Source organism: Salvia splendens, chromosome 4 (genome assembly GCF_004379255.2).
Source record: "Salvia splendens isolate huo1 chromosome 4, SspV2, whole genome shotgun sequence".
NCBI lineage: Eukaryota > Viridiplantae > Streptophyta > Magnoliopsida > Lamiales > Lamiaceae > Salvia > Salvia splendens.
The window spans coordinates 22,239,446-22,296,199 of NC_056035.1; the positions used below are offsets into that span (position 1 = coordinate 22,239,446).

The 56,754-nt window shown below is 39.4% G+C and overlaps 1 protein-coding gene and 2 long non-coding RNA genes across 5 annotated transcripts; all 3 read right to left on the reverse strand.

Moving 5' to 3' along the window:
• Positions 1-22,495: 22,495 nt before the first annotated feature.
• LOC121799247 lies at positions 22,496-24,328 on the reverse strand. Its single transcript, XR_006050222.1, has 3 exons — positions 24,149-24,328; positions 23,819-23,899; positions 22,496-22,942 (listed from the first exon to the last, which is right to left on the reverse strand). It is a non-coding gene; the product is annotated as an uncharacterized LOC121799247 (long non-coding RNA).
• A 5,684-nt stretch (positions 24,329-30,012) lies between these two features.
• Positions 30,013-31,512, reverse strand: LOC121799195. Its single transcript, XR_006050169.1, has 4 exons — positions 31,326-31,512; positions 30,971-31,132; positions 30,746-30,886; positions 30,013-30,644 (listed from the first exon to the last, which is right to left on the reverse strand). It is a non-coding gene; the product is annotated as an uncharacterized LOC121799195 (long non-coding RNA).
• A 6,982-nt stretch (positions 31,513-38,494) lies between these two features.
• LOC121798117 (putative HVA22-like protein g) lies at positions 38,495-40,821 on the reverse strand. 3 transcript variants are annotated; one of them, XM_042196961.1, is made up of 7 exons: positions 40,619-40,821; positions 40,295-40,344; positions 40,110-40,208; positions 39,419-39,475; positions 39,269-39,332; positions 38,993-39,193; positions 38,495-38,899 (listed from the first exon to the last, which is right to left on the reverse strand). In XM_042196961.1, exons 2-7 carry the CDS (start codon positions 40,324-40,326, stop codon positions 38,597-38,599), a joined length of 756 nt encoding a protein of 251 aa, XP_042052895.1. In that variant the 5' UTR covers positions 40,327-40,344; positions 40,619-40,821; the 3' UTR covers positions 38,495-38,596. The 3 variants fall into 3 exon arrangements, with proteins under 3 accessions (XP_042052895.1, XP_042052896.1, XP_042052894.1); XM_042196962.1 differs by having other exon boundaries at positions 40,295-40,386; XM_042196960.1 differs by having other exon boundaries at positions 40,295-40,389; positions 40,619-40,820.
• Between the last annotated feature and the right edge of the window lie 15,933 nt (positions 40,822-56,754).

Below are 56,754 nucleotides of genomic sequence, written 5' to 3' on the forward strand. Positions count from 1 at the left end.
ATTCGAATCCTCCCTCTAATCCCACGACTAAACCCACTCTCTCCCCCCTAAAATCTCTCCCACATCCAAACCACCCATGCCTCTAATTTAATCACCAAATCTATTCATTCTGCCTATTCTACACGTCCTCTGCAGCAAGAACCTCTTCAAATTTCAATTCAAGGTAATCAACTTCATCAATTCGTTTTGTAGACTCCTCAATGTTGTTCGAAATCAACATCTGTAATCTCTGTTGACAGAAACCACATCCGGAGGAACCTCTTTGTTCACCCAACACAATTTTCATTCCAATTCAACTGCAGGAAGAAGGTAAAAAAATTCCTTTTAAATTTGAACTCCATACACATCAAGCACACGCTTACTTTCTGCATTCACCCATGACTGCCATCTTAAACTCTCGCAAATTATACGAACAAACTTCCATCAACAATCAAACACCCTCATTGTGTAATTGAAAATTAAGAACGAAAGAAACGTTTTTTGGAATGAGAACTTATCTTTCGGGGTCTTGCGGGGCTGAACGGGTTGGTTCCGGGATGTTTTGGGGCTGTTCGGAGGGAATCGGGACTGTTTCGGGGTGGTTTCGGGGCTGCACGACCACCGACTGAGCGGCGGCAGCAGCAGCCTGACCCGGCGGCACCTCCCGGCAGCAGCGGCGACACCTCCCGGCAGCAGCGGCGGCATCTCCCGGCAGCGACGGTAGCAGCAGCGACGGCAGACGGATTTGGCGGCGACGGAGCAACGGCTGTCCGACGGATCGACGGCCGGATTTCCCCCGCTCCAACGACACTGTGGCGGCCGCAACTTGTCTTCCCGGTGAGCAGCGGCCGACGGCGTGGAGTGAATCGGAGCAGGCGACGAACGGATTGGGGGGGGGGGGTTCCTTCCGTTTTGGTCGAGAGTGAGAGAAGAAGAGAGATAGGGGGAGAGAAAGAAAGAGGCGTGGAGAAGGAAGGTGAAGTTTTGGGCTTTTGTTTCTTTTAAATGACTTGGGCCTTCATTGAATAAAATTGGGCCTCATTAATTAGAAGTGGGTGGATTAATTAAATTGATGGGCTCCTTTTTAATTGTTGGGTTTATTTTGGTAATTGGAGATACAAGGTGATGAAATAATTAAGTTTTGGGCCGATAATTAATTGGGGCGAACTTTTAAATAAATCCTTGAATTGATAATTAAATTAAATGTGGGGACTTATTTAATTAATTTCGGAATATTTCAACGAGTGAATAATTATATCCTAAGTCCGAAATAAATATAGTTCGAGGGAAAGTTGTTGCGATAATTAATTACACCTTTTATAATTTTGGGGATTTTATTTCGATATCATTAAGAAAATACGAGGAGCCAACGGTGGAAATTGGGAGCGTAAGCGGCCGTCGAACAATCGAAAACCGAGATAAATCGAGATAAAAGACTTGCTTAGGATGCAAGCATTTTTAGTTATTTGTTTAAAACAATGTGTTGATTTATCTATTATATAAATTGTTAAAGGTGAATCGCAAAGGAAAGAACGTAATTTCAAATTAAGCACTCGAGGTGGGCTTTCTTTTACTAAACTCTTTTACGTTTTCAAAAGTATGATTATGGTGGGATAAGGGTGGTTTAAATTGTTATGTCATGCCATGTTTGTTTTGATGATGAGATTGTTGCCTGATGCCTAGTTTGTGAGTTCGCTCCATTAGGCTATAGGGCTATGTTGAGATTGTTGCCTGATGCCTAGTTTGTGAGTTCGCTCCATTAGGCTATAGTGCTATGTTAAACGAATTCGGGTCTGAGTAGGGCCGCAAACCCTATCAGGCTAGTGTACACAGGTGAGATCGTGAGCCGTCCTTGCTAGTCGGCCGGTCTCGTGGGCGAATAGTATGGCCACACTTTCGTCGCACCATGGAAAGAGGATGTGATTAAATGATGGAAAGAAGATGTGATTGAATGATTGATGAGAAAGTGGGGAGATTGTTTTGACTGGCCAGTCTATGAAATTGTTTGTGATACTCGATGATATTTCTTTTCTAAATGTAAAACTCAAGTTCACTATGGTGTGGATGACATAACTTTCATCAAATGTTTTCGGCATAAGCCCACTGAGTATATTAAGTACTCAGCCCTGCATGTGTTTTCCCTATGTGCAGGTTGAGCGGCGACGAGCAGTTGGTGGTGTTGAGCAATTTAAAATTGAAGCATGGTTGGTTAGTTGTGAACTACGAGTGTCGTTGTGTCTCCACACATGACGTCACTCTTTCTCTTGAACGCTTCCGCTGAGACATTGTCTTTACTCACCATTCTTTTAGCGTTGAACCTAATTATTTGGATAATGTCGACCTCTTGGCCCTTTGTTGTTAAATATTAATTATTGGTCAAACTTAAATTCTTTTAATCACGATCGCCCGTATTTATTAACCCTAAAGGGCGGTCGTGACAGTTTGGTATCAGAGCCTCAGTTTCTTTCCGCTCTGGACCCAAGAGTCTTTTGAGTTAAAATCTACCCTTGTATTGATAGACTAAAGTGTTGAACGTCGAAGGCTCAACACCACAACTCGTCACGCCCAACCGCGAAGAAAGAGGTAATATATTTTAGTGAGAAAAACTTTTATGAGAAAGCTTTGGAGGAAGGAAGATGAGAAAAATTTTGAGAAAGAGAGGAGAAAATTTTTATAAGAACGAGAAAGTAGAATCATTCTATGAGGGATCGATTTCAAGTTGAGAAGAGTATTTGCTGATGCTTGAAAAAAAAAGCAAAAAAAAAAAGCAAGTTGTGAAGAGGAACGATGGATTGTTTGTTTTACATGAAAGATGAAAGTGGATGATCAAGTATGAGTCAAAACTTTTACTCTAAGGTTGAAAGTGAGATGTGAAAGTTTGAGAAAAGTGTGAGAGGTTGAAGAAAAATTTATTTCAAAAATTTTGAATATTAATGTAAAGTGTGAAAGTGTTTTGCTTTGAGAGGTGAAAATGTTGTGTGTGATAATACTTGTTTATCTGGAGGATGCGCGACTTTTAATGCGATGATGAAATGAGTTGTGAACTTAGAGTGCCCAAGATGTAGGCCTAGATGACTGTGCGAACTATAGTTCTAAGTTGAAAACTTACCTATTGCTTTTCTGAGCAATGAAAAATGAACGAGAATCTGAAAGTTGGGGCGAACCCCTATTTTGTCAAGATACGAGGAAAGTAGATCAAGAGTGGGGATGGAGGTCGGTGGACCATGGATTTTTTTTTCTATTTCTTGGAATGACGCAAATTGTTGGAGCAAGCTTATTGTGTGAAACATGTATTAATTGATGGTCTATTGACGTTGAAGTATGAAGTATATTATGAAATTGTTGGTGGGAGTGAAATATGACGCTATGAACTTTGTATGCGAACATAGAGTGCCTAAGAAGTATGTTAAATTGAACGACATCAAATTCAGTTGTTGACAACTGCAATATCACTTTTCCGAGTGATAGGACAAATGGGAATATGTGGTGTGAACTCGAACTTTATTGAATGATTACAAATTCAGTATTGTTTTTCCCTGAATGACAAGAACAAGGAGAATGCGAAAATACGTAGTATATGATAAGTAGTTTAAGAAAAGAAGAAGTGCAAATTGAAGAGATGTTCCAAACGAGAAAATGTTCGAGGCAAGAAAAGACGCGAAATGAGGTAACCCTACAACGGAGGTAGAGAGCATACCTGCGATCTAATAAGATAAATCCAATCATATGTCAAAAGTGGCGATGCGACGAAAATGACTGTTAAAGCATGTTGAGAGCGCGTGTATGCCTACAACGTTTCAAGAGAATGAATGTTATCACGTGCAAAGAATATTATGAAGATATGGCTTTCGACTACTGATATTAGTTGTAACGACACGATGAATCTCAACTTGGAGTCCAAGGTTTCTTAGAACGATGTTACCATGTGCAGGCTCGCGAAAATGGACTACGGAGTGCGACCTTCGTAGCTAGAATGAATGATTTTAAATCAACAGTACTTACTTGGATTCTAAACTCTTTTTGATATATATTGAATAACCTGAACCCTTGTCTATTTAAACACCTTGGTTGACTCATGCTTTGCGAGTAATGCCCATTGTTTTTTTTCCTATATCGAGTCATGACTTATTTCTAGTTCTTGAAAATTTGGGCTTGCCTTTGTAACTTTGACATCTTGATTAGTAGTCTTCTTTGATTCATCTTTCGTAAGGACAATATTTTGACCTTATGAGCTTCTGTCATTGAACTTCACTCTTAAAGTTGTTTGCAGTTATGACCTTCAGTATGATTATATCTCCCATATATGTATCTTCAAAGGGTGGAATATTCTTCTTGGAACTTTTGTACACCTTTTTATTTCGTAACTATGCATGCGGCAAATTCTTTCGTGCAGAAGTGAAATCCTTTTTAGCTCAGTTTCACTACACATATTGTTTCATGCGCAATGATTTTTCTTTCTGCAACACCAAGTTAAGGCTATCGTGTTCTATTTTTCCTTAACGTGTTTGATAAAGCTGATTTTCCTAAAATGTTCACTTCACGTTGGTTGCAAACCTGTGAATCCATTGATGTGATATCGTTATTCCATATTTTAATCTTCGTTGAACCATGATTACTGTTGCTTCATGGAAACTGCCTACCTTTCTAAATCCTCATGCAACTGATCATTTCTGGCCATGACATGTTTGGGACATTATCCATTGCCGTATGGACCTTTCAAAATTGATCGGACAACTGAATTATCTTTTTGGTAGCCTACTACGGGAATTGAGATCTATTTCAGTCTCATCCTATTTTCATGACCTATCTTATGTTCTTTCAAACTTTGTTGGGATAATCCAAACCAATTGTTGTGAGTTAGTGTGGAGATTCAAAGGAAAAGAGCTGAAATTGTAATTCTTGTTTCCTTGAGTGATTTTGTAAACTCTTCCAATTTAAAGAAGTTTTAGCAGTGTTGTTATAATTTGAAATCAGTCCATATCCAAGTTAAGACTGTTTGATTAAATTTTGAGTTCTTGATACATATTCGGAGTTCTTGATGCAACATTGTTGGGAAAGGCAAAAGCTCGATTTTTTTTTAGATATGCATGGGAAATAAGTTTTATAGATCGGCACGCACTGAAATGATATACCAACCAGAAGTGTAGACATGACCAATAGAATGGGACGAGGAATATTTCGCATTTACGAACTGCTTGTAACGAGCTAGAAATAGAATGTCGTGTTATGTACATAGATAATGAGAGAAAAAAAAATGTTTAGAAAAAATTTTAGGCACATGGGCCTGATCGTCTTGTACGGTATAGAGATCTAAGGTGATAATAGTTGATCGATCGATACGAGGATGATGAATAAAACTAAGTGAGCAACCAGGAATGGAGTATTTAAAAATACGACAATTGCCGAGAAAATAAGAGTATGTTAACAAGGTGACACCATCAACAAGGAGAGAAACATTCGAGTCAAGATATGTCGAGTAGGAAAGGAATCGAAAGAAAGAACGCGTGGTATCCCCACCACCTCCTCAACCAAAGTAGAGAATTAGGAACATTATTATAAGAATTTTTCGCATAGGAAGAAAATGGAGGGAATGTTGGAAGAAGTTTTCAGTGATATGTTCACATCTTGATGAAGTAGACCGAAAGTGAAAATGGCGAAATAAGTTTGGCTTTATTATACACAGGAGATTAGGACCGTTAAGAAAAGTCATGTTGGATTACCTTTCCTGATAGATAGACAGTCGTATATTACAATTGACTGGAGCCATGATAAACCCTAAATATCTAGGACAACATACAAAATGATGACTAAGGAGTTGGAAGAACTAAAGATGCAACTGCAAGAACTGTAAAACCTGGGTTTCATCAAATTCAGTGTACCACCTCGGGGTGCACCAATGCTATTTTTGAAGAATGGCGGAACGCTGAGTGTGTGCATAAATTTTTGAGGGAAGAACGAGATGACACTTTAGAACATGTTTCCACTAACGGGAATAGATGATGCGTTTGATCAGCTTCAAGGAGTTTGTGTCTTTGTGAAAACGGAATTGACATCTGAATACCATCAAATGGAGTCCGACAAGATGTATCCAAGACGGTTTTCCGAACTAGATATGGTCATTATGAGTTTATAGTGATGCATTTCGGATTAACAAATGTCCCGGCTGTATATATGGACCTTATGAATCGTGTGTTTCATCCATACTTGGACAAGTTCGTCTTACTCTTCATAAACGATGTCCTTATCTACTCAAAGAACAAAGAGGAACATGAAGAACATTTGAGGACTGCCTTAGATACGTTGGAGGCCAAGAAACTCTTCGCCAAGTTCAATACGTATGAGTTTTGGCTCAAAGAAGTGAATTTCCTTGGGCACATAGTGAGCACATATGGAATTCGAGTAGACCCCGTAAAGGTGGAAGTCGTACAGAAATGGAAAACACCAACCACACCTAACGAAATTCGGAGTTTCCTAAGACTGGCGGAATATTATAGGAGATTCATCGAGGGATTTTTTAAGATAGCAAGGCCAATGACTCAACAACTAAAGAACGGGGTAAAAGTCAATTGGACCCCAGACTGTGGGGCAAGTTTTCGACTATTGAAGGAAAAGCTAACTAGTGCACCGATTCTAGCTGTGCCAAAACCTGGAGTGAACTACGTGGTATACACATGCGCTTCGAAGGTGGGACTTGAATGTGTTGATGCAGAACAACAAAGTGATTGCTTATGCATCACGACAATTGAGGCCATACGAGTTGAACTATCCAACCCACGACTTGGAGTTAGCAGCGGTAGTACATGCCTTAAAGATTTGGAGACATAATCTCTACGGAGTTCGAAGTGAGATCTTTACGGATCATAAAAGCCTGAAGTATTTCTTCGAGCAGAAAGATTTGAACATGCGGCAACGAAGGTGGCTCGAAGTGGTGAAGGATAACGATCGTGGCATCAACTACCACCCTGGAAAACAGATGTAGTGGCAGATGCTTTGAGTCGGAAAGATCATTCCCAACTGGCCACTTTTCTCACCAAAGAGGAAAGTCTGATACGCGAATTCAGCAAGATGTGTTTGGAAGTGGTAAGAGCACCTGAAACAGTGGAAGCACGAATCGCCACCTTAGTCGTTGAACCGGATCTGAGGTCGAGAATTATTGAAGCACAACAGATGGATGCAAAGTTGGAAGAGATTCGTGTAGAAGTACGAACTGATGAATCTGGGAATTTTAGTGAAGAAGGCGACAATGCCCTTACTTTTGAAGGAAGATTATGCATGCCGGATAGCGAGGAGCTCAAAAATGAGGTTATGAGTGAAGCGCATGAAACTCCTTACACCGCCCACCCAGGAAGTACGAAAATGTATCAAGATTTGAAGAAATCCTTTTGGTGGAGTGGTATGAAGAGGGACATAGCATCATTTGTCGAAAGATGCCTAGTCTGCCATCAAGTGAAGATTCTACATCAACGACCTTATGGGAAGCTACAACCACTAGAAATTCCTGAGTGGAAATGGGAGCACATCGCAATGGATTTTGTGACGGGATTGCCAAGGACGCTGAGAGGGAACACCGCCATTTGGGTAGTCATAGACCGTCTCACTAAGAGCGCACACTTCATTCCGATTCTTGTAAGCTATGGGTCCAACAAACTGGCTCAAATCTACATAAGGGAGATAGTTCGATTGCATGGAGTCCCAGTGACTATCACGTCCGACCGTGACCCAAAAATCACCTCAAGATTTTGGATGAGTCTACAGAAAGAGCTTGGAACCAAATTGAATTTCAGTACAGCGTTTCACCCGCAAACCGATGGACAATCCGAAAGAACGATCCAAACTCTCGAGGATATGTTGAGAGCCGTGGTACTCAACCGAGGGGGAAGTTGGGAGGCAGCACTACCACTGATCGAGTTTGCCTACAACAACAGTTTTCAGGCAACGATAAACATGGCACCGTATGAGGCATTGTATGGAAGAAAGAGTAGATCACCGCTCTACTGGGATGAAGTTGGCGAGAGAAGAGTACTCGGACCCGATGTAGTTGAAGAGATGGTGGGAATCGTTCGGCAAATTCGTGAGAGGATAAAAGAAGCTCAAGACAGACAGAAATCATACGCGGATGTCCGACGAACCGACTTACGATTTCAAGCTGGCGATAAAGTTTTCTTGAAGGTATCTCCGTCAAAAGGGATAACACGATTTGGTGTCAAGGGCAAATTGAAGCCGCGATTTATTGGGCCTTATAAAATTTTTGAAGGAGTGGGCCCTGTTGCATATCGATTGGCGCTACCACCAAACCTTGGAAATGTGCACAACGTTTTCCATGTGTCGCAGTTACGAAAATACATGTTCGACCCAAAGCACGTGATCCGTTTTGAGGAAGTCGCGTTGAATCCAGACTTGAGCTATGAAGAGAGACCCCAATCCATCTTGGACCGAAAGATCCAAGTTGTGAGAAATAAAAATGTTGTTTGTGTGAAAGTACTATGGGAAAATCATGGGCATGAAGAAGCCACGTGGGAGAATGAGGATAAAATGATGGAATTGTACCCATAACTCTTTTCTTGGGGGTAGCAAATTTCGGGACGAAATTTCTGTTAAGGGTGGTAGGATGTAACGCCCCACTTTTCGAACCCTAAAGTACTGGTTTTAATGCTATTAATTTTGTGAAGTCCGTGAATTAATTGTCGGTAATTTAATTGGTGAATTAATTGTTGTTGGACTAGAAGTTGGGAAATAAAATATATTGCGAATATAAATAATTCCTTTCCGTGAGGAATATTTATAGGACTCAATTCCGTGTTGGATCCGATAAATTAAATAATTAATATAAAAGTCCAGTCCGTGATAAATAAATTGAGGACTGCGCGATTTAAAATAAAATACAATGGGCTGTGAATTAAACTAAACTAATTAAAATAAAATATCCTTGGTTTCAATTATAATTAAAGATTCTGCGCAGATTTTCCTCCTCCGTGAAAAGATATTCCTCTTCCGTAATCTGCAAATAAAATACCAAATAAATTCAATTAAATCAAAAACAAGAAAAAAAAGAGAAATTCGAATCCTCCCTCTAATCCCACGACTAAACCCACTCTCTCCCCCCTAAAATCTCTCCCACATCCAAACCACCCATCCCTCTAATTTAATCACCAAATCTATTCATTCTGCCTATTCTACACGTCCTCTGCAGCAAGAACCTCTTCAAATTTCAATTCAAGGTAATCAACTTCATCAATTCGTTTTGTAGACTCCTCAATGTTGTTCGAAATCAACATCTGTAATCTCTGTTGACAGAAACCACATCCGGAGGAACCTCTTTGTTCACCCAACACAATTTTCATTCCAATTCAACTACAGGAAGAAGGTAAAAAAATTCCTTTTAAATTTGAACTCCATACACATCAAACACACGCTTACTTTCTGCATTCACCCATGACTGCCATCTTAAACTCTCGCAAATTATACGAACAAACTTCCATCAACAATCAAACACCCTCATTGTGTAATTGAAAATTAAGAACGAAAGAAACGTTTTTTGGAATGAGAACTTATCTTTCGGGGTCTTGCGGGGCTAAACGGGTTGGTTCCGGGATGTTTTGGGGCTGTTCGGAGGGAATCGGGACTGTTTCGGGGTGGTTTCGGGGCTGCACGACCACCGACGGAGCGGCGGCAGCAGCAGCCTGACCCGGCGGCACCTCCCGGCAGCAGCGGCGACACCTCCCGGCAGCAGCGGCGGCATCTCCCGGCAGCGACGGTAGCAGCAGCGACGGCAGACGGATTTGGCGGCGACGGAGCAACGGCTGTCCGACGGATCGACGGTCGGATTTCCCCCGCTCCGACGACACTGTGGCGGCCGCAACTTGTCTTCCCGGTGAGCAGCGGCCGACGGCGTGGAGTGAATCGGAGCAGGCGACGAACGGATTGGGGGGGGTTCCTTCCGTTTTGGTCGAGAGTGAGAGAAGAAGAGAGATATGGGGAGAGAAAGAAAGAGGCGTGGAGAAGGAAGGTGAAGTTTTGGGCTTTTGTTTCTTTTAAATGACTTGGGCCTTCATTGAATAAAATTGGGCCTCATTAATTAGAAGTGGGTGGATTAATTAAATTGATGGGCTCCTTTTTAATTGTTGGGTTTATTTTGGTAATTGGAGATACAAGGTGATGAAATAATTAAGTTTTGGGCCGATAATTAATTGGGGCGAACTTTTAAATAAATCCTTGAATTGATAATTAAATTAAATGTGGGGACTTATTTAATTAATTTCGGAATATTTCAACGAGTGAATAATTATATCCTAAGTCCGAAATAAATATAGTTCGAGGGAAAGTTGTTGCGATAATTAATTACACCTTTTATAATTTTGGGGATTTTATTTCGATATCATTAAGAAAATACGAGGAGCCAACGGTGGAAATTGGGAGCGTAAGCGGCCGTCGAACAATCGAAAACCGAGATAAATCGAGATAAAAGACTTGCTTAGGATGCATGCATTTTTAGTTATTTGTTTAAAACAATGTGTTGATTTATCTATTATATAAATTGTTAAAGGTGAATCATCGCAAGGGAATCGTGATCGCAAAGGAAAGAACGTAATTTCAAATTAAGCACTCGAGGTGGGCTTTCTTTTACTAAACTCTTTTACGTTTTCAAAAGTATGATTATGGTGGGATAAGGGTGGTTTAAATTGTTATGTCATGCCATGTTTGTTTTGATGATGAGATTGTTGCCTGATGCCTAGTTTGTGAGTTCGCTCCATTAGGCTATAGGGCTATGTTAAACGAATTCGGGTCTGAGTAGGGCCGCAAACCCTATCAGGCTAGTGTACACAGGTGAGATCGTGAGCCGTCCTTGCTAGTCGGCCGGTCTCGTGGGCGAATAGTGTGGCCACACTTTCATCGCACCATGGAAAGAGGATGTGATTAAATGATGGAAAGAGGATGTGATTGAATGATTGATGAGAAAGTGGGGAGATTGTTATGACTGGCCAGTCTATGAAATTGTTTGTGATACTCGATGATATTTCTTTTCTAAATGTAAAACTCGAGTTCACTATGGTGTGGATGACATAACTTTCATCAAATGTTTTCGGCACAAGCCCACTGAGTATATTAAGTACTCAGCCCTGCATGTGTTTTCCCTATGTGCAGGTTGAGCGGCGACGAGCAGTTGGTGGTGTTGAGCAATTTAAAATTGAAGCATGGTTGGTTAGTTGTGAACTACGAGTGTCGTTGTGTCTCCACACATGACGTCACTCTTTCTCTTGAACGCTTCCGCTGAGACATTGTCTTTACTCACCATTCTTTTAGCGTTGAACCTAATTATTTGGATAACGTCGACCTCTTGGCCCTTTGTTGTTAAATATTAATTATTGGTCAAACTCTTTATTAAAACCCTAGTTCTCTTCGTCTATTTATTAAATTCTTTTAATCACGATCGCCCGTATTTATTAACCCTAAAGGGCGGTCGTGACAATAATACAAAGTGTAAATAATGTGATTCCACCCATATTCGGTTCTGATAAGAATGCACGTTGTTCTGAATGGAATGCGGTCATGGAAAAGCTGATCGGTTAGATGAGGCACGAGATAATTGTGAATGCTATATTGAGCCAAGCTATGATTTTTTTATGAGAAAAGGATTTGCATCTTATCCATGACGTTCCTTAGCAAGTAAAGAGTCTATGTGTATACGGCGACCAAATGAAGCTCCAATTGGCCTTGTCCGATTTCTTGCTATGCGTTGTGGACTACGCGCCTTCTCCAGATGGCTGGGTGGAAATGGATATATCATCTTAATTCAAAGTAATACAAGATGAAAAGGAATTTTTTCATCTGAAAAATTCAGGTAGTATAAACACAATCATGTTGGTTTTCTTAATTTATAGCTCATATATATAGTTTATGATGTGAATATCTCACTATATATAAGAAAAATTGATATACAAGATTTTGTTTACTTGTATATAGAGAATGGTTGATCCTGGCCAAGGCTTGCCTCACTCTCTGATTGGGGATATGTTTGGCGTGGAAAGCAATTGTATGACACAAGAAGGAATGGCGTTGAACATTTCCCAGATGCTTGTCGGCATGATGAAAGGTAATGTTCGTTACATTAGAGAGCGAAAGCAATGTTACTTCCAAACTGACATTGAGCTTCGATCCAAAATTACATAGCTCTAGTAATGTTTTTGGATGAGTTGAGGAAAATATAAAAATAAATAGAAATTTTATAAGATTTGGTTATTTTAAGTAAATTACCTTGCTTGATTTGTGTATTTTAAAAACTGTGTAACACTGTGATTGCTTGCTTGTCTTGGAACCGGAGGTGGTTACAGTTCCAAGACAAGCGATCACAGTGGTTCGGGTTTCGGTTCGAAATAGCCAATATTTGGCCAATTCCAATCCTAGTTTCGGTTATGAGGTTTCTTGGTTTTGAAGTTTTTTCAAATGATTGATGATATGTATTGAGTAGATTACGATGTTTTTGCACAACTAATCTAGTAGTAGTTTGCTACCAACATCAACTTCTCTCGATACTTAAGTCTTAATACAAAGTTTAACTTAAAGTTTGTACTATTATCTCAGCTGTTGAGAAAATTGTGACACAAAGTCCTCCCCGAACAACGCGAGTCACCCGACCGGGTGGCATGGTCTACCACAAGTTACCCGGTCGGGTGAGTCTTCCCGCCTCCTTCACGCCTTCGACGAGGCTCCCGGGCGGGTAGCACTGAGGCTACCCGGCCAGGTGGGACAATGTGGCTGCGGCTCCTCCAGCGAGTAGCACCCGACCGGGTGATTTGGTGCGTCAAATCCCACCCGGCCGGGTGGAAGCTTTCCTCCCTCATTTTTCCACACGATCCTCATCATGGAGTCCTCTTTCTTCATGGACTCCTCTTGCATGGCCTTTTGAATAAAAGTAGAGAGCCCTTCACGTATTCTCCTCGCCATGTACCTCATCGTAGGTCCTCCACGTGGGGTCGTATCAGTTAAGGAAAAGATTTGACTTCACAAGGTAATAGTTTCTTTCCTTCCATGAATTTCCGCCTAAATTCCGCACTTGATAGCATTGTGGGACGTTCATAGAATGGCCATAACTTTCTCTGTATAACTCCGATTGAGATTTTTAACGTACTATCGCGAAGATCTTTCGAAAACAAAGAGAATGTAGAACGCCCTAATCGGACTTCAGAATCGCTGGCAAAATAGGCCCTGATCGACCAGTCCCAGCGGGCCGTTAGGAAAGTTTTCGTGCTCTCTGGACTTGTTTTAGCGACCGCTAGCGTGCGCTTGTCCTCCTGTTTCCAGATTTCGACCTTTTCCTATCCTTTTTGGGCTCTATTTTGCACATTTCTCACAAATTACGTCAAAATACCAAAATAGTTAAAAATATGCAAATTATGGACATGTAATGCAACTTTGATACTCAAAACGGACCATATAATGACCTTAAAACAATGCAAAATCCGAGCGTATCAATCACAAGTTAACACTCTATTCTCATAAGAAATGCATTTATTTGAATACTAGTTTTTCTTGTGGATTAAGGTATATATAGAATGTGCATTGATAAATCTATTAATTTATATTGTGCTTAGCAATTAAATAATGAGATTTTTTTCTTTATGAACAAAAAAATAAAATTCTAAATTTAATGAAGTCATACAAATCAGCCACTAGAACGAATTTGAAAATCCAAGCACTACAAATGCATGAACATTGAGACATTTGACTTGGAGACCTTTATGTTAGTGGGAGTTAATAATGTCTCAAGAATGTCCAAGGTTGAAACCTTATGTCTGCAATAGAGATAAAGGGCTCACACCCTAATAGAAATATGTGAAATAATAACACATCTTTCACTGTCTCTATGACATTAGACTATTAAAAATGAAATACAATGGTACTCCGAGTATGTATTTCAATATAATGATACAACTACAATGAAATTAATATTATGCACTCTTGGAATCTATGAGAATTAAAACAATTGGATGCAAACATCCAAGTTTTGTATCTAGCATGGGGACTGATTATCCACTCAGTCATTGTGATGAGACAAATGTTTTGTTTAACATATCATTCTTGTATCCAGCTAATTGGCTATGAGATCTTATTCATCACAAGTTATATAGCAATAGACATTCAAAAGGACTAAGGTCATTGAACTATTGTGCAGGAATATGTATAAGTGCGCTTGAAGGGGCATATAAAATTATTCCAAATCGTCAGAATCCTAGATATACCTTGAACTGCATAATCTTCCTCTAAATATATTTAAGAATGTTGATCCCAATAAACTTATCGATTTTCCAAGAAACTATATGGTAGATCCAATGGATTATAGTTTGGGTACGAGATGCCCAAATCCTGCTTTGAGTATAAGTGAGAGATTTTAGGGTGTCAGCAAACAATATGTATACTCGAAAGCATACTTTGAAAATAAGTGGGAGATAGTTGGGGTTTGTACACTAAAAGTTGCTTCAAGCGTACATGTCCATGTACAGTTACTCATTCACGTATACGAGAAACTCCACATCCAATTCGAACCTTTATTTTGAGAATAAATATATTAATATACTCCCTCCGTCCCAAGGAAGATGACCCATTCCTTGGGCGGCACGATAATTTATGCAACTTTATTTTGTGTATGAAGTATAGAGAGTAAAGTAAGAGAGCGGGAGTTAATAATGTCTCAAGAATGTCCAAGGTTAAAACCTTAAAAGTAGTATAACTAAAAAAAAGTAAGAGAGAGGTTAATAATGCCCGAGGCCAAAAGGTATCGGGTTCCAGTCCTCCGTGGCGCGGTCTTTAAAATTTATGTTCATTTAACCATTAAAAAAAAGTAAAAGGGAGAGAATAAGGTAGAGAGAAAAATGTATTTTCATTTTAGTAATTGGTCATCTTAATTGAGACAAACCAACAAGGAAAATGAATCGTTTTCAATGGGACAGAGGGAATAATAGTTTATTTTATGACATTGATGCATTAAATAAATGAGTCCACGACAATTTGCATTGTGGGTCAGGTAGTGAATCTAAGGGGTTCATAGTAGGACCTTGAAAAAGAAAAATAATTCAAGACAACTTTGTCTACCTATTGGAAATGTTGCGGTGTTTGTACGATAGCTATCTCCCTAGGAAAGACTAACAATAATGATGTGGTATAGTACTGAACGGATCTGACAAGAGAGAGTATTCTTTATTAACATGAATTTAGAACTGTAGTACATCATTGCAATTAAAACTCCACTGTTTTGAAATTGGACCGGAGAGGCCAATTAGATTGGCCGGCCACAAATCGGTGACTACTCCGGTCCGATTCGCATATGAAAACCGTTAATGAGTCAAGCCATTTTAAACCAGGTAAATTAGGTGATTTTGCCGTGAACGCCGGTCAGTTAAATCAGTTCTTTTAAGTTTTGAGTATGTATGCGGATCAAGAATTGAACCTTTGTCAGTGTATGAAATAGATAGCCTTTAACCGTTGGGATACAAGCAATTTATTTCTTTCATTAGTCGATTATTATGCATACTTCATACACAAATTATTAATTCATGTTTTCTTGTATCAAAATTTGTCATACAACATCTAAACTAGAGCTGAAATCAAACCTCATTTTCTTTAATAATATGCGGCAATCTAATTTCTTTTTAGCTATCTACAATTTTTAATTTATATCTATCATGCATAAAATATTGAAACTAGAGCTGAAATCAAACCTCATTTTCTTTAATAATATGCGGCAATCTAATTTCTTTTTAGCTACCTACAATTTTTAATTTATATCTATCATGCTGACAGGATAAAATATTGAAATAATGATGGAATTTTTTTATTTTACCTATATTTATTAGGTCAAACTCCTATATCAAGTGTGATACCCTTTATAACTCTATAATAGTCCCAGATTGATAATAGATATTATTCAGTCCGTCCCACAATAAAAGTCATATTTTGCTATTTCAATTTCACTTTTACCATAAATGGTAAGTATGTCTCATATTCCACCAACTTATTCCACTCATATTTTGTTATAGAACTAATATATGAGTGAGATTCATATTCTACTAACTTATTTAACTCATTTTTCTTTACTTTTCTTAAAACACGTGACATACTTAAATAAGTCTTCTATTCCGAGACTAAGGGAGTAATTAATTAACTTAAAATGTACTTTTATTAAGTCAATTTACATCATCACCAAATGTTCAATATCGTACCTTACATTTCATTATCTTACATTCATTTTATGGAATCCTCTAATTGCTTCAATTACATATGATCACCTTCACCTTCACCTTTGACGATTGTAAATTATGATATATTCCCATTCCTTTTTTTGTCCCAATTAGAATAATTTATTGCTAAAAATAAAACATTTCTATCTTTATTTTATTCTCTCTCTAACCATACTCTCTCCATTTAACACACAAAATAAAATTTGCATAAAATCTCATACACCTAAGGAAGGGGTCATCTTCCTCGGAACAGAGAGACTGTTACTCATTATATGTCATTATGTGTTTTGTATAATATACTACCTCCGTCCCAGCCTAAGCGAGGCGTTTCATTTTCATAGGAAAATTGATGATAAATAGTTAAAGTGAAGATAAAAATAGAAACTTTGAAAACGACATGTTTTCTAATACAAAATTGATTAAGAAAGAGAGAAAACAATGAATTTGTGTTAATGGATTGTGGGTCATTTCCTAAAATAGAAAGTTTCTGTTTGTACGTAACGGACCAAAAAGGAAAAAAATTCTATTTTTAAGAAGCTGAGGGAGTATTGTATCAACTATTTTTTCTCCTTCCCTCTTATTTTACTAATTATACATTAAAATCAGTGTCATCAATTATTAGCATATTTCTATAAAACGGAAAGAGTATAAATTAATCCAAATAGAGAATCATGTGGCGTAGACTAGTTAAGGGTTCGTTTGATTGGTATGATAGGCATAGATAAGGCCTCTATCTAGGTTCTTCCTAGTCTTTGGTTGGTATGATATACTACCTCAACGACCCGGGATAAAAACCACAACCCGACTGCAATTATGATAGCTACCTGCCAATTGGATATAAGCCTAACCAGGCTTTCGTGTGCGATACCACACTATGTCATCGATCCCGTTTGGACAATTACCACCGCATTGACTATAACACCCCTCCCTCACTCCTTCGATTTTAACCAGAATTTGGTCGATACTTGTGACGACCGTCCTCAATTGCAATTATCCACCGCCGCCAACGATTGTAGGTAATCCACCGTCGCCGACGATCGTAGGTAACCTCACTGTCGTAATTTCCTCTGATGTATTTATGACGGTCCATAAATTGAAATCCTGTAATTTGACGCAACTTGTTTGACAATCTGGGAAACTCGATTAACTACACGGTTCTCCATGGCTAGAGAAGAGGGCGTTCCTAAGGTACACAAATTTCAGCCCATCAAGTCTTTACAATTTCGTCTAATCGTACCTAAATTGGAAAATTGAAATTGGGTACAATTAGACATCAATTGAAATTGGGTACAAATTTTCCAAATTGCGATGGGTGGCTGAATTTGTGAATTGCTGGAGTCACAGCCTGTGTTTAAGTTTGTTATTTTCCAATTTCGTCAAGCGAAGCCCAGTCTGAGTTTAAGTTTGTTATTTTTTACGGAATTTGAATACAGTTTTTTTCAATTATGATGGGTGGATGAATTTGTGAAATGTTGGAGTCAATTGCATTATACGCATTGAGTGAATGAGTTCATTGATGGAATCTGATTTTTGGACCTACTTCCCAATTTGGCTGAATCAGTCAAGGGTTTTAGTTCATTGATTACCTTGTAGTTGATTGGCTGTTGTTTTTGGTTTTGTGCTGAATTTCATTGAGTTTACACTCACTTGGGTATTGATACTTTATTAGCAACTTGTTTCTTTCAAATTCTGTAAAAGTCCATGAGTTTATGAGTTTACTAATATTTATGTTCAAGTGGTTGTTGTGTGTCTGTGTGCTTGAATTACCATCCTGGACTTTGTCGAGCATCTTCGCTTTCAGTGACATGCAAATGTATGTATTGCTTCAACAGGGTGATGGTAGGCATCATGAAATGACAACTTTGTTGATTTTGTATCTTCACTCCTCCGTCTGTTATGTATATATATGAGTGGGGATTAATTTTTATCAATGCAGGGTTGTCTTGGAGTTCGCAGGTGACAACCACACAAAATATAATCCGATCTATAACAACACAACACTCCGAAGTTTGGGCGGCGGTAATGATAATACAAGAGATCTTACCGGTGTAGTTGAACTCGACACGATGATCGGCCTTTGATTTGCGGCGACCAAGCTGCGACCTTGGGTGAGCTGAAAATATGTGAGGGGCGCGAGACTTTTAATTGGGCGCCAGTTTAATTTTTGGTGAGGATGAGATAGGGTTTCCAAGGATGAATTCATCAATAGAAAATGTTAATGAGGGCATATTTGTCCATTACCGCTGCTATCAGTTGTTTCTGTAAGCCAAATCAAAGTCTGTCTGTATAAGTTATCTGAGATGGACTAGCAGGCCAACCAAACATCGAACTGGGATGTGTATGTCATAGCACTATCATGCAAAACTAGTTTGAACAACCCTATCATACTCAGCACTCTCAGGGCAATCAAATGAGGCCTAAAGCTTATAATTTTGCAAATTCATATTCTCTCTGGTCTTCATTAAATGTCATTTTTTTTAAAACGGTACTCAATAAATCTCCTATTTCATTTTTATATTTTCTTATAAATATATAAAAGTAAGACTCATATTCTACTAATATCTTTTACTTATTTTTATTAACAACATCAAATAATTTTTTGGAGTGGCGTAGACGCCTTGATTGACTTGCTCTGCGCCAAGGTTGTTCGGATCCTCGATGGAGCTGTCCGGATCAACAATATGATCGGCGATACTTGAAATTTCTATCGATCTGTGACAGGGAAAATGGTTTTACGATTTTATGTGTATTCAATTATGTAATTCCTTGTCTGAATTGATCGCAAAATTTATACAACTCAATCTCAATTAGAGCCTTTTTACTTGCTTCCAGTTTATTTTCCATTCATTTTGGAATTAACAAAAGTATTGGTACCCCTGCTTAATAAAATTTGATAGCTGTATATTCAAGCCGAATAAAGAGAACTTTACTGAAATAAAAACGACTGTTTAAAAGAATTATACATAAATGATTAACAAAATCTTAAACAGTCAACTTAAGGAATACCTCTTTTCGAAAAATGAGATATGACTTACGTAGTGCTTTCAATTTAGGCAAGTTGTCTCCAAAGATAAAATAGTTCTGTCTTGTTTATACCAATAATACTGATAGATTGAGCTCCGACGAACTAGAAGATGTGAAGACAGAGCATTTGATAATGAACTGATTCATAACTTATACATGCAATGAATTATGCAGTGTGTAGTCCATGAAGAGATTGCTCTACAAATGTTAATTCTCTGCCTCCCCTAATTCATTTTCTCATACTGCGTTGAACAGTTGGAACGGCTTGTAGCAATGTCTGCAACTGGGATCGAGCGACCAAGACGACGCACCTACTTGGGTCCATCAAAGCAGAACTCAAACGTGTACCGGTTAGAGTCATTATAAATTTTTGTATTCACCGCAAAAGTATATATTCTCATATCCCAACTCTTCATTGGCAGTAATTTTTCATGTTTGGAGTTTTTTTTGTGTTTCATGGTTTAATTTGTGAGTGTTTTTACTCGTTATTTGTTCTACACCTGACCTATAATTATGCTAATGTTTGGTTTGTGCCTTATGCATTCTAAACTTGTATTGGATTGTGTTTAGAGGAGATGTAATTGGGTGTTATATGAACCTCTATGTCGTTATGTTTTTTAGATCACAAGCACTAAGCACAATTTTTGAGATTGAATTGTTGTCTGTGTTTACAGTTTCATAGAAACATACTCTTTGTCCCGCTATGGCGAACTACCAGAGACGTGCAACTACTGCTCACTCAAGCCAGGAGACAGATGGTTTTAATGTGAACGATGACTTTAAGATCGACTGTGATGACGACCAATGGTCCTAGATTGTGAAGGCAATTAAACGTTTGTTTGCCTTTCGCATTTTTTGTTTATGTAATTTCGCAGTATTTGTTTCTGTAATTTGCATTTAATTTTGTTCTTGATTTGAGTATTGATACATGTGGATGGCAATGCAAGGTATATGTGCAACAATGCTTCGCCGTATTGGGGGGATTGGAAGGAAGTATTCGGAATGGATCGAGCCTCCGGCAGTTGGAGTGTGCCTACGCGTCAGGCGATCAAAAAAATTTACCCAACCAACCACAATCGTACTGACAATCACAGTGATGTTTATCATGTGAATTGTGATTTTTTAGATGGCGAGGGTCTGCCCGAAGGTTTCCTTCCTGATAACATTGAAGAGACCAAGCCAAACAACGAAACAAGTACTTCAAAGTCTACCAAGAAAAGTGGAAAGAAGCGCAAGATTGATGATCAACTAGATAGGGTGATGGACTTGATGAATCGGATGCATGATGACACAACTCAGCAATGGAAGAACCTGTGATGTATCTATGATCTTCTGGAGTTGGACAACAAGAAGTGACATTGTATGGATGATGAACTGATTTTGGGGTTAAGTGTTGGAGGTGTCCGACTCTTCTATTTATATATATATATATATGGTTGTGTTAATCTAAGGCCACAAACATCTTATATACGCCACTATTTTGTGTATAGCTTATGCGGATATGTTGCATTAGGAACTTTGCATTAGACTATATTCGATGCAAGTTATGGTATGTGTTTATCAAATTTGTATTCGCATTGCATTCACTTATTAGTTCGGCCTGTCGACCAGAACTCTATCAGGGTGGATCCAAATATATCTGCTAAACCTCATAAATTAATCATACTAATATTAGAAGCGGACATACCACTTGGAGTTCAACAGAAACAAAGATTCACTTCGATCTAATGAAGTCCCCCGTTCACCTTACGTGAACATTAACCCAAAAAACAAAAGGGGATTCTCAACCTAACATACTTTAACACGACACACACACACACACACTCAGCTCCTACAACAACGATGTCCCCTCTAACATAACGTACTATTAGATCAACGCTTTAATAAGTTGGTTTCCAATCCTTTTCAAAGGGGCTCCACGAAGCAGATGAGCTCGCGTTAGGAGATGATTTAGGAGCAAGCTTAGCTAGTGGGATCGAGCGACCACGACCAACGTTGGTATCTGATATTACGATCACCTCAGGCTCTTCTTCGACTTTGATCCCGAACATAATGGCAAGTTGGCTGAAAGCGGGTTCATCTTGGTGATAGTATGCTCCAGCAAACGGGTTGAGCTATGAGCACATGATAGATAGAGATGGATTGATTTAGAAAAAAGTGGATTCTCTATCGAGAACTACATATTAATAATTGGACAAGTTTCAAAAACATACCTCAAAGATCTTCTTCCACACTTCATCATCAGCCACTACAACATTACCGGGCATATTCCAGTGCGGTAGCCACCACTTGATGGAAAGTGGTGTGTCGATGACAGTGAGATCACCTGCAACCTCTTCATTTATCGTGGTTGCTGCTTCGACACCCACCGACTCAGGGATGTTGTTGTCTTCCCATTGATGAACACCTCTCAGACGAATAAGATTGGAAAGAAAAGAGGTTGTCGGTATTTGCCATCCACTTGCATCTATAAAAAATGTCGCTTGATTTGGAACAGCCATGGTCATTTTCTAAAAATTACCACTCCCTTCGTCCGTAAAATGTTGTCCAATTTTTCCATTTTAGTCCGTCTGTGAAAAGTTTCCACTTTGCCTTTTACTATTTTTGGTAAATGCACCCCACTTTCCACTAACTCTTTACACTCACATTTTATTATAAAACTAATATATAAATATGAGATCTTCATTCTACTAACTTTTTCTAACCCACTTTTATTCACATTTCTTAAACTCGTGTTGAGTCAAACTTGGACAATACTTCATGCACAGAGGGAGTATCTTTTATCTTACTCCCTCACTACTTGTATCTAAATAACACCATATAACATTTCTTAAAACCCGTTCTTAGGGCCTACTCTATTTTTACCGGATTGCTGCATTATGTGGTACATATTGCAGTCCACCATATGGTTATTTGCAGTTTATATATGATCTGCCTAATGGTTAATTGCACTTGTTCAGTTGTGTGTTTTGATTTGTGTCGAAATTACATGGTGTTTTGCAGCCCAAATTCGCTCTGATTCATTTTTGATTCAGTTCTTATGGACATACTCTGTTTTTACCAGATTGCTGCATTATGTGGTACATATTGCAGTCCACCATATGGTTAATTACAGTTTATATATGATCTGCCTAATGTGATGTCTTTTCATTTTATCTAGTGGCAGTTTATATTTTGATGTACCGGAGATCAAAATATTGATGTTTATTCTTTGACTACATTAAGCATCAAAAAGTTATAGAATTACAGAAGATCAAACAAGTACGCAACAAATAACATTCAAATTACATCAACAACATTGGCTACACCAAAATAAAACTGACTTGTTTTAAGTACAAGGAGTCACCAAATCAAAATATCAATCAAATCATCTACACAAAAAACCAATAAAGAAACCAAACTACTTGTTTGAAGAAGAAAAAAAAAGTTCAATAATCGGTCACTGTTTGTTGTAGTTCGTGACCATCTGCTCAACATCTATTGATCCGCTTTTTTTCCCATCCTCGAAGTGCTTTGATGCAATACTCATGATAGAGTCAATTACAAGAATGTCGTTGTTGTACAACATTGTTGTATTGTACAGTAATTGCCACGAAGCAGCTGGAAGAATTTTGATTTCTTGTTTGTTAGGTAGCATTTCCATTCGCTGACCTTCGTGCCCATATATGTCTCCATATGATGTGAAATGCAAATCCCGTAACACAAAACTGCAAGATTTATTTTAGTAGAATGCAATGCATAAGTTAGACACATGAATATGCTCGTAATGGTATGCCCTGACGAAACTGCAAATATATGCACTTAAGATTGCAAGACCTATTATCATGGACATTACAATACACACGACAATACACACAACGCACTGCAATATTTGGTGATAAACAATACTGCAATATTGTAAATGATACACTGCAATATATAACTAGCAATACTTTAATATCAGTATCCCATATATAACCAGGACAACTCAGTATAGTTTGGGCATGCAACTAAACAAATTTGTAACAACACTATATATGAAACTAGAATTCCAAGATGCACATCACAATACACATGAATGCAAGATAGAGTACAATGATGCACTGCAATATTTGGTGATAAACAATACTGCAATATCGTAAATGATACACTGCAATATTTGGTGATAAAGAATACTGCAATATTTGGTGATAAAGAATACTGCAATATTGTAAATGATACACTGCAATATATAACTAGCAATACTGCAATATCACTATCCCATATATAACTAGGCCAACTCAGTATAGTTTGGGCATGCAACTAAACAAATTTGTAACAACACTATATATGAAACTAGAATTCCAAGATGAACATCACAATACACATGAATGCAAGATAGAGTACAATGATGCACTGCAAAATTTGGTGATAAACAATATTGTAAATGATGCACTGCAATATATAACCAGCAATACTGCAACATTAGTATCACATATATAACCAGCACAACTTAATACAATTGAAAAAACATTCCCTAAAATCAGAATACATTTGCAAAATTCACCCAGAAACAGAGCAAAACTGTAAAACAAGACTATCAACATAATAACTCAGAAATTTACCTAGGTGTAGTCGGAGAAACGCGCCAATAAACTTAGTTCACAATTGCCAACAAAATTCCTTCGTTTCGCCAAGCAAATCCCCTTTAATCATAAGAGAAATTGCAAAAAAATACGAACAACATAAATCAGAACCGAAATTGAACAAATGATACTTAAATCGATGCTTAAGATTCTATAAAAAAGCTATAGGTATTGCAAAATCAAGCAAAAATTGAAAAAAAATCAATAAACACAAAACTCAGTAACATTCTCCAAACGAATTCTGATAAACACCAAACTACAGACAAGAAGAGAGTCCTATCAATAGTAGATGGAATCCGATCAACATACCTTGTCGACAGAAAACCTATGTACGGTGTACAGGCGGACTGAATTCACCGATAATCGGCTGGCGGTCGCCAATTAGCTGATGCGCGGTGTGGATGCGGACTGAATTCGCCTGATGCGCGGTGTAGAGGCGACGGGGGACTGAAATCGTGAAATTAGGGATTTCTGAATGGAGATTAGCGGCTAGAGATGCTCACCGGTTCCGGTTCCGAACCGGAACCGTGGCAAATTTCCCGAACCGGAACCGTTACAAATCGGGTCGCGGTCCGGTTCAGGTTCAAGTTTTTTCGAACCGGAACCGTCACCGAACCGGCGGTTCGGAACCGCCGGTTTGGGCACGCAAATCAAGGCAGCAGGGGGATGGGTGGAGGCGGCAGCTTTTCAGCAGAAAAACCGGCCGGTTCCGGCGGTTTTTAGGCGGTTAACCGCCGGTTTGTTGACCGAACCGGCGGTTTTGTCCCGGAAACCGGCGGTTCCGGCGGTTTTCCGCCGAAACCCCCGGTTTTCTGAAATTCAATTTTTTTTTTTTATTTCAGATTTCAAATTCAAATTCTTCCATTTCCCCCCATTTTTTATCTATAAATACCCCCCTCTATCCTCATTTACATTTACCCCACTCTTGTGTTAATAAGAGTTTCTCTCTTCAATCTCTCAATTCTCTCTCTTTGTCTCCAATTTCTCATTTGTGTTATTGTGCTTCCATTTAATTACTCAAGTGCTACTCTTATTACGCATTGTTATACACTTATACAGTTATACTTGTTCCCGTTTCTTTCTCAATTGCTAAAACAAAAAAAATATATATTACTCCATATTTCTAAATTTCTACAAAGTAAAATGTCTTCATCCCGAGAAGGTCGTCTTCCCCCATTTCATGTTTTTTTCAATGTAAATTATATTGCATTGTTGTATGTTGTATACTTGTATACTTGTAGTTGTAGTCTTGTAGATGTATTATGTATATGTATTGTAATTTGTAATGTATCGTTGTCCGTTACAACTCAAACTCAATAAAATTGATATCATTTTCTCCTTATTCGCCGTATTTCTATTTGAATTATACATTGTCTTGTTCCAATTTGTTATATAAATCCAAATTTCAAATTAAAAACAAAAAAAACAAAAAAAAACGAACCGCGAAACCGCCGGTTCCGAACCGGAACCGCCTAAACCGCCGGAAAAACCGGCGGTTCCGAACCGGAACTGGAACCGCCGGTTTTCAAACCGGAACCGGAACCGTGAAATAGCCTCACGGTTCGGTTCCGGTTCCACCTTCAACAAAACCGGAACCGGCGGTTCCGAACCGGAACCGCCGGTTTTTGAACCGTGGGCAACACTATTAGCGGCTAGTGGTGGGAGGGAGAGTAATAGCGGAGTGGAGGAGAGAGAGAGAGAGTTGCTTTCTATTTCTGAAATTGAATTAACGCTACAAATTTTGGGATATTTCAAATCTGGTCTAATTTCAAAAATTAAGAAGTGACCAAATTATCCCTGCCAGCAATATCTAATACGTTACACTGCAATCTATACTCAATTTCAGCATTTAATACGTTACACTGCAATCTATACTCAATTTCAGCATTCAAATCCTAGGCGTCCGTATAATAGATCTAATGGCTATGATTAGTGGTATGTTGTCACTCTAAACATGGTGGCATCCTAATGCTCCCCTATATATATGGGACGTGATCAGATTAATAAGTGAAATTCTGTTAAAAATCAAATTAAATCTCAGTCATTGGATCTTGTGATGTAACCGTTAGATTAATGTTACGTGTCATCTAATAATGTGGATTATTAGTCTAATAATGTAACTTGGCTAATAATGTAACATTTTGGTAACATAATATAACATTTTAGTCTAATAATGTAGCTCGACTAATAATGTAACATCTTAGTTTAATAATATAGTTTATCACAACCATCCAATCTAAGGATCCAAGGGCTGAGATTTGCTTTGATTTTTGACAGAATTTCACTTATTGATATATATAGGGGCGTGCTTTGATCAATAAGTGAAATTCTGTCAAAAATCAAAATAAATCTCAACCCTTGGATCCTTAGATTGGATGGTTGTGATAAGCTACATTATTAGACTAAGATGTTATATTATTAAATAAAAATGCTACATTATTTTACTAAAATAGTACATTATTAGACTAATAATCTACATTATTATATGACACGGGACATTAATCTAATCACGTCCCAATATATATATATAGTATCTAATTAAATATATGTATATAGGGGCGCACTATGGTTAATAAGTGAAACTCTGTCAAAAATCAAAGAAAATCTCAGCCTTGGATCCTTAGATTGCATGGTTGTGATAAGTTACATTATTAGACTAAGATGTTACATTATTAGCCAAGCTACATTATTAGATTAAAATGCTATATTATTTTACTAAAATAGTACATTATTAGCTAAGTTACATTATTAGACTAATAATCTACATTATTAGATGACATGTGGCATTAATCTTACCATTAGATCACAAGATCCAATGGACTACAAGTGTTTTGATTTTTAACAGTATTTAACTTATGAATCTGAATACATCCCTATGTGTATATACATAATAATCATTTTGTTTTTAAACGAGAAATTAAAATTAGATTCCAAGATTGGTTCATACAATATATATTTATATAAATTTTTGTAATACACATCATTATGTTTTCAAACGATATATAAAGATTAGAGTCTAAAGGCGAATTCACAAAATATATATTCATGTTTGTTTATGTTATAACAAGAGCAAGACCAAAAATAATACTCTCTCCGTTTCATGTTAATTGCACTTTTCGTTTTAGGCCGCATGTTTGGAATTGATTTCTTAGACTAGTTTAAGTTGTACTTTAGTAATAAGAATTACATATTTCTTACTTTAAAAAAATAGTGTAACTATTTTGATTCGAGATAAACTGAAAGGTGCTAGAAACACGGGCGGGATGGAGTATATATTATGAGAGCGTTGGTATGTTATCTCCATATTCTATTAATAATTGTAAATCTTTCTCAACGCACAATATCGTGCATCTCTCCATGGGAACAACCATCTGTATAAGCAGTTAGTGATCAGGTTTCGAGCTTCAATGACATCCCTAATTTTCACATGTATCAAATGCATGATGTAATGAGCATGGTATGCATGGGGGACGAATAAATGAGCACTCGGATGAGCACACGGCTCGATATATGTCTTCATTATTAAGCAAGTCCATCAGCTTATGCATACACCCATCACCAATAAATGAGGGGTTGGTGTTGGCAATTGAAATTAGAAAAATAACATATAATTGTCCAACATCGGTGTTAAAAGAAAACTGAAACTAGTATATAAATCCCATGGGTCACTCCTCTTATCACCAATTGGTTTTTAGATGAAACCCATGGATTTCTATCATGGTATCAGAGCGGGTCGCCGACTGTGGGTCAAATTTAACTGACCCAGCAGTATATCTGGGCTAAAACCGAAAAAATAACTGACCCAACAGTATATTTGAGCTTAAAATTTGGGACAGTGGTCCAACCGATAGGAAAAAAATTGTGCCAGTTGTCCAATCGATCAGAAAAAAGTCTCCAACCCCTCCAAGTTCACCTTGAAGGGTAACCCCTCCAAGGCTCCAACCCCTCCAAGTTCACCTATTGTGCCAGTTGTCCAATCGATCAGAAAAAAGTCTCCAACCCCTCCAAGTTCGCCTTGAAGGGTTTGAGGGAGGGTGTTGTCAATTTAAACTAGAAAAATAACATATAACTGAAACTAGTATATTAATCTCATAGGCCACTCCTCCTATCACCAAAACTGAAACTAGTATATAAATCTCAAGTTCACCTTGAAGGGTTTGAGGGAGGGTGTTGTCAATTTAAACTAGAAAAATAACATATAACTGAAACTAGTATATTAATTTATAGGCCACTCCTCCTATCACCAAAACTGAAACTAGTATATAAATCTCATAGGTCACTCCTCCTATCACCAATCGGTTTTAATCACCAAAACTGAAACTAGTATATAAATCTCATAGGCCACTCCTCCTATCACCAATTGGTTTTAAGATGGAACCCATGGATCTATCAGTTATCACCAATTGGTTTTAAGTATATAAATCCCATAGACCACTCCTCCTATCACCAATTGGTTTTAAGATGGAACTCATGGATCTATTAGTTATCACCAATTGATTTTAAGAAGGAAATCACAGATGGAACCCATGGATCTATCAGTTATCACCAAATGTTTTAAGATGGAAATCATAGATGGAACCCCTAGTATATAAATCCTATAGGCCACTCCTCCTATCACCAATTGGTTTTAAGATGGAACCCATGAATCTATCAGTTATCACCAATTGGTTTTAAGATGGAAATCACAGATGGAACCCATGGATTTATCAGTTATCACCAATTGGTTTTAAGATGGAAATCACATATGGAACCCATGGATTGGAACTCATGGATTTCTATCAGTTATCACCAATTGGTAATCCCATAGGCCACTCCTCATTCACCAATTGGTTTTAAGATGGAAATCACATATGGAACCCATGGATTGGAACTCATGGATTTCTATCAGTTATCACCAATTGGTAATCCCATAGGCCACTCCTGCTATTACCAATTGGTTTTAAGATGGAACACATAAATTTCTATCCGTTGGGAGTTAAATTAGTAACAGCTGGGTAGGAACCAATCAACTCAGAAGGAGTCAATGAAAATCATAAAGTCTTATTTCCCATCATCCCTCACTTTGTCTAATTAGCAATGGCGTATGGTGGGAGTGCAATTAATGGGTAAGGAAGCGTCAAACCTTTAACGTGCATCGTAACATTAACGCTGTCCATTCAAAAATCGTTCTATTTTTTAATTGTAGTTTAAATGAAGTGGACTTAGTGAGGAAGCCTTCCTTTATGAAGTGTTTCTCAGAGCCAAGAGATGCCAACAGACCGGTAAGCTTCAATCCAGTTATGTAATGGTTACATAACACTATCATTACGGTTTAAGGTTAACTACAAATACTTCTGATTCTGCGACTCCCTCGTGAATGGAGATGAACTCCCAAACTTCTGCAAACTTGTCATGCCTAGCGGTGAATGGAGGGTTCGTCTCTTCAATGTAGCTAGTGGCTCTCACTTTTGGAATGGGTGATCAGACTTTGTCCGTGACAATCGTATTAGTCATAGGGACTTCCTCGTAGGGATCTTCATTATCCAACGTTATGACTTTGGCAGTGGGTGTCCACCACGAAAGCAATAGCAATAATTTCACGAAGATGTAAACAGCTGAAGTCGGAGAATTTGGCGAGGCGGTGTTATCTCCCGATATCGACCGTTGCCGGATGATGGATCGAAGGAGGACTCTGGTGCTGAGTACGTGGCTGACTAAGTGACAATGCATATCGTGGCCCTTAGTAAAACCAACGTGGAGTGAACCTTGGTGAGTAATGGAATTAGATGGTTTGAACATCATACTTTATTTTGAGAGCTAACATTCACATTATCTTTGATGAGTGTAGGAAATACCTATGAGCTTTTGGAAGACACATCTTTGTATGGCAGACTTGGATGACTGTGTATTTCATGGTTGAGGATAAAACATGTGGACGAAGTGCAGTTCTATGTGACATTCTCACCTTACAAATATAGGCAATTTGGCGAGGCTGTGATATCCATGATTTCTCCTATTTTGTAGACCATATGTCGTGCATGATCAACCATGCGTATTATATTAAGCTCAGTTGGTGTGTAATCCACTCGCTATAATATAGTTTTTGTTGTGCATTACTCCATACTTGTGAATGAATTTTGAATTCGACCATCAAAACTAGTAAAACCACATGAATGAATGATTGATTGATTATGTAGCGAAGGAAAATAGCAAAGATTTGCATATATAGTTCTTTGCAGAGAGACATAAAGCATGTTAGTCTTGAAAATAAACCATAAACAAGCCACGGTACTGAGTCTCGTTGACTAAATCTCTCATAAACAGAATTTGGACATGCATAAATATTAGCTTCAATACGCCCTTCACGCCGCATTTGAATTAGCCAACATGGAAGCTGCTAGGTCGTCCCTCATCCTGTTCCATGCAGTGGTTGCTTCTACATTGTCGACGTATTCAACTACATCCTCATCGGCTTCTTTATCCATAGCACTATTAGCTTCTCGGTCGAGCTGCGCCTCTATTGGGTCTACCGCCATCTCACCTTGTATGAAGTTGTGTAGTAGAAAACATGCGATTATCAACCCTATTTGAACTTGTATTTGATAGAAGCTGCAACTCCAGAGAATGCCTCACCGCATTTTTAGGACGGCGAATGCCCGCTCAATGACATTTTGTGCTCTAGTATGCTTCATATTGAATAATTCTCGAGGGTTTTGAGGACGCTCGCATGCAGGTCCCAACTCTTTCAGATGATAACGAACCCCTTTGTAGGGCGTCAAGAACCCTTCACTATTCGCATAACCATTGTCACATATATAGTAATATCCTACACAAACAATAACAATTAATCATAACTATTACCCCCAAATAAATATGTTGGACACTTACACAACTGAGCGTTCAAAGAATCAAATAACAATTACTAACATTTCTCTGCACTTCGAGTCCATCCTCTCGACTTACAGCATCACGTAGCATCCTTGACGCCCGGGAGCAAGTATATGAATTTGAGGAACCCGCACGCACACGAACATTGATGTACGTACCGTATAATGCTATGAGACATCCCTGCATACTCAACAACATGGCATCATCTAGTTTTGGAATAAAATGGGAAGACACTGCATATAACAACTACAAATACAAACAAACCTTGAAATACTTCCATCGTTAATCACGGCAACCGTCGGATATTGGCTCAGGCTCAACCAAAAAAGTATCTTCAGGTTCAACACAACACGTAGTACAATGTGTAGGTAGCAGCTAACCGTATATGAAGAACGCATAAAATCATGGCCCACAATACGAGTTTTCCTGTGATGATAAAGAATGTTCTGAATTGAAACAACCAAATCTTAAATCGGAGCCTTTCTCATCATGCCTCAACCAAGACAACCAATTCCAGTAATCTAATTTTGTGAATGGAGACAACTCATCAGAAATCTCACCATTTCTGTTCATTCCTCAACTACGACACCTCAAGATCCAAAGTATGAAAAAGAGATACCTTATGAATCAAGTCTAAATCGACCATCGTTGAAGCCTATCGCGTCATCGTCTGTATGAGAGCACAACCACCTGCTGTTTCGCCCAATTTGTTTTCGCCCTTTCGAGATCCAAAAGTTTCAGAATTTCTCTGCCTCTCAATTGAAGCAGATCGGCTCCATTTTGGTGAAGTAAGTCCAGGACAATTTGGTAAATGGTATTTAGCATTAATTTCGGCATTTGTGTATTCAACTATTTGAATGAAAGATACCTCAAATATTTGGCTTACTATCCCAAAGACCAATACGCGCCAGACTGTCACGCCCGCCTTTTCTAAGGATAGAAAACACGATTGATCGCGAGGGTTAAAGAAGTGGGGAAGAAGAGGAAAACAACACAACTCGACCATAGCTCGAAACAAACGGGAATAGCTCGAATAAAATCAGAGTATCATTTCACCAATCAACAACTCCAAATGAAAATATCTCAACAATACACGAACTCAAAAGAAACAATATTTAGCGGAAGCATTCGAGAGAAGAATAATATTATGTATGAAGACACAATATATTCGGAACATTTAAAAGCAAACACAATTCTTCACCAGCCCTACTCAACACCCATCGCGCTCGTCACAGCTCAACCTGCACATTTTTAAAAAAGAAATGCAGGGCTGAGTACTTGATGCACTCAGTGGACTCATGCCGAAAATATTTTCATAAAAATATTTATCATGCCATTAACGAGTGACCTCGAGGTTTTAACTTTGAAAGAGCCCGAGTCACTAAAACATTTCACTAACATCATCATCGCCATCAACCTCAACATCATCATCCTCAACATCATCAACATTACCATACCATATCTGAACATACATGACAAGGAATGTGGCCACATTCCAAGCCACTAGACCGGCCAACTCAAAGAGATAGCGCACGATCTACGAGGTGTACACTAGCCTGAGTAAGGACTCACTCCCTAGTCAGACCCGAATTCGATTAACCATACATGGCAAAAGCCACTTCAGATAGGTCCCATAGCAACACAAAAATATGGCATGACAAACATATTTCGCAAAAATAAATATACTCAGGACATAGTCCTTATTTAAAAAGAAAACCCACCTCGTTCTCTTAAATCCTTCACTTGTCAATCAGCTCCGTTCTCAAATAGAATGCAAAAATCATCCTTTTTTAAAAGAACATGATAGGCAAAAATTAGACCGTAAGAAAATAATTTAATTTCTACTATGCATACATGTATAAATCTTACCCTTCGGTCTCTTTTAGGAATTTCTAAAATATCTGGGATATTAGCACATTGTATTCATCCTTGTATTGACTCCGTCCGAGCTCTCGTCATCCTTGTATTCAAATTCCAATCCAACTAAAAAAAACAGGCGGCCTACGTCTCCTAATTAACTCATTGACATCTGTAAATATAACTCCATCCCATACTACTATTTATCAATATTGCTTGAAATCATATCTTATGGACAATATACTATTAAATAGTAAAAGGGGCCATACTTATCTCTTTTTTTCTCATTATGTCAATTCCAAAAATTGGCATTTGAAATAAAGTCCAGTTTCTTCTTCTATCATCCGATTCCATTTGCCTTCCCACCACCGTCTCCGTCGTTCAAGTCTACCAAGGCTGATGATTCCCTCGGCCTCTTGGTCTCTTATCTATCTCCGTCGCTCCAGCTCGGCTTTCGTCATCGCCGAGCAGCCGCTGTCCGCCATACGCTGCTGCTGTCATCTCCCGAGCTGTCTGCTCGGTTTATCCAGCCTTGGCTGTTCACGGAGAGCGCCACTGCAGTCCCTTATTCGCCTCCTCTTTCTCTCTTTCTTCCGTCACACATCGCCATCTCCCTTCCTCAGCTCGCAGCTCCACATCGGTTCAGCCCGGAGTGGATTCCGTTCTGCCGCTGCCTCACATCCTCTCTTTTTCTCTGAATTCATAATGATCAGCACTGCATCTTTCTCTCCCTCGGTTGTTGTTCGTACTCCAAATTGAGGGCTCGCCGTTGCTGCTCTGTTCCCATCTCTCCCTCGGGCTTCTCAACGTGTCAAAGGTCGCAGGGCTCCTCCTTTTTCTCGGTTCGGCAGCCCCGAAAAACAGCACCGCTGCCCAACTTCTCCATTCGTCAAAATGCAGTGCCGCTGCTACTAACTTTCCTTTTGCTCGGGGTACGCCGCCACCATGGACTCGTCGTCTCTGTCCACCGTTCGTCGTCAAGCAGCGCTTAACGCCGCTGCTGTTCGCAGTTGCTACTCCTCCCATCTTGTTCGCCATATCTCCAAATATTGCCTCGATCGGCAATTGGAGACCTCGGCTTCCCTCTCAATCTCGTCACTTCTCTCTCTAAATCTCTCAATTCGTAAATCACAAATCGGGAAAAACCTTTCTTCTCTCACAGCTCCACCGTTGCTACTGGATACACGGACTACCCAACGCTGCTGTTCGGAATTTGTCGAGCAGCCGAGAAGTGCCATCGCTGTCGTCCCGCTCCGCCGTCGTTTCTCCTCCACGCAGCCGTCACCACTGCCGCCATTGATGAAATCAAGAAGAGTGAATGGAGTAGGTTATGTGATAGCAAGATTGTTGGGATTCGTTGTGGGATTTAAAAGTGCAGATAGTGGAACAGAATCACGTTTGTAGCGGAAAAGAAGTGGGATCGGGTGAATAAAAAAATCTCTTTGGGCTTCTTTTTATGAACTGAAAATAGGGCGCAAATATTATAATTTGATTTGGACTTTATCCTTCTTTTATAGGTAAGCCCAAATACAAAAGGATTTAATGAAAGAAAATTTGGCTTGTAAAATTCGATATCGTTATGAGCTCAACTAATATATATATATATATATATATATATATAGGGATGTATTCATTTCCTTTTCCTATATTTTCTCCTTTTTCCTTCTTAATATCAGCCATTAAATTAGAGAAATGGACGGTCAAGATCAACATTGGGTAATTAATCCCGTGTTGCATTATTTGTCCTATTTTGTGCATTATGAGGGTACAATAGTAATCTAATAATGGCTGGAAACCGCTACGAATAATGCACCACATGGTCACGAGTAATGCATATAATTGACTATATAATGCACAATATGTTAACTGCAATGCATACGAATAAGATGTACCATGTTATGATGTTTGGACACACGTTTCTTGTTTCCCCTAAGGGTTTAATAAGCTTAGGGGCTAGGGTATAGTACGTAGACACGTATGTAATCTTCACATGGTAACGAGTAATGGATATAATTGACTATATAATACACAATTTGTGAACTGCAATGCATACGAACAAGATGTGTTGTGTTATGATGTTTGGCACAGGTTTCTTGTCTCCCCTAAGGGTTTAATAAGCTTAGGGGCTAGGGTATAGTACGTACGCATTAATAACAGATTATAAAACGATACGAATAATTCACCAAATTGTCACGAGTAATGGATGTTATTAACTATATAATGCACAATATGTGAACTGCAATGCATACGAATAAGATGTACCATGTTATGATGTTTGGACACACGTTTCTTGTTTCCCCTAAGGGTTTAATAAGCTTAGGGGCTAGGGTATAGTACGTAGACACGTATGTAATCTTCACATGGTAACGAGTAATGGATATAATTGACTATATAATACACAATTTGTGAACTGCAATGCATACGAACAAGATGTGTTGTGTTATGATGTTTGGCACAGGTTTCTTGTCTCCCCTAAGGGTTTAATAAGCTTAGGGGCTAGGGTATAGTACGTACGCATTAATAACAGATTATAAAACGATACGAATAATTCACCAAATTGTCACGAGTAATGGATGTTATTAACTATATAATGCACAATATGTGAACTGCAATGCATACGAATAAGATGTATCATGTTATGATGTTTGACACACGTTTCTTGTTTCCCCTAAGGGTTTAATAAGCTTAGGGGCTAGGGTATAGTACGTAGACATTACTAAATGCACGTATGTAATCTTCAATCCGTTGATTAACCCATATACACAATACCTCTAATAATGCATAATATACTGAGATAATGACAATTAACAGCTACATAATGCACTACCTAAACCAAATAATGCACATACGTATATTCCAATAACAACAATTTGTTAGTAATGTCTACGTACTATACTCTAGCCCCTAAGCTTATTAAACCCTTAGGGGAAACAAGAAACGTGTGTCAAACATCATAACATGGTACATCTTATTCGTATGCATTGCAGTTCACATATTGTGCATTATATAGTTAATAACATCCATTACTCGTGACAATTTGGTGAATTATTCGTATCGTTTTATAATTTGTTATTAATGCGTACGTACTATACCCTAGCCCCTAAGCTTATTAAACCCTTAGGGGAAACAAGAAACGTGTGTCAAACATCATAACACAACACATCTTGTTCGTATGCATTGCAGTTCACAAATTGTGCATTATATAGTCAATTATATCCATTACTCGTTACCATGTGAAGATTACATACGTGTCTACGTACTATACCCTAGCCCCTAAGCTTATTAAACCCTTAGGAGAAACAAGAAACGTGTGTCCAAACATCATAACATGGTACATCTTATTCGTATGCATTGCAGTTCACATATTATGCATTATATAGTCAATTATATGCATTACTCGTGACCATGTGATGCATTATTCGCAGATACCAAAATGTGGCAGTTACTTTTCCGTCAAATATCAATAATAACCCTGTAATGCATACAACCACCTTCTATAATGCAACACGGAACCAGTTTTATAGAATCAATCTGATCCGTTGATGCCTTTGATCTAACGCGTAATATTAAGAAGGAAAAATGATCTAAGATGTGAAAAGGAGAATAACGCTCCCCTATATATATATATATATATAGGGATGTATATATATATATATATATATATATATAGGGATGTATTCATTTCCTTTTCCTATATTTCCTCCTTTTTCCTTCTTAATATCAGCCATTAGATTAGATAAATGGACGGTCAAGATCAACATTGGGTAATTTATCCCGTGTTGCATTATTTGTCCTATTTTGTGCATTATGAGGGTACAATAGTAATCTAATAATTGCTGGAAACCGCTACGAATAATGCACCACATGGTCACGAGTAATGCATATAATTGACTATATAATGCACAATATGTGAACTGCAATGCATACGAATAAGATGTACCATGTTATGATGTTTGGACACACGTTTCTTGTTTCCCCGAAGGGTTTAATAAGCTTAGGGGCTAGGGTATAGTACGTAGACACGTATGTAATCCTCACATGGTAACGAGTAATGGATATAATTGACTATATAATGCACAATTTGTGAACTGCAATGCATACGAACAAGATGTGATGTGTTATGATGTTTGACACACGTTTCTTGTTTCCCCTAAGGGTTTAATAAGCTTAGGGGCTAGGGTATAGTACGTACGCATTAATAACAAATTATAAAACGATACGAATAATTCACCAAATTGTCACGAGTAATGGATGCTATTAACTATATAATGCACAATATGTGAACTGCAATGCATACGAATAAGATGTACCATGTTATGATGTTTGACACACGTTTCTTGTTTCCCCTATCGGTTTAATAAGCTTAGGGGCTAGGGTATAGTACGTAGACATTACTAAATGAACGTATGTAATCTTCAATCCGTTGATTAACCCATATACACAATACCTCTAATAATGCATAATATACTGAGATAATGAGAATTAACAGCTACATAATGCACTACCTAAACCAAATAATGCACATACGTATATTCCAATAACAACAATTTGTTAGTAATGTCTACGTACTATACCCTAGCCCCTAAGCTTATTAAACCCTTAGGGGAAACAAGAAACGTGTGTCAAACATCATAACATGGTACATCTTTTTCGTATGCATTGCAGTTCACATATTGTGCATTATATAGTTAATAACATCCATTACTCGTGACAATTTGGTGAATTATTCGTATCGTTTTATAATTTGTTATTAATGCGTATGTACTATACCCTAGCCCCTAAGCTTATTAAACCCTTAGGGGAAACAAGAAACGTGTGTCAAACATCATAACACAACACATCTTGTTCGTATGCATTGCAGTTCACAAATTGTGCATTATATAGTCAATTATATCCATTACTTGTTACCATGTGAAGATTACATACGTGTCTACGTAGTATACCCTAGCCCCTAAGCTTATTAAACCCTTAGAGGAAACAAGAAACGTGTGTCCAAACATCATAACATGGTACATCTTATTCGTATGCATTGCAGTTCACATATTGTGCATTATATAGTCAATTATATGCATTACTCGTGACCATGTGGTGCATTATTCGCAGATACCAAAATGTGGCAGTTACTTTTCCGTCAAATGTCAATAATAACCCTGTAATGCATACAACCACCTTCTATAATGCAACACGGAACCAGTTTTATAGAATCAATCTGATCCGTTGATACCTTAGATCTAACGCGTAATATTAAGAAGGAAAAAGGATCTAAGATGTGAAAAGGAGAATAACGCTCCCCTATATATATATATATATATATATATATATATATATATATATATATATATATATATATATATAGAAAAAGTCGGGGTATTACAATCTACCCATCTTAACAAAAATTTCGTCCCGAAATTTGCTTACATCCTTCGAACCAGCTTCCTCATGTCGTTTAATTAACATTGTAGTTGAAAGTCACATCGCTGTCACTTTTAATAAATTACGCGAGATTAGACTATATTAAATTAAATCACGCACTTCGCATCATCCCTCCTTCTCTTGCACCCTCTTTTACGTTTGAACTTCATTTCGTCTTCGCTATCTTCCACTTCTTGAAATCTTCCTCGTATTCTTTTTGCCTTATCATGATTGGTGTAACTAAATCACGCACTTCGCATCATCCCCATTTTTGTTGCCTTATCATGATTGGTGTAACTACATAGACTTATCACTTATCAGTGGTTTCGACAGATGTTTGAAACCGAAACACACTTGAACAGGTGCTCACGTCGTTGGTCGCTCGATGGATGTAGCTAACCCAAAATACTGAAATCGGGAATGTCTAAGTGGGTGTTTTTGGGCTATGTGCGCAATACAATTATTGGCCCGTCTCTATTATTGGGCCATATTTAATTTAATGCTAATGCAAACCTTGAATATCTGCAACCTCTATAATGTTTAAAAAAAAAAAGAATAAATAAACTGTGCAGCACATTATCTCACATAATTTACAACATAGCAATCAATTTAACTAGAATCCTAATTGCCATCTATGAAGCGCCTAAGCCTATGCCTAGTCGTCTTAACATCCTTCTCCAAACCTAATTTCTCTTTAGACCCACCACCGATGTCCAAATTAGAAACAATCACATCCTCAGGCCTAATAAACTGCTCATTGTGCAGCTCCACTTTGATCAACTCCGACACGGGCGCCTGGCTGAAATACGAGCTGGACCCCCCCGAGGGCGGAGGTGGTGGGCCCCACTTGCTCCTTCTCATCAAACCCACCGGCGGTGCGCTGGGTTCAGGAGTGGTGTTAGGCCGTCGTTGGTTCCCCTGATTCTGCAATTAAGCGAAGAACTGTCGTGATCTTGACTATGTGAATCGATTCGATCTAAAGTTGATCATAAATATTTGCACATTGTACATACATACCTCCTCACTCCTTCCACCTTGTGAAGACACAAATTGAAGAAATTGGAGGATCTTGGTGGAGCCAAGCTCAGTGCAGTTTTGCCAATAGTAGATTGCTAAGTTCCACGCTCTCTCTCGGAATTCGATTAAACTTCTATCGATATCTGTCTCGTGCCTTGATACGTATGGTCGTAACAAGGTATTGTATACGTATCCAGAACCCTATAATAACATCAACAACAATTAAAATTAAACCAATCATTTTTCTAATAAGTAAATATTATGAAGGATTCTTACCTTTGTTTTGGGATACCATAGGTAGATGAAGAGTGCCAATTTCATCTCTCCATACATTGGCAACCTATGAAGAAAATAGTAGTGTTACTTTCAGTGATTTTCTATTTACGTGCTAAAGAATTTTTAAAGTAGATGTGGTTGAGATCGTACCATGAAATAAATACATCCCCAATTCTCTCAAGAATTGTGATAATAGCAACAAGTATCCTGGCAGGAAAAAATACATTGTTGAAGATTAGGCAAGTAATCAAATGATTTATATATACAAAATGAACCGGCGTCGCGATTGTAGATAAAAGGTAGTCGCGGGAGCTTGCCCGTTGATCAAACCAAGATCGATAAAGAATTGAAATAAACAAGTGATAATAAAATAAGGATAATTGTATTTCCGGATTAATTGAGAAGAATACAATGTCTAGCATTTATAAAACTAGCACTAACTTAATGAATAAGAAAGCAATAAATGATAAATATATGAAAAATTAATATAGACTAAATAATAAGATATGAGAGAGATGTTCTTATCAGCCTGCACAATTGTTTGTTGAAAAATGAGTCAATTCTTGCTCCAAAATAATAATTCCAAAAATGGGGACATAAAGAGGGAGTCGTTATCATGAAAGGAAAATGGTGATTAAAGTGCTTAAATTAATTAGAACAAAGCTTGTCTTGTGTCACTTTTGATGTTCATCCCCATCAACTGATAATATTCACATAATAAGTTGACCAATTAACACAATCAAATAAACATTCTTATTGTTCACAACCATGTGATTGGACCAAAGCTTCCTAACCCATGATTAATTAATAGAATATTGAATCAAATTTATCATAAGCATACCAATATTGACACCAAAACCGCAGCTCCGGAATTTCAACTCTGTTTTTCTCAACTGTCTTGAAACATTGGAAAGCAGGATATGCATATCCTAGAACCAATCTGAAATCATTTCAAATTAAAGGGTAAAATTGAATAAAGAAAAGGGGGAAACAGAGAGAATAAAGAGAAAAAAAAAAAAAACTTACATTAAGCAACTGTTGACGAATTCTCCAATCATCTTTAATCACGGAAGGTTCTGAAACAGGCAGAAAGCAAAAATCATCACATTCTTCTTCTTCTTCTACAAACAAATCCCCAAATTTATGAGTTTAAAAAGATGCAGAGTTGCTCCGATCGACACGCAACTCAAATTGAAGACCAATAGATAGAAAACGTGAATAAAAATAAAGTAATTAGAGTTATGTTATGACGGAAGCATCTAAGATGAGAGATCGCGTGAAAGGAAAGAAATATAAGTATCTCAGCATTTTCAACGTGAATTCAGAAATAACAACGGAAAATGGAGTTACCTCAGAGGAAAATGAGGATCGGATTAGAGTTCAGAATATATGAGTCGTGTTTGTAAAAATGTTTATGTAGAGATGTATGTATGTTATGAACGACAGAGGGGTTTGGATCAAAGGGAAAAAGAGGATTGATGAATGTTGGAAGAAGACAAAAAGGAAATGAGGGATTTCTTGCCACGGACGCCTTCTTATTATTTTACACCTAATTCTTCTAGTTTAAGTTATAATCCCTTCTTCCGCTATTAATTCACAATAATGGGTTTTAACAAATGTTTAAATAAATATTGGAAAATTTTGAAAATTATGATTTCTACATTCGTATACATTATCAAATGTAAGTGAAGTGACGTAATGAACAAAGAATACACGAATAAAATAGTGAAAGAAATTACATACTACATAGTACTCCCTCCGTCCCCGAATAAGAGTCGCTAATTTCCTTTTTGGGCCGTCCCCCATTAAGAGTCATTCTTCATTTTTACCATAAATGGTAGTAGGTCCCACATTCCACTAACTCACTCCACTCACATTTTATTATAAAATCAATATAAAAAAGTGGGTCCCACATTCCACTAACTTTTTTAACCAACTTTTCTTTACATTTCTTAAAACTCGTGCCCGGTCAAACAACGACTCCTATTAGGGTACGGAGGGAGTATCTTTTTTTATTGTTGTATTAGGAACAACATATCCTGCTGTGCAAAATTGCACAAAAGAGAAACCTGTACCGAGAGAGGTATATGTTTTAATGTAAAATTGGTACGATAGATATAAAAAAATGATTAGAATATTGTTTAAGAAATTATATCCACCTCATTCTAAAGAAAAATTTAACCAAATAAAAGTGGACTAATTTTGAGTGACGAACCAAAATCGAAAGTGGGCTATTTTTTCGGTTAGTAGTGGTTGAATTGTCTTAATATATAATATGTCTGATTATATATTCATAATTTTACTAGTCCAAAACTAATACACAATTAAGGCTTCTCGACCTAAGTTTTTGTGAGTAGCTATAATTCAAAGTAGAAGCGTATCGTTTGTATTTTAATTATAACGAGGAAAATGGGTCAAAAACTCGGCCAGTAAATCGTCCAGAATAAAGATTAATCAATTCAAAAATTTGCCAAACATTGGAATATATGAGGAGTGGACTAACTCTTTTTCTCTATGAATTGGAACTATCAATGGATAAAATCTGGATGTATATCAGTATATGTTATGCCTTTGAAGTTTAGTATGCTATATTTGCCTTGTATAATATTTGTTGGTGTAAAATTATAGTATCTATAATGAGTATGTGTAATTTGTCATAACCGCATCCACAATGTGGCACTCTATAGTCCGCACTATATGGCGCCTTATGATCCGTCACATCAACATTCTATCCTCTTACCCTTCCACCTACAGTGGGATGCCCTAAAGTCCGTCATATAGTTTTAACTACTATTTTGTTAATTTATTTTTATGTTTTCAAACATGTCATGCAAAATAATAAAAAAAAACACCACAATTTAAAGGCAAATCCTACATTACTTAATTAAAAAAAAGTTACAAGAGTGGAAATAAAAAACAAGTTCAGTACAGATAAAAAACATGGTCTAAAGTATTCCCAACTGGCGCTGGAGTTCATCGATCATCTTCTTGAGGTATTGGGCTTCACCCGGGTCGTCGGTCTGCCTGAGGGCGTTGTGCGTGTCCAACAACGTCCTCTGGTTGGCTGCCCTCACCAAGTCCCCGTAGGCATATGCCGCAGCCGAAGTCGGGGCCGAGGTTGAGGTCGCAATCGGGGTCGCGGTCGGGGCAGGGTTGTGTGAGGTCATCGCCTTCGCCTTGCCCTTGTTCTTGGCAGCCTTGTTGCCAATGGGACGCCGGGAGGACATCGGTGTGCCCGAACTCTCATCCTCGTACATCGGCTGGTTGAGGTCCATCGGAGGCGTGCCACTGTCGATGCTCGTATTGAAAGGGTTGGCAGCGGAAGCGTGCAACATTTAATGATCACATAAATTTGATCTATTTAGCAGATTATTTAGACAAATTCTATTCGTGTAATTATCACATGTATCATGCTCATAACTTGAATTAAAACATGCTTTAGCATATAAAATTCCTAAAACATGCTTACTATGGAATTAGCCAATTTACCTCGTTGATTCAATCAAGAATCGATGATGGCTTGCTCCGTCTCCACGTGAAGATCTTCAATACTCGACCTTGGATCTTCTGACTGGTGTCCCGGACTATACGCTGATATTTGTGTGGGAAAATCTCACCAACGTACTAGGACTTGAATAACGAAGACAGAACTCAGCTCACGGATGAGGCAAAATTTCGAGCTCTCTCTTTCTTAGAGGGGGGCGAAAATTTGATAGAGTAATAATAATGTGTATTTTATGTCTCCTTTATTCTCCTATTTATATTAAGTCACATATTGGGCTCAGTCAGGGATCTAAGGAAGAATTTGGAACATGCCTCACCCAATTAGCTTTTTACCAATTAAATTGAACCCACAATTTAATATAAGCTTATATTGGAATATTACAAGCAGCCACTACAGAAGTAATATTGCACTGCCTTCCAAATCCGAAATTATAAGTATTCCGGGTTTCCTTTAATTGCATTTAATTTATTTCCCGCGCTTAAGATAGAAACATCCATTAAATAATTATTGTCTGCTATGGACTTAATTAATTAACATATTTTAATCTCCAAGAGTGGACTTAGCAAGAAACTCTTATTTATTATTCATGGAGTAATTAAACTCCAACTAGCTAGGTTCCGAATAATAAAACCTTGTTTCGAGCTCCTCTTGTGGATGCTATTGAAAGAGTAGGTTTGTGTCAGGTGTCGTGTCGAGCACAGGATGTACCCTACTGATCAGGATGGAACCCCAGCTATGCCCAAAGATTCTGGCGGAACGGTTACCGACGGAGATTTTCGTTCTAGTGGAATTTCGGCGGAAGTCGGAATGGAAACAGTTGGTTGTACCGTGGATTGCACATTCGGTTGAGAGAGGGATCCTCCGGTCATACTCCCTTTTCCCCCCATTTGACTAAAACCGGCAAGCGCCGCCGTCCAATCTTTGTTAGGGTCCTGCAGTCGCAAGAATTCCGCCATTGCATCCAAGGAGACCATTGTTGGTGCCTGAGGAGTAGGCTCCGGTAGTTGCGGTTCTGGTTGTGGGTTCTGCGGCCGTTCTTCCCGCTGTGGTGATGATTCTGGAGTTTCTTCCCTGCGGGTTGAAGTGGGTTTGATTTTCTTTGCCCATGCTTTCTTTCTCATGGCTTAGATCTGTGATTTTCTGTGTGTAATGTGGGGGTGTGGTGTTTGTGGAGAGATGGGGAAAAAAAATTTTGCAGAGAAAAATGGAAAAATTGAGGGTTTGTGAAATGAAAAATGGGAAAGACGGTTCAGTTATGGGGGTGGAAAAAGGGTAGTTGGGGTTTGTAACCGGTGATAGGCGGTTCCAGGTTGGCTTTGGTTAGTGTGAGGGACGGTTTAGCTAGCGGTCTCCTGATTGGATGTCGCCCGTCCTTCACTGCACCACGCGCCCCTTTTCAGTCGCTGCCCGCCTGCAAAGCTGCAGCAAGCCCCAAATTCAAATTCTGCCCTATAATGATTTCCCCCTATATTTTCCTAGAGTAAAAACAAAGTAAAAAGGACATTTAAATAAATTGGGGAGTTTCACCAAAATGGTATTCTGATGGTAGTACGTACTCCCAATTAACATTTGAGGTCCTAAAAATATTTTTGGGTTTTCTTAAATTAACTAGCATGCAAAGGTTCAAATTAATTAACTACCACATATGTGCCATATTTACATCTTCCTTAGGAAAATTGGAATTCTACTTAGCCAGCATATGTACATTACGCTAAAAGGAGCTAGCCCAGTGGAATTTCAATCCCCATCCTACCGGTCAGTATGAAACCTGAGTATGTGGTTGCAGTGGAATCTCATCCACCACAGCCACATCACTATTGTCCCTAAATACTTTTAGCCTATGCCCATTCACAATAAAAGGTTCAGAGTTAGTAAGACTCCCTGAAATTTCCACTGCTCCATTAGAACGGAGTGCGGTGATGACATAAGGCCATGTCCACTTCGACTTGAGCTTTCCAGGCATGAGCTTCAGTCTCGACTGGAAGAGTAGTACTTTTTGCCCAACATGGAGATCCTTGGTCCTCAGATTCCTGTCGTGCTACAATTTGGTTCGCTCTTTGTACCACATGGCTGAATCGAACGACTCCAATCTGAGTTCCTCTAACTCTTGCAATTGCAGCTTCCTTTCCTCTTCACAGGCTGTAGCACCCACATTTACTTGTTCTACTGCCCAATATGCTCAGTGCTCAATTCCAACGGGTAAGTGGCACGTCTTTCCAAAAATAATTCGGTACGGGGACATTTCTATGGGGGTCTTGTAGGCTGTGCGATATGCCCATAGAGCATCCTCTAACCTCATACTCCAGTCTTTCCTGGAAGGATTGACGGTTTTCTCCAGAATCTTCTTTATCTCTCGGTTAGAGATCTCGGCTTGACCGTTTGCTTGTGGGTGGTAGGGGCTGGATAATCTGTGGTGCACACCGTACTTCTTCATCAAGGCTTCGATGGTGCGGTTACAGAAGTGGGTGCCTTGATCGGATATTATGGCCCTTGGTACTCCGAATCGACTGAAAATGTTACTTTTGAGGAACTTGGCTGCTTCCCTTGCTTCACACGTGCTCGTGGCCTTGGCCTCTACCCATTTGGAGACGTAGTCAACTGCAACTAAGATATATAAGTTCCCATACGACGAGGGAAAAGGCCCCATGAAATCCATCCCCCATATGTCGAACAACTCACAAACAATGATCGGGACTTGCAGCATTTCATCTCGCACTGATATTCCACCGGTCATTTGACAACGCTCACAACTTCTACAAAACTCGTAGGCATCTTTGTTGAGGGTTGACCAATAAAATCCGCTATCCAGAATCTTTCTCGCCGTCTTCTTGGGACCGAAATGTCCTCCACATGCCAAAGAGTGGCAATGCGTCAATACGTCCCTCTGCTCCCAGTCAGGAACGCATCTTCTTATCACTTGATCGGCTCCTACCCTCCAGAGATATGGGTCGTCCCAAAAGTAGTATTTCGACTCACTCTTGATCTTCATTCTTTGAGCTTTGGTGACGTTCGGCACTTCTGGAAGCTCCCCTGAAACGAGGTAGTTGGCTAGGTCCGCGTACCAAGGCTCCTGCCCTACTTTTTCCTTTCCTTTCTCTGTCACATCCTGGCCAGTAAGCTTCATCAATTCTTCCCAGTCAATTTTTCTGGCGGCGAAAATAACTTCACACAAGTGTTCTTCTGGGAATCGATCTCTCACCTCCTCGCTATTCCCATCCTGCACTATCCTGCTCAAATGGTCCGCAACCTTATTCTCAACCCCTTTCTTGTCTTCCACCTCCCAATCGAACTATTGTAACAAGAGTACCCATCGGATTAAGCGGGTTTGGATTCTTTCTTGGTAACCAGGTACTTAATGGCTGCATGGTCAGTATAAACGATGGCCTTTGACCCCAACAAGTACTGCCAAAACTTCTCGAATGAATACACCACGGCTAGCATCTCCTTCTCAGTGGTATCATAATTCTTTTGGGCTTGATTTAAAGTTTTAGACGCATAGAAATTACATACCTTTTTCCTTCGATCTTCTGACCCAGAACAGCTCCCACTGCATAGTCGCTGGCATCACACATCACTTCGAACGGATGATCCCAGTCAGGAGCCCGGATAATCGGTGCGGATATCAGCTTCTCCTTGAGCAAGTTGAAAGCAGCCTTGCATTGATCATCAAAATTGAATTCCACTTCATTTTGGAGAAGTCTGGTAAGGGGTTGGGCAATTTTGGTGAAGTCTTTAATGAATCGACGATAAAATCCCGCGTGCTTCTGGTCAGTAGGAAAAGGTAGTTTGGAAATGACGTCCACTTTGGCTTGATCCACCTGGATACCCCTCTCTGACACCACGTGTCCTAGGACGATGCCTTCCGTGACCATAAAATGACACTTCTCAAAATTCAAGACTAGGCTCTTCGCTTGACACCTCTCCAAGACTACATCCAAATGATGAAGGCATGAGTCGAAAGAGTCCCCGTAGACTGTGAAGTCATCCATGAATATCTCTATACACTCCTCGATCAGATCGGAATATATGCTCATCATGCATCGTTGAAATGTTCCCAGAGCGTTGCAAAGACCGAACGGCATGCGTCTGTACGCATAGGTTCCAAAAGGGCAGGTGAAGGTAGTTTTATCCTGGTCTTCAGGATTCACGTAAATCTGAAAATATCCGTTGTACCCATCCAAAAAACAAAAGTACTTCTTCCCAGCCAGTCGCTCCAACATCTGATCGATGAACGGTAGGTGGAAATGGTCTTTCCTGGTCGCGGCGTTCAGCTTGCGGCAGTCTATGCACATTCTCCAACAAGTGACTAGCCTTGTCAGTATCAGCTCATTCCTCTCATTTTGAACCACCTGAATCCCGAACTTCTTGGGGACCATGTGCACAGGGCTGACCCACTCGCTATCGGGCACCGAGTAGATAATCCCTAATAACAGCAACTTCAAGATTTCCTTCAATATTTCCTCCCGCATGTTGGGATTCACCTTCCTCTGCTAATCTCGATGTGCCTTCGCCCCTTCTTCTAGCCTAATATGATACATGCAGGCGTCAGGGCTTATTCCCACCAAATCCGTAAGGCTCCATCCAATTGCTTTCTTGTTCCTGCCTAGAACGGTCAGTAGCTTTGCTTCTTGCTCCTTTGTCAGGCTACTGCTTATGATCACCGGATATGAATTTTCCTCCCCGAGAAAGGCATACTTCAGGGTTGCTGGTAACTTCTTCAATTCAATTTGTGGGAGAAGTGTGTCTGTGGGTAGAGGGTTCCTTGCAGCATCCCCTTCCTTCTCTAATTCTTCCTCTGAAAATTCATCTGTACCGACTGGTAGCTTAGCCCCTGCGGCTCCAATAAATTCTGATTTCTGGCAGAAGTCCTTAATAGCTCCTTCTATCTCCTCGTCAGTTAACCCTTGGCTATTGATCAGTTCACACCATGCAGCTGCTTCTACATCAGCCTGCCCATATACATCTAAAGTTTGGAGTTTCTCCTGTAATAATTCAGTCTCAAGAAAATCTTGGACTAAGGGGTCAATTACATCCACATAGCATAGATTTTCAGAATCGATAGGCTTTTTCATGGCCTCATTTATATCAAAGGTAAACTTCTCTTCATGAAAATCAATGCAAATTGTTCCTTCAGCCATATCTACAATGGTTTTGGCTGTCCTAAGAAATGGCCTTCCTAACAAAATACTTCTAGACTCCCTAGCTTCAGACTCACCCATCTTGATCACGTAAAAATCAGCAGGATAAGTAAAATCATGTACTCTCACCAACACATTTTCTAATACACCTTCAGGACTTATGCATGATCTATCAGCCAGTTGGATCAACACCTTAGTACTTGATAGCGTTACTCCCTTCAGTCGATTATAAACTGACAATGGCATAACATTTATAGAAGCTTCCAGATCACACATTGCATGCTCGATTTTTACATCTCCTATAGTTATAGGCAAAGTGAACATACCTGGGTCTGCTCTCTTGGGCGGTAGCTTTTCTTGCACAATTGCCAACGATATCCCTTCCACCATGATCTTCCCATCCTTCTGGGTTTTCCCGGCTATGAATTCTTTGATAAATTTTCCAAGCGGGGGTAGCTTCACGGCTTGGAGGCATGGTATGGTGACATCCTGCTTCCCAAAAATTGACATGTAATCCACTGGGTTTTCCTTCTTCCTCTTGGTCACGAAACGATAAGGGAATGGTTTTTTCCTTTCTCTTCTTCAACCGGCTCCTCGACAGCCTTCCCGGAGTCTTTCTCGGGCACATTCTGGGCTGGAGTTTCCTTCGTCGGTTCTTTTTCCTTAGATGAGTCTACCTTGTGCTGTCTGCCTCCGATTTCACTGTTCCTCGACGGTTCCTCACTCAAGAAAAATGGATCTTGCATTTGGGGTAGAGGTTTGCGTAGCTCCTCTTCCGAGACAACGTCTCTTAGTAATGTTGCTCCACTTGATTCCCCACTGGACTTCTTTGACTTGGGCCCCTCATAGGTGGTACCGGACCGCAATGCGACCTTGCTCACGTTTGCCTTCTCAGGCACATGGACTGTAGACGGGAGTTTCCCTGAAATTCCTTTTAACTCACCCGTCGAACTGGCCAGCTGGGCCAACTGCCTATTCATCATATCAATGTTCGCTTTATGCTCCTTCTGGGCATTCTGCATCCCCTGAACTACTTCATTATTGGACTGCAACTCACCCTTGATGCCCTGCTGCGAAGCAAGCAATTCTCCCACCATATCCTCCATCGATCGTCTTGACATGTTAGGATATTGGGACTGATTTGGCCCTTGGTGCTGGTTATACTGGGAATTTTGGTTGGGCTGAAAATTTTGGAAGTTTTGCTGGTTCTGGTTAGGTGGGTATTGGTTATACTGGCCAGGAGGGTTGTACTGGTCTTGATGATATTGGTTCTGGTTTTGGATTTGGTTTTGGAACTGGTTTTGGTTTTGGTTCTGCTGATGTTGTGGACCCTGATTAGGCTGATTCTGGTAATTTTGAAAGTTTCTCTGGTGGGGTGGTATATAAACAGGGTTCAGGTTCTGGTTTTGTGAGTTCTGGTTATGGGTTTGTTGGTTCCTTCCTGACCAGTTGGCCTGGTGGTTGGGATTTTCTGGGCCACGGCTGAAATTTTGGTTCGGGTGGGGGTTGTATTGGTTCTGACCTTAACCTTGGTTTTGATTATGGCTCCCATCTCCCCATCGAAAGTTCAGATGATCCCTCCATGGTGCGTCCCGTTGTCTCCCCTGGATCCAGTGCCCACTAGAATTGTAGTACCCGGCAGCATTGACTTGCTCCATATTCACAAAGTCATTTGGCTGATTATAGCTTGACCCTTGGTTCCCCTGCTCTGCACCCTTGTAGCTTCCAGTTGGGGAAGGTTGTGGCGCGTTCTTCTCGATCGCGCTAAGGAGTGTCTTCTTCAATTAGTCCATCTTCAAATCCATCTTCTGCCCTAACTTGTGCTCCTGGTCAGTAGACAAGGCACTAGCAATCCTTTCTCTGCTGTAACTATCTCTTGAATTGTCGTACTCCTTCTTTGCACTCAATAACTTCCCTAGGACCCTTTTAGCTTCACTGACCCTTAACTGCGTGAAACTGCCTCCTGGCGAAGAGTTTGCCAAGTCTTTCGTTGCCTTGTTCATCCCCTCATAAAAGGTATGATGTATTTCTATATCGGCCATACGATGGTTCGGACATGCATCCAAAAGACTCATATACTTCGCCCAATAATAACTCAAGGGTTCATCATACCCTTGCTTCACACTGGTTATCTCTCTCTTCAATGCGCTCGTCTTCAATGACGGGAAGAATTCTCCTAAAAAGACTGACTTGAAATCTGCCCAACTCTCAATGGAATTGGGGGCAATCGCATGAACCAGGTGTTAGCCTCCCCTTTTAGAATGAACGGCAAAGCCTTCAATCTGTAGTCATCCTCGGTCGCCCCTGCTGGCCTTCTCTGTGCCCTACAAATCTTACAGAACTAATGAAGGAATTCGTAAGGGCCTTCATAGCTCTTCCCGCAGTACGTAGGTAGAATTGCAATAACATGGGGCTTCACATCACAAGCCGTCTGCCCCGGGGTGACTACTATAGCTTGCGGTGGTTCTCCCTCGGTATGCGCATTCAGCGTTTTGATTTCTGGATCATCATCATTGTGGTCAGCCATTCTCCTTGGATTTCCTTCCAACTGTAGCACCTGTTCTGGTATTCCTCCTTCTATGGTGTCTTGTTCTTCGTCACTACTCGAACCTAAATCAGACAAAGCTGTCGACAGGCCGGATCGAGTGGTTACGAGTATAGAGCCTCGCTGAAGTATCTTCGGTCTCCAATGATCAGGAGCCGAACTGCTTCTCATAAACTGAAATAAAAAGAAATAGAAAAAATTATCCACAATATATACGCCAAAGTATCACACACAATAACAGTTAATAACGCCATTCATCCCCGGCAACGGCGCCATTTGAAAGAGCAGGTTTGTGTCAGGTGTCGTGTCGAGCACAGGATGTATCCTACTGATCAGGATGGAACCCCAGCTATACCTGAACCTGGTATCAATAATTCCTCAACCCACTTCTACTGACTAGTATAGTGGACGTAAGGGTCGAATCCCACAGAGATGAATGCGCTTTGGGAATTGTGGTGATATTCTGGAGAGGTTTGGTTAGCTACCACGCTTTGGGTTGAGACTTATCTAGGCTGGAATTTAAGATGGTACTCTACTAACTAGGAGGTGTGAAAGATGTTTGACAGACATTTGTGTACGTGAGAGTGGGGAACATGATGTTTAGGAATATGTGGAAGGTACGAGTTTACTATAAAAGGCTAAACGGAATATCAGAGGGAAAAAGGTAGTTAGGTGACTAGGCCTACAGATCTGAAAAGTAACAGCTGAGAAGTAAAGGACAAAAGTAAAAAGTGGTTAAAAAAGCAAAAGTGGTCCCAAAGTTGGATGGAGATGTTATCTTCTTCAACATGAATCAAATCAGATCAGCGAATCCAGAATTATCACCATAGAAACACAGATTAACAACTTCATGAACACATATCTACAATTAAAATCTCAAATCAAAAGATCAAATACCGAAACTGCAACTAAACTTACTGGGTGACATGCAAGGTGGCAGAAATCACGTAAACTAGGCTTTCACACTTAACCATTTTAGATCTTAAATCTAACAGCTATCTAGACTTGCAAACTCAGAGAGATTAACTACATAAATGAAAACATGCGATTCAACACTGGAAATTACCGCAGCGATTAGATCTAAGCTATCTAGGCAGAAAAGAACGAAATCAAACAAGAATCGATGCACAAAAACAACTTCATATCATAGAAACGTTGGATCACAACTAAGACTTCAAGGTAAGCAAGTATTGAAAGTGCAACAAATCCAACATAAGAAAACAAAGTGCGATTAACTAAGAAAGCAATAAAGATTGTTTTGCCACTCCGGGCGATGAAACTGTTAACACTACGAATCGTGCTGACTGGAACGAGAGAATGGAACTCTGACGAACTGATGATCTTCAAGTGACCATGGCTGTGGCGAGGAATGAGAATATGAAAGATAATGCTGAAGGATTGATCTACCGAAGAGATATTGCTAACTAAGTGTAGGAGTTGATGAACTAATTGATGATGATTCTCTCTTCAAGTGGCTTCCTTTTATAGAGAGGCCTCCCTTGATTTTTAGGGTAGACTTCAAACATGAAATGACTCTTTTGCCCCCTTGCTTGCGGCTAATCTTCCCAGCTATCCTTCTTCTCCATCTCGAGCCTTTTTAGCATGCATACTGGTCAGGATAGCAACATCCTGACGCCCTTTTCACCTGAATTCTCCTAACATTCCCATACTGGCTAGAACACTTCCCTGCACACTTTAGCAACTGTTTTGCAGATATATTCCACTTATGCACATTATACTGACCAGTAACCAAGGCCTAGAATACGACTTATCAATTATCAAACGAGACTACCCTCGCGCACGATTCAACGTAATAGCAATCCTAGCACCGCTAGATAATGATCGCCACTACCCAATATACCTGGATCGTTGGATGACGAAAAACCCGCACCTTTGGTAAGTCAAAGTAGTAGATACTCAATATCGTATGCTCAATGCTAACGTACATTGATTAAGAAATTAATTATCAAGACCTCGTCTTTCAGTAGATAGCATAAAGACTCGTCTTGCTGTTAGATCCATTCAACGTCATCTTATTTCAATAAGGCTTAGAAATAATCGGACTGACATTGCAACCTTTCACGATAGGTAGTCTAGGCCTATCTAGGTTGTGAAATTCTTATTTTTCTTTGTTTAGAACTGACCGTGTTACCTTAAATTGGACGACGCCAACAACCGGTCTACTAAAACAAAGACTTAGACTTTGTTACGTTTGCTTATACATTTAAATATGCAATAAACAACCATTAAATGTAAAACATAACAACATTATGACAAAAAATAATCTGTTGCATTTATTAGAAAATAACAATTAGAGTTTTACAGTATCCAATCACTCGAAAGGTGATTTCTAGTATACAAAACCCTAACAATCTCCCACTTATACTCAAAACAGCTTTCGAGTATACAAAATGGTAGTGCACACGTCTAAAATTTCTCCCACTTATACTGAAAGCGAGTTGAGGTCTTGAATGAGTCGAACGCCCATCCCTTCAACGTGGCACGCGAACGGTTTCACCGCCAAAGCCTTTGTAAAAGGATCTTCCAGGTTGTTCTCTGACGCAATCTTGACCACTTGTATGTCTCCTCTCTGCACTATATCCCTGATGATATGATACTTCCGCTCTATGTGTTTGCTCACTTTGTGAGCTCTTGGTTCTTTCGAGTTTGCCACAGCACCAGAATTGTCACAATAAATGATGATACTCTCGGGCAGATTCTAAACCACACCTTAATCCATAAGGAAGTTCTTGAACCATACAACCTCTTTTGCAGCCTACGAAGCGGCCACATACTCGGCTTCCATGGTCGAGTCCGTGATGCATTTCTGCTTCACACTCCTCCAAATTACGGCTCCACCTCCTAAGGTGAACACATATCCTGAAGTAGATTTTCTCGAGTCCTGATCAGCTTGAAAGTCTGAGTCAGTATATCCCAAATGACAGAGTTCGACTGCATTGTAAACTAGAGCATAGTCCTTAGTCCGTTTAAGGTACTTGAGTATGTTTTTTACGGCAGTCCAATGTCCTTGGCCCGAATTCGACAGATATCTTGCCACCATTCCAACAACAAAGCAAATATTAGGTCTAGTACAAAGCATAGCATAAATGAGACTTCCAACTACCGAAGCGTATGGAATCCTTCTCATTGCTTGTATCTCAGACAGCGTTTTAGGGCACATCTCTTGAGATAAATGGATACCGTGTCTAAAAGGTAAGAAACCTTTCTTGGCGTCCTGCATGCTAAAACGACTAAGTACTGTGTTGATGTAAGGTTCTTGAGATAAGCACAACATCTTTTTTTATCGATTCCGAAGAACCTTGATCCCGACGATGTGTTCCGCGTCTCCCATATCCTTCATCTCGAACTGGTTCGACAACCATGTTCGTACTGATGACAACATCTTTTTATTATTTCCAATTAGAAGAATATCATCTACATATAAAACTAAGAACACCACATTCCCCTTATCAACTTTCTTATACACGCAACTTTCACTTGGGCACTTTTCGAATCCAAACTTGCGAACAGTTTGATCAAAACATTGGTTCCACGATCTAGATGCTTGCTTGAGGCCATAAATGGTCTTCTTAAGCTTCCAAACCATGTGTTCTTTGCCCTTTATAGCATATCCTTCGGGTTGTTCCATGTAGATGGTCTCCTCAAGACCGCCGTTTAGAAACGCAATCTTAACGTCCATCTGCCATACATCCCAATCCATATAAGCTGCAATAGACAATAGTATCCAGATCGATTTGAGCATGGCCACTGGGGAGAAGGTCTCGTCATAATCGATGCCTTCCTTTTGGGTATACCCCTTGGCCACTAGTCTTGCCTTAAAGACTTTAACTCATCCATCGGGTCCACGTTTACGCTTATATAGCCACTTGCTCCCAATGGCAGTACAACCTTCGGGTAGGACGGACAATTCGTAGACGTCTTTGTCTATCATAGATTGTAGTTCCGAATCCATTGCTTTCACCCATTCGCAATGATCGACATCTGTCTGCGCCTCCACAAAGTTCCAGGGATCTAATACATTGTTGTCCGAGGAGTGATCCATAGATTCTCCCAAACCAATGTATCTGTCGAGCTCATGCGACACCCTCCCACTGCGGCGCGGTACTACAACATTTTGAGTAGAAGTTGAAGTTTCGGGAATTGTTTGTACACTTGGTACTTGTTCTTGGTTAATGGAACTTGTGACAGAGGTTAGCTCATCAAGAGCCACTTCACTGCTGGGTTTATGATTCATTACATAGTCTTCCTCTAAGAATGTCGCGTGAGTACTCACAATGACTTTCTTGTCTCGGAGACTAAAGAATTCATAACCTTTCGTCCCTTTGGGGTATCCTATAAACAAACATACCTCCGTCGTTGATCCTAGCTTAGTTGGATCCTTTTCCAATACATGAGCCGGGCAACCCCAAATCTTGAGATGTGCTAGATTGGGTTCGCGCCCAGTCCACAACTCATAAGGAGTAGTAGGTACCGATTTTGATGGTAAATTGTCTAAAATATGGCTTGCAGAAAGCAAGGCATGTCCCCAAAACGAAATAGGCAGACGTGCATAACTCATCATCGATCGAACCATATTTAACAAGGTCTTGTTCCTTCTTTCAGCCACGCCGTTCTGCTGGGGCGTGCCCGGCGCAGTCAGTTGGGATTCAATACCCGACTCCGATAAGTAGTCCAAAAATTCGGCACTGAGGTATTCGTCTCCACGATCAGATCGTAGGCTTTTGATATTCTTTCCATGATACTTCTCCACAAGAGTCTTAAAGTCTTTAAACTTGTCAAAAGACTCTGACTTGTGACGCATCAAATAGACATATCTAATTTTCGAGAAGCCATCAATAAATGTGATGAAGTATCGAAAACCACCTCTTGCCTCCGTAGACATTGGTCCACATACATCGGAATGAACGAGCTCAAGTACTTCCTTGGCCCTATTACCCTTAGCCTTAAAAAGGCCTCTTGGTCATCTTGCCTTCTAAGCATGACTCACACTTATGAAAAGGTTCCTCCTCTAGACCTTTAATAAGATCTTGTTGAACAAGAGAATGGATCCTCCTATCATTTGCATGACCAAGTCTAAGGTGTCATAAGTACGTTTCGTTCATTGAACTTGAAGGTTTCTTTCGTTTCTTTGAAATTTTCGATGTTGTATTGAGTTCTGATTTGCGATTATTAAACTGTGTAGAAGTGATTGTGTACAGATTGTTTTCCATGATACCACGACAAATATAAGAACCATCTTTCTTAATAACGCAGTTGTCATTAAAAGAAATTGAATATCCATCAAAAACCAATTTAGAAACTGAAATTAAATTTCTTCTAAAAGAAGGTATCAACAAAACATTCTTCAAAATCAAAAATATATCACTACTAAAACGCAAATAAATGTCTCCCACTGCAACGGCCGCCACTTTGGTAGCGTCGCCCAACTGGACTTCGATCTCACGATCATGTAGCCGTCTTGTCACCTGCATTAAGTCAGGATCAAAACAAATACGATCAGTGGCTCCTGCGTCAATAACCCAAGTGCAAGTAGATGTCAAAGTCAAACATGACTCAACTACTAAAGCTTGGTGCATACCTGTAGCCTTGCCCCTTTTAGGACAGTCTGGCTTCCAATGCCCCTTTTCTCCGCACTTGAAACACTTCCCCGAGGGCTTCTTATTTGCCCTTTTCTTCTTCTTTCCCTTAGCCACTTTGCCTAATTCTGAGTTCGGTGCCTTCCTTTTTCCTTTGCTAGGCTTGAAGCCAGAGGAACGAGGTGCCGAAGTCATCATGGCAGCCTTAGCCTGGACCATAAGGTCCTCGGCTGACTGAAGTTCAGTCAATAGTTCTGCCAAGGTGTAATTCCTTTTTTTCATCTCAAAGTTGAGCTTGAACTGCTGGAAGCTAGGGGGAAGACTTTGAAGGATGATTGTTACCTGGGACTCGGGATCGATCGTCCCTCCCAACACCTCAATCTGGTTGAGGTGGCCCATCATCCCGAGGACAAGGTCCCTCACAGACGAGCCTTCCTTCATTGTCTTCGACATGACACTCAGAAAGGCTTGAGACTTAGCCGTTCGATTCTGAGTACCAAAAAGAATCTTGAGATTCTGCATAATTTCAGTGGCAGTTTCCATGGCAGAATGCTGATGCTTGAGTACTGAAGACATAGATGCCAACATGTAGCACTTAGCCATCTCATTCGCCTTATGTCATTTCCTATGTGCATCTCTGAGTCCTACCGCAGCGTTAGCCGCCGGTACTGGAGGTCGCGGGGTTGTGAGCACAAAGTTGT

Coding starts and splice junctions, on each gene's coding strand:
- LOC121798117 (XM_042196961.1), bottom strand. CDS start 40,326: ATGATTGGAGAATTCGTCAACAGTTGCTTAAT. Junction 40,209..40,294: donor TTCGTCAACAGTTGCTTAAT/GTAAGTTTTTTT, acceptor AAATGATTTCAG/ATTGGTTCTAGGATATGCAT. Junction 38,900..38,992: donor AAGGTGGAAGGAGTGAGGAG/GTATGTATGTAC, acceptor GCTTAATTGCAG/AATCAGGGGAACCAACGACG.